Below are 72,089 nucleotides of genomic sequence, written 5' to 3'. Positions count from 1 at the left end.
ACACAATGGTTTTCCCGATTACCAGGTGGCATTAGAACATTTGAGGAACTAGTTCAAAAATTCATCACTCATTATGCACATAACATAGAACGAGATGTTACCATGGCAAATTTATGCAACACCAAACAAAAACCAGGGGAGTTGTTCTCATCTTTCCTACTACAGTGGAGGCAATTATCTAGCAGACGTTCTCTTCATTTACCTGAGCAAGAACTAGTGGAAATATTCATTTCCAACTTAAATGACAAGATGGAATTCCATTTAGACATGAAGGGTACAGAGTCCTTTGAGGAGACTCAAGGACTAAAATATGAAAGAGGCCTTATAAAAAAGGGACTTATCAAAATCTACAATGAACCCAAAGATGGCCCTCGTCCCTGTTATAGTAGTGATAAACCAACTTTTTGGAACAAGAACAAGAATGTTGTCAATGACAGGATAGTGGATGCATGAACAATAAAAATCGCACAACCTGTGGTAAGGTTTGCAAGACAAAATCCCCCTCCTAAAAACAACACCATCACTCACCCACAAAATCAAGGTTGCAACATGCCACAAGAGGAACCAAAACAAAGGCAACAAAACTACAAGCCAAAATGCACATACACACCCTTAGGGGAACCCGTCGAAACAATATTGTGTCAATTAGTCTCTTCCAATATTGTGACCTTGCCAAAACATCTAAATATGAACCTCAGGTCAAACCTCCATGGTGGCGCGATAATGAACATTGTGAATTTCACCAGGGAAGAGGGCATAAAACGAGCAATTGCCATCGACTGAAAGATCTTGTTCAAGATCTTATTCATAGAGGATAAATTAAAATAGAAGGACATGACCCTAAAACATCCAATGATGATCATCTAATGTTCAAAAATCCACTTCCATCACATGATCAAAGGGGTCCTTCCACCTCCGGGCGAAACACATATACTACAACTAATTATACACAAGCTGCATATAATTATAATGTGAATCACCTCTATGAAGCTGATGAACAAGTTTCCACTCTCACCGTCAAAGATCCAAATCCTGCATGCAATGTTGTTATGTGTTGTAGAAAGATTACCATTTGAGCAACACCACAAGGAACGACACCCCTGCCCAAGCAATATAATCTTGTGGAACAATTGGATAAAACACTCACACTCATCTCTATATTAGAGCTTTTACGCTTATCCCCTTCACACAAAACAATCGTCGATCAAGCTCTCCAAGAAGCGTCAGTCCCCGCCAACCTCAACATAGATCAATTTCAAGACATGGTTGGTAGTCTCAAGTCATCACCATGTCTCACTTTTTTTGAAAGTGACAACACTTCCTTCCAACAACCACATAATGCATCCCTTCACATTGAAGGATTTGTAAACCAACACAAAATCAAGCGAGTCTTTATTGACAATGGAGTCGGCTTGAATATATGCACCTTGCAGTTGTTCATAGCATTGGGGTATGCGGTAGAATCAATGGATCCCAGCAAAAAGATACCATTAAAGCCTATGATGATGCAGAGCGTTCTTCCAGAGGAGCTGTTGTATTACCTATCAGAGTGTGGCCAATGGTGAAACATATAGTCTGCCAAGTTCTAGACCTTCCTTTTCCATATAATCTCTTGTTAGAAAGACCTTGGATATATTCCATGCAAGTCGTTCCATCTACCTATCATCAATGTATCAAGTTTCCCCATAGCAGTGCAGAAATCACAATCCTTTGTGATGCAAATCCATTTGCATATTGTAATAACATCAACCATCAACCAAAGATAATCATACCTAACAACAAAGAAGCTATCCCTTCCACATCATATGTTAGTCCAATCTCTCTTTCCAGCTCAATCACCACTATACCGAAGCAAGAGAAGTTGAAAATGAAAATGGCTGAGGAAGGTCCTGGGGAATATAATCTTAGCCAACTCTTTTGTGTTGGTCAATTACCCACATCCCCTAGAACTCATGGCAAACCTCAAAAGTTGCTTCAAACACCACTGGCCAAGCAAGCATGTACTCTGGTGCAATTCATCCCTGGTAAAAGTCAGGAAGAGGAAACCATGGATGAGGACCTGATAGGATGGATCTACAAAGACCCTATCAACAAAGAAATCCCAAAGACTAAGCTTCCCATAGATAAATATGGCAAAGGCCTCACTATCATGCAAATAATGGGCTATGATGGCTAGAGTCTTTGGGACATCGCAAACAAGGATGACAAGAGCCCTTACAACCTGAGTTGAAACCCAAAGATAAAACTGGATTAGGTTTTCAAAAGGAATCTCTTCCTAAGCTTAGATTCAAAGGAAAATCCAGCAAGACCGTGTATCAACCAGTTAATCAAAGGAGGTCATCCTTGATTATATCTGCGGCACCAACTACACCAACTGCACCAACAAAACTGATAATCCGATTGGTAGCATCAAAACTGTCAGCAGCACCAACCACATCGATAATCCCATCAATAGCATCAGTAGCACCAACTGCACCAACAACGCCAATAATCCCATCAGTAGTGTCAGTAGAACCAACAGCATTAATAACACTGATACTCCCATCTACAGCATCAACAACACCAATAACCCTGACAACAGCATCAACAACACCAATAACCCCATCAACAACACTAGCAATCCCACCTATCAAAGTGCATAAACCTATGACCAATACACTCTTCAATTCAAAAGACATCCCAGCTTGGTACAGTAATCAAATGTTAGAGAGTGATTCAAAGAATGACTCACATGAGTGGGAATGGGATTCAGTAAATCTAAATACTTCAGACGAGGAAGAAACATCACCCCCACCACCTCGTAAAGATATCCCAGTTTATGGAGAGGCATGGATTACAACCTTTTGGGTTCCTGAGCAAGAAACAACTTCCATAGGCCCTACGCCAAATCCAACACCAGAATCTGACAAGGATAGTACCATCGATGAACTTCTGTTGCAGCCAAGGTAGGGAGGTCCAATGAAGGACAACCCAACCTTGCAGCTTAATACATAAACCATGCAAAGAATACCGGTAACCGGTAAACAAGATGCTAGAAACAACAGATAGAACAACCGGTAACAAGACATAACACATAACCGGTAAACAATATGAATGGATCTTATTACAATCTGAAGAATGATACATGCCACATGCTAGATCCCAGTCTAGAATACAAACAATGCTTACAATGCAATTACAAGAACCGCAGATCATCCTCATATCAAATTAGTTTCCGGCAATAGTTTGTCGGTTCGATCCTAATCCAGACCTCAGTCTTCAAGCCATAGTCCTACCGGATCAGAATCTTGTTGGTTCTACATCTTCGCTCAATCTCAAAGCTCTACCTTTGATTTTCTAACTTCTCTATTATTTTCATATGATTCACAAGCTTCCATTTATACCATCTGCAAATAATTACAACTCAATCAAGTCAGCCCAAAGACCAACCAGTTCATGAAACGTGCAATGGTAACATGTCGGCTCAATCACTTAAGAACAATCTCTAAAACATAAAACGATGCACCAACTTCTGGGAATACCGACCAAGGCCCAAAGCAACACCTCAAACGATCTGCAAGTCACAAGATCAACCACAACTCGATCCAACTTCGCTCAACACACTGCCAGACTAACCGGTAAGGACATATCAACCGGGCCAATATCGGAATCCACATCTCACCATAAGCAAATCCAAATGCTATGAAACTTGAACACGATAAAGACCACGAACACAAGAGGATAAACCCAAAACCACAATGCTAAACACTCACACATGGAGAAATGCCATGATCTCAAGCAATGCCACTGAAAATTGCTCAATCGGTAAGAGATAGACCAGTGCTCCTGCATCAGACTCTCAGGGTTAATTGAAAAGTGAGTCCCATCACTTGATCTAGTTCGGCGATCGGTCAGTAGGTACTTGCAATTACCTCAGGGGATTTGGCGATCTAACCATAACTTTCGGTTGCCTCTCCACGATGATCTACCAGTACAAATTGTAGTTGCCTCAATCGACAATCTATTCAAGTCTCCACCTGCTAACTGCCTCAAGCTAAAACTCTAGGATCAGCGGTCTACCTGCAAACCTTTCTCTGCCTCACATTCGGTGATCTGAACAAGTCCACAAGTTGCCTCAATCTTCTCTTCAACCAACTGGTGCACAAACAACACTTTGTCCAACAATAGGTTCATGAACTAGCTCTGATACCACTTGATGCAGCCAAGGCAGGGAGGTCCAATGAAGGATAGCCCAACCTTGTAGCTTAACACATAAACCATGCAAAGCATACCGGTAACCGGTAAACAAGATGCTAGAAACAACAGATAGAACAACCAGTAACAAGACATAACACATAATTGGTAAACAATATGAATGGATCTTATTACAATCTGAAGAATGATACATGTCACATTATGGATCGTAGTCTAGGATACAAACAATGCTTACAATGAAATTACAAGAACCATAGATCATCCTCATATCAAATCGGCTTCTGACAACAATCTGTCGGTTCGATCCTAATCTGGACCTTGGCCTTCCGGCCTCAGTCCTACCGGATCAAAATCTTGTCGGTTCTACATCTTCGCACAATCTCAAAGCTTTGCCTTCGATTTTCTAACTTATGTGTTGTTTTCAAATGATTCAAAAGCTTCTATTTATACCATCTACAAATAATTACAACTCAATCAAGTCAGCCCAAAGACCAACCAGTTCATGAAATGTGCAATGGTAACATGTCGGCCTAATCACTTAAGAACAATCTCTAAAACATAAAACAATGCACCGACTTCCGAGAATACCGGCCAAGGCCCAAAGAAACACCTCAAATGATCCACAAGTCACAAAGATCAACCACAACTCAATCCAACTTCTCTCAACACACCGCCAAACTATCCGGTAAGGACATATCAATCGAGCCAATATCGGAATCCACATCTCACTGGAGACAAATCCAAATGCTATGAAACTTGAACACAGTAAAGACCATGAGCACAAGGGGATAAACCCAAAACCACAATGATAAACACTCACACATGGAGAAATTCCACGATCTCAAGCAATGCCACTGAAAACTACTCAACCGGTAAGAGTTAGACCAGTGCTCCTGCATCAACTTCACTCATCTATATTAACCCTCACTGACACCTCCTCTAAACTTAACTTAATCAATGAGGTCATGCCTATCATCCACCCCGAACTCATCGACTGGAACCAACCTAATCCCCCATGTCTTGATCACTTCCAAAATGATGAGGCGCTCATAGACTTTTTAGCGTAAAGCTGGCCAAGTGGAGATCGTAAAGCTGGGTTTGCCATCGAACTTAATAGCATAGCGTACTTTGGGGAAAATGCCAAACCTTTTAGTTGCAAAAATATCACAATAAAACATGGATCTTCTAGTGAAAACCACACAGTGGCACTTGTTGATCCCAAAAAAGGAAAAATAAAGAGCATATCCAAAGGTCAAAACCTCTCTGAGGCACCTGTAGATGAAAGGTTTGGCATCCTCCCCTCTAGTACAAATCAGGAGAGATCGATGATCCTAATCGAAGAAACAAAAGAATTCAATGGGGACCTCTGAGACTCCTCACCAAATATATTTGGCATCACTATTAACTCCAAAGAAACAACCAAAATTTGTGGAATTCTTCCAGAAGCGTCCAATCAACTTCGCATGGTCTTATGCAGACATGCCTGGCCTAGATCCTGATTTGGTCATGCATCACCTAACCGTGGCAGAAGGAGCTAAACTAGTAAAACAAAAGATCAGAAAGATGCACCCACATATTGTTGTTCTTGTCAAAGTAGAACTCAAAAAGCTCTTGGATGTTGGTTTCATTAGACCAATCGATTATGCAGATTAGATCTCCAACATCGTACCTGTTGGCAAACCTAATGGGGGCATCTGTATCTGTACCGACTTCAAAGATTTGAACGAGGCACCTAAGGATGACTTCCCCTTACCAAACATCGATATGATTGTCGATCTAACAACAGGTCATGCAATGCTTTCTCTTATGGATGGCTTTTCAGGGTACAACCAAATCAAGATTGCTCCAGATGATCAACATAAAATTGCTTTCACATGCCCATGGGGAACCTACTGTAGGAATGTGATGCCATTTGGTCTGAAGAATGCAAGGGCAACCTATCAAAGAGCTATGACTACCATATTTCATGACATGATGCACACTATAATGGAAGATTATATCGATGATTTACTAGCTAAATCATTGACCAGAGAGGGTCATCTAGCAATATTGGGTCAAATCTTTGACCAATTAGAGCAATATCATGTCTGTCTTAATCCAAAGAAATGTGTCTTTGGAGTAACCTCTGGGAAGCTCTTAGGATACATTGTCTCAAGCAAATGCATTGAAGTAGATCTGGAAAAATTCAAAGCAATCATGAACATGCTACCTCCCAAGAACATCAGTCAATTAAGGACACTACAAGGGTAACTACAATTAATTCGGAGATTCATTACACAATTGGTTGATAAGTGTCATCCCTTCATGCATCTGTTACACAAGAATATCTGCTTTCAATTGGATACAAAATGCCAACAAGAATTCCAAATGCTTAAAGACTACCTGATGAATACACCATTGTTGATCCCACTAGATCCAAGTAGACCTCTATTGCTATATATATCAGCTACAAATATGACATTAGGAGTACTGTAGGCACAACACAATGCAGAAGGAAAAGAATGTGTTGTATACTATATCTCTCGCACATTGGTAGGCTATGAACTCAATTACACACCTATTGAGTGATCTTGCCTAGCAATTATCTTGGCAGCCACCAAATTAAGGCACTACATGTTAACGCACAAGGTACAACTCATTGCCAAAATAGATCCACTCAAGTACCTACTCAGCAAGGCTGCATTGACAGGTCGCTTGGCCAAATGGGTTATGATCTTGAGTGAATTTGATATAGACTATGTGGACCGCAAGGCTATCAAGGGGAAAGTTATTGTAGATCAGTTGGTCGATGCAGCACTCGCGGGTGACCATCCTCTTGTTTCCAATTTTCCAGATGAAGAGATCTACATGATCAAAGCTACACAACCTTGGAGGCTATATTTTGATGGCTCATATACTAGATATGGCTCGAGGGCAGGTATTCTTTTTATCACACCTCAAGGTGACAACATCCTGAAGTCATATAGGCTCACTTTTCCATGCACCAATAATATAGCATAATATGAGGCCTTAATCACAGGACTCGGACTGGCTATACAATGGCATCTAAAAGAATTGCAGGTATATGGAGATTCTCAGATAGTTATCTGACAAGTCACCGATGAGTACCAAACTAATGATGATAAGCTCATGTTGTATAAAAGGATGGTGGATAGTTACAAAGAATCAATTACAACTATCACCTTTGACCAAGTACCCAGAGATCAAAATTGAGCTGCTGACGCAATGACTACAATTGCATCTCTCCTGGACCTTCTGCAAAATTCAACACATTACAAGTTCTTGGTAGAACAACTTTGGATCCCCACGTATGATATCCCTGAAACTGAAATGATATGTCACCTTGTCAGTTCTAAATCCCCATGGTATGGTGAGTTCTTCACTTACCTCCATGATCACACACTCCCTCCCAACCAATCAAATAACCAACAAAAAACCTTCATCCACCAAACTTCTCGATACACCATCATTGTCGAAACCCTATACAGGCAAAGTCTTGATGGTACTCTCCTTCGATGTTTGGAACAAGATGAGATAAAAAAATCCTTGGAAGAGGTACATGAAGAAATTTGTGGGGCTCACTCAAGCGATCCTTCCCTGACAAATAAAATCATGAGCGCTGGATACTATTGGTCGTCCATGGAAAAAGACTCCTACTATTTTGTCATAAAATGCAAGAAGTGCCAAGTTCACGGAGACCTGATACATGCACCAACCCAGGAATTGCAACCAATCACAACACCATGGCCCTATTATCAATGGCGACTTGACCTTGTGGGTAAAATCTATCCATCTTCATCCAACGGCCATAAATTTATCATTACTGCCACCAAATACTTCACAAAGTGGATCGAAGCCATTCCACTTACCCAAGTCATCGACAAGGAGATCGTCTCATTCATCCTTAATTACATCATTTGTCGGTATGGTGTACCCATGTCCATCATCATAGATAACGACCTTCCTTTTAAAAATCAGGATGTTCGTGAGCTTTGTGAGAAGTTTCACATCCAACACCATTTTTCCACCTCGTATTACCCACAAGGAAATGGTCAAGCTGAAGCATCAAACAAGAATATATTGAGGATCCTTAAAAAGACAGTCAATGATGCTGACCGTGATTGGCACCTTTACTTGAATCCATCACTATGGGTGTATTGAATTAGCATTTGAACCCCTACAAGCACAACTCCCTACTCACTAGTTTATGGAGCAGAAGCCATCCTGCCTATTGAGGTTGAAATACCATCTCTACAGGTCTTTTTTCACAATCTGATCGATGATGAAGCATACCAAGTCTCCCGTCTTCAAGACTTGGAACTTCTTGATGAAAGGCGACAAGTTGCATACAACCACCTAAAAGCCTATCAGCAGCACATGAGCAACACATGAGCAGAAGCTACAATCATCGAGTCAAACCTCATACATTTGAGGTAGGTGATCTTGTTCTCAAGGAGAATCCTCGTAACCAACCAAATAGAGAACATCAAGGCAAGTTTGAATCCAATTGGCTAGGTCCATATGTTATCACTGATGTATTTGGGTCTGGGGCATATTAGTTGGCAACTTCAGAAGGAGAACCACTAGTAGATCCGATCAATAGCATGCACCTCATACGGTTTCATACATAAGCTGTGTAGAGCATCGGGCTCCTCCAATATATCAGAAAATACCAAAAACATTCAGAAAAATGTCTTGAAGAAAATACAAAAAAATCAAGAAAATAATAGAGAAAAAAAACCATTAATCCCAACAGTGAAAACCACTATGGTGGCACCTTGGGTAAGTACGATGGTGAAAACCTAGAAAATAGGCGCCATTTGTAAAGGCTTTGGCTCCATTGTCTTTCAGACTTGTTGCGATCATAACCATTGCATCCATTCATCCGTTATTCAAACCATGGCTTGTCATTGATCTGCAATCAGGGTTAGTGCTTCATGTGTCCTACATCCCACTTTCATAGCAACATCTAACTGGGGGAAATGCTCTTAACCTACTAATGGGAGTGGATTCTACATTACTTGTGATTAATTAAGTTCCTCATTCAAAATTGGCTGGAAATAATACCAAAAATATTTATAAAAAACTCAGAAAATACCAAAAACATTCAAAAACACTCACAAAATAAAAAAAACGTGATAAAACATCAAAATCAATCAAAAACATTGCAAATCATATTATTCCTTGTACATACACATCACAATAGACATCAAACAAACATTTTGAGCTACTTAAACAAAGACCACTTATCAAATCAACCAGCCAATCTAACACATCTACACATAACCGTCTTCGCAAGGATGCATCCTTCCTCACATACAAGACATGGTAACATTTTCTTTGACAAGAAATTTTTTTTAAGCTACAAAGTACTTGGTCATCTTGTTATTTATTTATTCATATTAGGTTCCTACGCTACTCCAGGATATCCACAAGTGATTAGAGTAGACAGGATGACTCTTGATATCTTTCTTCTTTGTTCATTGTCTGCATATTGATCCAATGAAGTTCTGGGGCATGTATTAATGGTGTCTATGTGGGAAGTTCACTAAGCTCCATTTTCCTATGCAAAGTATAGTCATAGATCACTATAGCTTACTGACTACATCGTATACCTCGACCATTTGCGCATGAACCAGAATGGAGGGTAACTTTCCTTGTCTGTGATGTTTGCTTACAGGTGAAATGCTCAAACTTGGTTCCTGCTACCTCGGCCAAGAACGATACTACCATGCTCAATGATGCAAATAAAGCACTGTGAATAATCTATGAATAGTCATTTCATCTCGCACTATGTTGCATTCCATCCATCCATACATCCATATTGCTGCATATCATTCATACATAGTAATGAAAATGGATACTCTCTTTTTTCAATCTTCTTCGACAGGAATGAGTCCTAGGTCTTCCATACCTTCTATCTAACATTGAATCCCCCCCTCACCTTCCCTATCTAGGTCATCATCATAAATCACATACCCTACATTGTGTTCCATCAACCCAATCAAGCCACGTTCATCACCATCCATCTCTAACATGAGGGGTTGCATTGCCCATCCTAGGTCATCTTATAAGCCAAGCAAGTTACTATGTCTACATAGGTAAATCAACTCACACACACCTTGACTATCAACATATACTTTTTGATCAAGTATCTTCGGGTCTCAACAGGTAATCGGTTATGGCAAACCTAGACTACAACAGGCATTTATCACAATGACCTAGTCTCAATGGGGCTGCTATGATTCACCACAAACAACCTACAATGCAAACACTATCAATTGATCAACCAATCATACACAATCAACACAGACAATTGCATCAATTGTCTAAGTCTCAACGAGTATTTTGCTTCAAATACCTTGACTTCATCGGGCAATTACATCAATTGTTTAAGTCACAACAGGTCACTTTGATTCACTTACTCAGACTTTATCTTGTCCAAGCAAACAACTGACATCAACTATCACACTTTGACCCAACTGGGGCAATTCAATCGATTGCACCAGATTGTCAAGCCAATTTTGATCAATTGTACAGTATCAATCACAAGCACAAACACTACATTTGCACTGTATCTCTTGCATGACCTAAGGGTACTCATTGGCTTGCCATTTCTCTGTATTCACTTCGTTTTATCCCCTTATTTCGCCATTCTTTCTAATTTCTTCTATTCTACCTCCCCCCAACTTCTTTCTCTTTTTCGAGAGATCACCCAATTTTTTGAAATTTTTTGGCCCATCTCTCGAGGGGGCATAACATCCACTAAATTAACATTTATCGGGCATATTTCTTCATACCTATTTTTCTTTCTTTGAAATGACGCGATAAACCGCACCACCTCAAAGAGGGGCAACTGTAGTCACATAAATGTGTCCACTTAATTAAATAAATATTTAATATTTATTTGATTATTTTAACCATCAATAATCAATTAATTAAATTAATATTTGATTAATTCATTCTCAACCTCTTCTTCTATTAACTAAATAAATTATTTAATTTATTTAAATTAATTCATTAAACCATACTCCAACAATCAATTAAATGAATAAAACATATTTATTTAAATTAACCCCCTTTCTTCTTTTAAATAAATAATAAAATATTTATTTAAATCCCTAAACTACCCCCCCCCCCCTCAACTTGCATTCTCCTACAAATGCAAGTTGCACCTATTTAGTTGAAATAAAGTTATTTTATTTTAATTAAAATCTTATTTTCTCTCATCCACCAAACCCACTAGACTCTTCTAACCCATTCTAGACTCTTCTAACTCATTCTAGATTCTTCTAAACCGTTCCTAATTAGCCTAAACTCATCCCCTAATTATTTTCACATTCCTAAGCAACTTGGAGTCACTTCTCAAAGCCTCCAAAGTCTTTGAAAAGCATTAAATGCTTTGTGTCTCCAACAACCTAACCCCTAAAGTCTTCCAAACCATTAATGGTTCTTACATGACTATTTATGGCTCTTACATAACCATTAATGGTTAAACTCAACTCACCCACATGGTTAGAGACTTTCCCTCTAGCTCAACCTTCATTTAATTCACGGGTCTCTTCAAGCATTCATTTCTTTGACCATGGTTATCCCCACTAACTCTTGCACAAGAGTTTGTCCACTGGATAAAGGCATTATTCATTGGATAAAGGCTTTACTCATTCAACTCAAGCCTAACCTTACCTCCTAAGGTAACCTTCAAGTCATCTCAAGCATTTAATGCTTCTTCCCTCTCCTCTCAAGCCATCTCATGATGACATTTGTCATCCTGGGATTGGGTTGAAAATCATCACATGGATCATGAACCCATCAATCCTGACCCTTGTTGAGATTACTCAATCTCAACCATCCATTTCTCTATTTTTCCTATAAATAGAGCCCATTCCTTCTTAATCCAGATCTAGAAATCGTGTATGCATCAAACTTATACCAAATTTGAGAGAGCATTTTAGGAGCACTTTTCTTTGTTTCTTTTGGTTAAAATTAACATAGATTAATTAGGTGTTTTCTCATATTTAGCTTGCATTTGCATAATCAGTCATTATTCATAAATCTTGAATCTCCATAAGACATCCATAGTAGTGCAAAAAGTTGAGGGCTACACTCATGTGGAACTTGGAGAAGAGAGGAACAAGGGAGGAGCAGCTATGAGCATTCTGGAGAGCACTTGGGAGGGTTTAGTGTCTTTCCTCCATTTTTGTATGTTTTCTATAATATGTTTGATATCTCTCTTGATATGCATGCTTAGGATTGTAGTTTCATTTCTATTTCATTTTTGATTGAGACTAACAAACACTAAACATTTGATTCTTGTGTTCCTAACAATCCTCTTTGCAATGCATCAATTCCTAATGATATCCAATTCCATTTTCATACATTACACCCTATTGTTCTCTATTTTTATGGTTTTATTGAAGAGCTAGATTCTTGTGATACTTATAGCAGGCATCCATTCCCAACCAAAGCTATTGTTGGGTCTCATTTTTTCCTTACCCTTTTGGGTTGAGTCATTTCCTTTATGTTTCCGTATGAATTATGATCCCTTTGTTAGTAACCACTGTAAGAAAACCCATAAGGGTCATCATGTCAAGTGTGCTCTTGGTTGTGTTCCCCTCTCATGTCCTCAATTAATCAAACTCAAAAGATCCAAGACAAGAATCGATAGGTTTTCGTTGCTTCTCAAAGCTTTGACAGAAGGTGGTGCATGAGGTGACATTGATAACAAAGAAAATAATTCACAAGGGAAGAAGATATGCATGATATTTTTTGAAGGCTCAATGGCATGTTTACTCATCCACCCTTTCCACCTATCCAATAGACTGGTACCCACTTAGCCTAGCAACCAAAGTTAAATGTCTCTTAGTTTATAACATCCATTTTTAGCATGATTTACCTTCAACCATGTATTTTGAATGTGTGAGTAGTGCAATGATTAGGGTTGATGGTTGATTGTTGTTATAGGGATAATTTTGATAATTTTTAATAAAGTTTGGTTGTTGTGTAGTTTCCAAATTTATAGGCAGTTGCAAGACAATGCTTGAAGTCAATTCTAGTTTGTTTTCGTGATGTATTGTTATATGAAATTAAAAATATCAGTATTTCTCATAGATTTCACTACAAAATGTCTCCATGGTATTGAATGTGTGTTCTAGAAAATTCTCGTTTGTAGATAGGGATTTTCCTTTGCCACATTTTTTGGCATGAATGCAATGATGTGTTAGAAAAGTGCAACAATACCTAGGAAACATTGCAAACCTTGTCATGATCTTTCTCTCTTTATATATGAATACAGGTTCTATTATGGATAAGTAAGTAATGTTTTGTTGTGATCTTCATTATCATTATTGTATGCAAATGCATAGCTACAGGTTCTTTGATTCCTATTTTCTCATCAATTTATGAGTTGTGACTTTGTTGCCCATTAATATGCACTAGTCTAGAAGCCAAATAAATCTCACACGTCCTTAGAAATAAAAATAGAAACCAATGGTGTAAATTTAGGCTCTTTTATGCATCCATAACCTTCAATATAACTAGGGGATCATTCTCAATGAACATTCATTAGACATACTTCATGTGGGTTATGTGTGCATGGTTATATGAACTATATAAGGGTTTTGAGGTAGCTAGTTGTTCTTGGTTCAATTATTATCTTTAGGTCCAAGACATCAAGTTGGGTTTTGTTGTCATCATTTTGTTATTGTTCAATTCATGTGATATCAACACCTCTTAAGGTATACACTTGGGAATACCCTTCTGAGTATAAGTTTATCTCAAAGTGTAGGAGATATATAATCCTCTCTCATAGAGTTGGTCTTCAACCTTCCATTGTCTATTAATGAGTTTATTTTATTTGCATGACAACAACCCTGGCCTTGTGAATGGGATTTGATTGTAGGAAGCGAAGCAACTTTTGGGACCCAACAATAGCAATAATAGTTTTAGAGAACAACAATATTTAAGACCTACTAGGGATTAAAAATTGATAAGTAAAAAATCCTTTGACACAATTAAAGATAAGGCTAGGATCATACTATCGGGGAACAAGTACTAGTATTTAAAAGTTTATTGTATAAGATACTAGCATTTGTGACATGCTTTAACAAATCTTTCTATATTAGTATAATAAATATGAAACTTAATCACAAAAGATATATAAAAGGAAACTAGAATAAAAATAAGGAAAAATTTTAAGACAGTATAAATGATAATTTTTTGAAAAAAAATTAAATTTTAAATAATATTTTGATGAATTTATGGTAATTTTTTAATACTAAATTTTAATTTTCTTAGTGAAATATGCTTTATTTTTTCACACATTTAATGAATATTTATTGTGGAAAATGAATGGTTTACATAATTAAGCTATATCATGGTGGAAAATGAATGTTTTACATGATTAAGCTATGTAAATGCTCTATTTTTATACAAGCCTCACTAACATTGATTCATAATACTTACAAGTCTACGAGGGTCAAGAGAAAGTCTAGACTTTCTTTTTATCAATAGAATCTAGCTTGCATTTTCTACAAGAGTTTTAAAGGCACTCCTTATCATTTGCACATAATGAGAGCAAATAGCTTAAGATTATAGTTGTCTTAGGTAGGATTCAGTGCAAGCATTATATATAGTGAACACATATCAAGTATTACAAATAAGTTCTCAATTTCTTATCCTTGTAAACTTAAAAAAATATATTAGTACATGAACTCTATACTAATTTCATGTTCAATCATCTTGTTTTTGCCATAGGACTATGAGGTTTGTCTACAACTTAGCCTATGCAAAGGGGCCACAACACAACAATCAAAAACCTAATTGTATATAGTTTATAAGTGGCAAGTCTTGCTAAATGTTAATTATAAAATAAAAATAATCTAAAAAATAAGTAAAATTTTATAGTAATGAAAATATGACTTCTAATATAAATAAGAATGTAATAATAATGATGAATATGATTTAGATTGTAATATGTATTATAAACCTTAGACGATTAGACAATTTATATAATAATGAATGATAAATTCAAAAAAATATAACAGTTTAAATCCTCTCCCATTTGCCACATTTATAAAAATTAAATACCTTATTTAAACTATTCACCAGTTTAAAAAAAATATTGTTAATCATTTCTCGCTACTAGAAAATCCTAAATAAAAGTTGTTTAAAAATTATCCACCCATACAATTCGTTTCTCACAACTAGATATTCTTAGATAGAGGGTGTTTAAAAATTGTCTACCCTTGCTCTTCTCTTCCAAAAACAATATAGACTATACTAGAGTTGTTTAGATTGAAAGCAAGTAAAATTAAATAATTTAATACAAAGTATAAAATTAAAACCATGTGAAAATAATATTTTAGAGTAAAAGAAAACAATTTACAATGAATAAGAGCTACCAATAGATAGTTGAAAGTAAAAGTTAACATGTCTTGAATTCTATAAAGGTAGAACATATGGTGGGAAAGAATGATTAACATATGCAGTCTTTGTTTCTTCGTTCTGTCCTCTCTTGCTTCTCTAATGCTTTTCTTTTTGATTTGTAAGTGGGTTTCGGGTCCCTTAACACCTACTTTTCCTTAATCAAAAACATATGTAGAACACGTTGACATAAATATTATGAGAGAAGTAAAACATTAGATACATAAGAGGCATGCTAGATCATTTGAATCAAACTAATTTTACATGGGAAAGAGGAAGATGCATAAAATTATGTTGGAAGAATCTCTCATGAATGTTATAGATGTAGAACAAATATGGAAGGAAAGCATGACTAACATATATGTAGAACATGTTGACACATAATATTGTGAGAGAAGTAACATGTTAGATATACAAGGGGCATGCTAGAGAATTTGTAATTTAGTTTTATTTTTCATTATATATATTTTATTTTATAAATAAAATAAATTAGTTAAAAATACATTACAAAAATATTTTTTGTCATAATAAAAATTTAAATATAATATATTCTATAAAAGTAAAATATAAATATTCAAATATATTTACATTTAAAATTAGCATAGATCTAATTTAGTTAAGAATTATTTTTTCTAGATAAAATTAGGTTCCATATTCATATATTAACCTATCAAAAATATGTATGATAAGGTTACTTCAAGAATTGAGGGTCGAAAACCAGAATGCCTAAGAAATGTTTTTTAAAATTTTAAAGGATGAATACATTTTATATTTAACTATCCATAGTTGTATGACATTAATTTTTCTCATATATTAACATGTCAATTATTAAGGAAATTGTAGAGTATGATAAATGAACCACTACGAAGGATAATGAAATGCCTCGAGGATTTGAGTCCCAACTCTCTACTCTAAACAAATCTTCAAGCAACTACAACCTTTGAATTTGTTCACTATTTGAGAGAATGCATGTTTAAACGACATACAAATTAACCAAATTATTTAGACTTCAGAAGACAAAAATATAGGTCACAAAGATCTCTTAGGGAGACTTGGTGAGCTCTCTGTCCAGGATGAATGTGCAAGTCTAGGATGACAACACAACATGCTAGTGTCTTGTACGGACATAAAACCAAAGTCACCACGAAAAGATATATAATGATCTATATGATATTTTGGAGACCAGATACTACAAAAATATTAAACACAACGAATACTGAATAGATTTAAAGTGATTAAATGACAAGAAAAAGATAAAGAGATATCATCGAAAGACACCAATGAAGCTCCAACATGATAACAATCCTTTCCACCTAAATGTGCACACAAAAGACCAAAGTGAAAAGCTTGGGTAGATTTGTTAATAGGTTTGCCTCAGTCAAACCCTTGTTTTGGTGCTCCCACCTCCACAAACAACCTTAGACATGATCATATAAAATAATGTCATAAGCCACATAGAATAATATGTTGATAATGCTAAGACAATGAATGGAAGACAAGTCTCAAGGAGTTATTTTCTATTAGAAGAAAGGTAACTTGTTGGAGTGAGCAACGAACCCTCAAGACAATGGAGCTTTGCAAGATATCACAGTAATTGTGAGAATAGTGAGGTGGTGGAAATTTTTGTGAGTGAAAAGATGCAAATATGGAGTGTTGGTATGTTAAGAATATGTTCAAGAAATAAGAATCAAGCCCAATGTTGTTTCCAAGATTCAAGAGAGGGAAAATGAAGCAAGAAAGGCAAGTTTTATGAACAACCAATGAATCTTGATGTTGGTGTAGTCTTATAAAGGCATTAGACTATCAAACTTAGCAAGTGTAACATATCAAGGACCAACTCATTCGTGGATATTCACGGGATGCTAGTGTGACATGCAAATGTCTTTGTGGCGTTCACACATCCTAGCACCATCCCCACCTAACGATTAAGGAATCAGTCATGAAAGGTTGTAAGAAATGTTTTTTGGATTGGAGTTAAGATTTAGGATGCGTAAAGTGTCTTAATTATAGCTAAAGGGAAGGCTCATGTAATGTGTAATTGCATAGGATGCAATTTATGACATTACATAAATAAGGCAACTCCTATGCAACCATGTTTGTAGTAGCATGGTATTTTACCTTATATGTCATTAGCCCGACCATCATTGTTAATTGAGGAATCCTCTTCTATCATGAATACCTAGTCAAGTCCATCTAGAGGCATGACTCCCATGGTGAATTTTAGGAAGGTAATGCCCCAATTTTCCTAGTGTTTACATGAGTCATTATTGAAGCAATGAGCAAAAATAACAAATGGTACCCAAAGAGACATAGTAGCCATTATGTTGAAAATGGGCCACAACCCATTACCAATAACGAAACCCAACCCAAGGACAACCTTATCAAGAACAATCTTAAGGCATAGACAATAGTAGGTCTTAATCAATGCCATTGATACCAACCTCACAATGTTAATGGCTTTCCTTGCCTCTAGAAAAAGTCCAACAAACATTGATGCTATATCTATTTTGACATGGTATCTATGAGTGGTAGAAAGGAATGAATCATCTAAAACCATACATATTTTGTGGATCATTATCATTGCTTTAACTTTGACTGTTATCTTAATATGCAAATCAAACATCTCTCCCAAGAAGAAAATCTATTGCTTCTTGGCATACAACCTCACTACACGGTGTCCATTTTGCACAAGTTTAGACATATTATGCAATACATCTAAATTAGTGCTCAATGGAAACCACAATGAGATTATATGTAGTACCCCTGCCCTAATCAATTTCTAATCTCGGTTTAATCTTGGTTAGTTTATCTTAATATGTTTGATTTAACGCATAGCTGTTGATGTGGTTTTCACACTAGTTGTATGCAAGTTGTTTAGTGTTCCTATTTCGTGGTATTAATATCGGGCTAACGCTTTCATTAAGTTTATATATGTATGCATGTATGACTCTTGGTTGCAGGAGATTTCAGGTACAACACCGCATGAGTGCGAGGTTCGTCTTCACCTGGATTTGCAGGTTTGAGTGTACCTCTTTAATCCTTAGAGTCGGATTAGGTGGTCGTAAGACCCTAGTTGACCATAGTCGTGCTCAAGTGAGCATCATCAGTCGTCGTCAGTATTCCCTTTTTGTTGGGTTTGCGAGTCGTCTGTCTGGTTGACTTTATTGGTTTGCGTGCTTGGTGTGTATGGTTAAATTGATTAATTAGTCCTTAGTATTCAATTTGATTAAATATGTGTTTGTGCATTAAAGATTAATGGACTAAATTAATCAGGATTTCTTTATGTGAATTATCGTTGATATTGGATTGCTCGTTTTAAATTGGGAGTAAGTTCAATTAAATGGTTGATTTTGAATATTAAATGCATTTTGTATATGTTGTTGAAAAAGAAAGATTTAAATTTAATTGCAATAGAATTAATTTTATCTTCTTGGCATTTTTTGAAATGGAAAGGTTAAATTTCAGTTGAGTGAGAAAATCAATTTTAAATGGGAAAAGCAATTCAATTTATTGATATAGTTGGAAAAGAATTATTTTTAAATAAAAATTTTAATTCCAAAAAATCAAATTTTGGTCAACTCTTCCTTATAACCTAGACTTTTGGAAAATTTTGGGGATGGAGTTTTTTTTGGAAAAAAATATAATTTTGGAAAAATATTTTTGGATGTAATTTGGGGGTTTTGGATGGGGAAGGATTCCTGGAGCTTCAGATTGGGGCTTTTCAGCAGATCTTGCCAGGAATGCGAGATAAGGTAGGATTCATATCCATCTCTTTGATTTCTGGTTGTATTGTTCTTGTTTTTTTTTTCAAAACCAAATATTGGATATCAATTGGAAATGGTTGTTCATGAGGAACTCTTGTTTAAATCTCCATTGGGTGTTCTCAAATTCAAATTCTATTTTAGAATTTAGATGTTGTTGGGAAGAATGGTTGAGTTATTGAGTTTAAATGCCCATTTTGCCCAAGTATGGGTTTTTTGTTGAAGAAATTATTATGGTTTGATATTCTTCAAATTTTTTTTGAGGGTTTGAAACTTTATTCTTGCTGGGAAAATTCTCATTTTAAGGTTATTTGAAGCTGTGTGTTTTAAAGAAAAAAAAATTGTTTGTTTTAAGTCTCTGGGAGACTGACTGTGTTTTTTATTCACAGTAAATAAATTTAAAAAAAAATAATAATTTTGTTAGTCTCTGGGAGACTGTTTTTTTTCCAGACTGTGTTTTACACAATAAACAGTTTTTTTAATAAAAAATGAAAATAAATTTTAAAAAAAATATATATATATATAAAAAGATTGTGTAAACCCCAACCACGTGGGAGAGTACCCCACCACGTGGAGGGGTGCTGCTTGTCCATTGGGTAGCAGCGCTCCCATGGGGGCTGCGTGCTCCCATTGGGCAGCAGCATGAGCTCCCAAGGGGGGGGCCCACGTGGGGGTCCACGTGGGTACCCTCCCCCATATTATGTTGTTTTTTTTTAGTTTTAAAAAAAAATGTTTTTTTTAATGTATTTTTTTTTTAATTCAAAATATATATATATATATAATATTTTAATATTATTTAATGGTAATTTTTAATTAAGTTTTTAATTATGATTAATGTGGCATAAATTATAATTCATGATTAATTTGAAATTAATTAATTGTATAATGGAATATATACGTTAATTAATATTCAAATTTCATTTTATGATTAACGCACTTTTTCTAATTAAATTCCAGAGTTGCTAATTTCACAATTAAATATTAATTGGTTATATTTTGATTAATCTTGGATTAATAAATATATACCTTACTTAATAGCTAATTTGAGTATTTGGCTAATTGAGGAAGTATTGTTTTTAAAAAAAAAATAGAATATTATTTTATTGGAAGATTGTTGAAATTGATATATTTACTAATTGATTATGTTAAATAATATTCAAGAACATATCATTTGAGTAATTGAGAAGTAAGTGAAATATTTTATCATTGGATATTTTGATCATTCAAACGATATTCTATTGGAAATTAATAATGTATTGTTTGGAATGTTGATGAGTTAATGGTATTTTCAATTTGTAAAACAAATGGTTAATTTATATTTTCCTCTATTTGAGAAATAGACAATGGTACTATTGCAAATTGTGATATTGTATTCACCTTGCATTGATGATTTCCTGTTAGTGTATTTTTGGAAACTTAGATCATGTAGAAAACTTGATCGACTTTTAACGTTTAGATCAATTCGGAAAAGATTGTATCTGCTGAATATTACCTATGCGAGTTTAATTTCTGTATTCGCTTTTGCTTATGTAATGGCAAGTCGTGCTTTGTTGATAGGACCCTGTCGTATGGATTGATTTGGGGTACCTGTTCCAGTCCTCGGTTCCGAGTTGACTGTTGGTTTGTGGTAGTGTCGTATTTGGTCATATCCTCTATGTGGGTGTCGAATGATGATTCGTGTTTGACCATGGTTGGTCAGGTCTCTGGTTAGAGTACCGTCTGTCAGTGCACCTCGTATGAAGTCATGTTTGACCAAATGGTGGATTTCTCCATTTTGAACTTCATTCGTCTGACCATGTCTATTCCTTGGTTTTGAGTTTGTCTGAGTTTAGTCTAGTGTCGTATGGGAAAGTGGCTTTCGATTAGGGGTTGCGCCCAAAGTGGTTGTTGGGTAACCCTTCGAAAGTGAGTCTAATAAGTGATAATCTAATAGTAGATTAGGATGTAATCTCTAAGTAAGATAAATGTGCCTCACACATGGGTCGAGTGCTAACATAGACCCGACATGCTGTGAGAAGGCCTGAAATGGCAAACCATCATCCTTGTCTTCACGAGAGGATGTGTGGGTCCACATAAGGCTTGGATGGGCCGGAGGCTCGGATTAGGTTGCCAGGGTAACCCAGTGTATGGGGTCGGGACCTAAGAAGACCTGCCATGGTAACCATACCAGGTTGTGTGATGACACTTGTCCCTACGTTCGCTAGTGTGTTGTCGTTTTGTCCTGTTAGGAGCACGTTTGTGGGTCGTCCTTTTGTCTATGCCCTTGTGAGTATCGGGTTTCAGGTTAGACCTTGGGTGGTGATGACTCAGTTTTGTGGATGCTCTCGTGGACCTTTGTATTAGCTTTGATTATGTTCAGCTGGATCCTTTTCTTTTCAGGGATCGTCTATGTATTTAATTGACCAATGTGGTCGTTTGTATATTGTTTATATTTCGCCTTGATGGCAAGATTGTTAATGGTGTAACCTCTTGTATTCCTAACTTTATTAATTATCAGAGGGGTCTTGCAGTTGAGCAGACCCGGAGATGTAGCCCTTTAGGGGTGAACTCCGAGATCATTATGGTGTTATGTGATGTTATTCTCTTATGTTTCCCTTATTCAACTTTATCATGTATGAATAGCTTATGTTAGAATGTATAAGTGGATAAGATGGACTTAACTTTAAATGCTTATATGCAGTCCTTCTTGAATGCCATTTTGATCGAATGCGTAAGTGGTTTAGATGAGATTTATCGTAGATGCATGTATGCAATCGTCCTTTAAAATGCAATAAATTGGAATATGAAAGAATGTAACTTGGAGTAATGGAATATATTCAGTTGTTGTTAAGGAAATTAAATATGCTTGAAAAGATCTCATATGTTTTTTGATGAAATTCTAGTGTGTTGGAATATTAGATGTATGGCTTGTATTTTAATGAAAAGCTTGAATGAAGATTATGAATAGATCTTAATGGATGAATCTTTGCTTGTGATTTATATTTCCATCTTCTGAAAGAAATTATCCTAATTAAGAATTATCTCGTTATTAAGATAATCAGCTTATTGGATTAATTGTGTGAGTTAAGTGAATAGTGAAATTTAAGTAATCTCGTTGGGAAACTCTTTAGGTGTTAGTTGGTGTCTTCCGCTATGTAATCTGAATCTTTGATATCTTGTTGTATCTTAATGTGGTGTAACTTTTTTAAAAAAAATTATTGCACTCTATTCTTGTGTTTTGGCTTATCCCTTCGGGGTTTCCTGGCGGGGCATTACATTATATGCCAAGAAGCATTGATAGATTTCCTTATCGGGAGAGACATTGATTTGCTTCATTATTGAGAGAGATATTTGAAAGGATTGAGATAATAAATTTGCTTGGCATATAATCATTTTGTCACCATTGGAAAGATTTATTACCTTTCTCATTGGTAAAAGATCACCATGAAATAAAGAGTGAGGTCGTCACATCCAAAGTCTTAAGTTGTCTCTATATAAAAACCTTATGCCATGATCAATGCTAAAGTTGCCAACGTGTATGATAATTCCCTCCTTTATAAACATGTTTCATTGTAAAAGCCTTTAGTTTGTAGAGTAGGGGCTAAATGTGATTTTCAATTCTTGTTGATTCTCTAAATTTCAACACCTTTTTTCTTACTAGTGCATTTATAATACTCTTAAGAGTCACCTTCTATTGCACCTTCTTTAAGTTTAGGTGTGAACAAGTTTGTAGGTTTAAAAGGAATGCCATGACTTCTATTTTGTTATTTGTTCTCAATCCTAAACCCTTCAAAAACTACACCAATTGCATGCTCTTCATGATCCCTCATAATAAAACAGGACCCGAAAATACTTAGATTACTTATTTATTACTAAATTTTTATTTATTTATTACATATATAATACACATAAATTTTAATTTCCAAAATTTTTAATCTACGTTATTTATTTTTTCAATATTTTTAAAACTTTAATATAATTTTTTAGTTTTTCCTTTAAAAAGTTACCATTAATTAATTACATAATCTTTTTATTTTATTTTTTACTTCAGTTAATTAATTAATTTACAATCTACTAAAAATATTTTATTTAATAACATCAGTAATAATATATTTAAACCTTAGAGGTGTTCCCCATTACTTTTGAAAAAGGACTAGAATTATCATCATGTCACGTATCTTGGGAAAAAGTCAACCATGGTCGGGGCCTACCAATTACGCGGTGCTTCTATTTTTGAAAACGAGCTCTAAGCTTTTGTGGTTTTAAATAGATATAATTTCTGACAAAAGTGTATTCAGGAAGCTTCCTTAAAAGTTCTTGAGTTCTAAATTAAAAATATTTTTTTTATACAACTTTTTTGGTGAATTAAATTAAAAGGGTATAACAATTTAATTATTGTCCATTAATAATTGTGACATATTAAGAATATAAAGAGAATAGTATAGTTTATATAAAAAAAATTATAATTGATTGTTTTGAGAGTATTGATATAAATTAATATTAAGGGTTAAAAATTGATTTTTTTTTTTTGTTAAATTTGTTTAAAATCAAATTTTGATTTTTTTTTTATTATTGAGTTTCAAGAAGATTTGAACAAAATTGAGAGATATAAATTAAGTTTGAAATTTTTGAATGAGTCTATTGGAGATCAAGTTTTTTTAAGGAAAAAACTTAATAGAGATTAATAATGTTTAACTCTTAATTAATTAGATATCAACTTAGATTATCAACTTAAACTCATACTTTAACATAAAATATATTCTTAAAAATCTAAAAAAAATAATATTATTCTTATATAAATTTTAAAAATAAAATATTAAGATACAGTAAACATGGACATGCATCTCACCATACACTACCACACTTACAACTTATATAAAATAATATATAGATAATAAAAATAAAAAATATTAAGAGATAATAAACATGGACATGCATCTCACCATACACTACCACACTTACAACTTATATAAAATAATATATAGATAATAAAAATAAAAATATTAAGAGATAATAAACATGGGCATGCATCTCACCATACACTACCACACTTACAACTGGAATCTCATCATTTAACACACCAACTAAAAATACCTTGAACCAAATAAAAAACATAAATATACACTCATGACGAACTAGTCATGCATTTTAATTAATAATTTGAAAAAAAAACAAGAGTCCAAGTTCTGTTTTAAAAACTATTATCCTATTCTCTATATTTATCTGTTTCATTACAGAATAATAAAACCAGGTGGCAACGAAAAAGTTACTGAGCGGTCACTATTAGCCTTGACCCACAGTAAACTTTGTTTACTATATTTAGTACGGTGGATTAAATTGTGGTCTCAAGTACTTAAAGCACCAATGCCACATAGGACCAATGCACTTCGAACACTCATTTGCAACTTTGTCCACATAAGCAGAAAATAACCGATGTGTCAGAAGTGTACATCCAAAGCACGGATAGCACCGCGAAATAAGAAATAAGATCAGATGCGGGCCCAGCAGAGAGCATGCAGGGAAAGAACCGAAAAGTGACGTGGCATAAAAAGGATATAAAGAGCGTTGAGAGTGGCAATGGACATGGACATGGACATGCTCGCCATGTTTGTCTCGGCTAGCCCTAAATTCGAGTGAGCTGCTCTCCCGTCGACACGTGTCGCCGAAACTCGGGCTTATGTTGGCGAGGGAATATAAAAGCAGCGGAGGAGGAAAAAAGGACAGAATGACAAACAAGGAAAGCTAGAAACGGATGGTGATTGTTGTTGTCAATCACCGAGCCTGCTGCTGCTGTATTCTGCGATGGATCAGGCTGTAATGGACATGGACGAGCTGGGGGATTTGAACCCTGAGGAACTGGTGGCGTTGCAGGGGCTTCTGGAATTGAGCAGGGTTAATAATGGCGGACATTTTGCGTCTTGGGGACGCAGGCAACGACGCTCCAGAGTCGCGTATTCGACCTGCAACTATGAAGATGAACATGCGCCGCCGCCGCCGGCCGCAGTGGCGGTGGCGGCTGGTGAAAAGCCGGCGCAGGGGAGCCCTACTACGCCGCTCAGGTGGAGCGGAAATGAGAGGCTCTCGGTTTCGGCCTCGGCCCCTGCGTCTACCAGTAGTGACAGTGCAGCTGGTCCACGTCCATGCGACCGCCCGCTGGGGCCCAAGCTCAAATTCAAGGTTGGTGTTCTTTTGTACATGGATGGATGGCTGTTTTTAGCTTTTACTGTTTTGGGTTTATTTTGCCTTTTCCCTTTTGTTTTCTTGCTCTCCTACAAATGTTTCTGTTTTGCTTCTGTTTTGCGGTTGACTGTCCTTTTGGGGTATTGGAACTTTGTTGTGATTGTGTTAATGGGGTTTGTTGTCCAAGCTTTAGCACAGATCCTGAGATCTGGTTTTATTTACTTTGTCTTTCCCGGGAGTCGAACTCCTAACTACCTATTTCATTGTACTGTCTTCGGCTTCTTCTGTGGCGTTGAGTCGCAGAACGGTATTGCAGAGAGTCAGCCGGTTTATCGCGTTAGGCTCCATTGTCTGTGCGGCCGACATAACGCACTTGGATCGACGGGTCCGCCTGGATCCACAGTCGCAGGAATAAACGTACGCCGTTGATGATGGATGTGTTCGCTGGCCACGCGCCAGCAACCCTGTGGGTCCCATGCTTTATTACCTGTTTGTTGTGGGCCTGCCCGCCCCTTTGTGTGTGTGCATGCACGAATCTCTTTGACCAACCATTGCTGATAAATTGCTTTCCCCTCAAGTTTTAGATAGTCACCGCATCACCGCAAAGTGTTACATGCATGGAAACTTTAATTACTATTTTAATTTCAGGTTGGGGCCCAGCAAATGCCTGCGGTACCTAAGGCTAATCTTATTGGGTGCTTGCCACGTCGTCTGCTGACGTGGCATCTGCCTGGTAGAGCAATACTGACACGTAGAAACATGCCAGAATCAGCTTTAAGCAAACTCTGTTTGCGGTTACGGAGAGAGCCCAGCGGTTCTTCCTTGGTATTTTTAACTGTAAATGGGAAATTTGAGGTACTAGCCCAAAACCTGGGGCGCTTGTTTTTGCTTCCCGCTGAAATATGTTGAGATGTATTTTCACCAGATGACAACTAACTCTTAATTAATGTAATAGTTTTTTAATTTTTACTTTTAAGTCTAGAGAATCGAGATTTGAAATGAAAGAAGATTCTTTAACATCTCATTCTTCTGACTGCTCGATCTTCTCCGACTTCGTAAATTTTTTTAATATTTTATCTCCATGGTACAATAGAGGACGGATAGATGGTTTCGGAGTCAATATGCCTGGTGCTCTCAGCACCTACTGGTTTTCAGGATTCAGTCCCATGGAAGGGGCTTGGACCCCGCCTTTTACTCTGAAAACAGTCCCATGGAGTAGGGAAAAACGCAGCTACAGAACAATTGAATCTTGCCCTATGAAGTACCAATGTAGGGGTTTTTATTTCTGTGGTAGTTTGCTTGACATCTTTGTTGAGATTCTAAATTCGAAAAAGTATTACCATCTATTCCAATATTTTTTTCCTAACTTTTGGTTTAATTTTGTCACTTGCAAAATTTGATGGCTATTTGGCCATATCTAGGCTTTTGCTCTGAAATGCAGTCAAAATTTTAGGAAGATTGTATCACATGAAAGGGGAGATATGTAATTTGTTTGAAATAAAAAATGTCTTACTATTTGAATGGACAACCGTCACAAAAAAGTTTGCTTGACAGGCAGGGCCAACCATCAAATTTGGCCCCTGCTGTGCTCCACCAAAAGTTTCTTAGTAAAAGTCCATAGGACCACTTGCTGGAAAAGCTCCTAAATCATCTTAGCAGCATCCACTTAAAAAAAAATGGGACCGTTTCTTTTCAGAGTAGCTTAGTATAGGAGGAGATGATGCTGCACTCATGTCTGTGCTACTGCTTACACTACTGGGCACGTTTACTTTATTCCTCAAGATTTAAATATGTGGTCTTCTCCACTCAAGTAAGAATTCCGTGGCCTAGAAATACCAGTCTAAAAGCTTTTAATCTATCAGAGCTCACTCGGATCATGGCAGTTATGCTCCTTGAATGTTACCACTTAATTAGGTGGAAAGCAAATCCAAAAGATTTTGAATGAAACAAGGAAAAACCCAAAGTATATTTTATAGGATGGCATTGTTCCGGAGCTTCTTCATGGCGGGATTGAACCTGCATGTTATGTGTGTGTGTGATGCGTTAGAATGTCAAAGCTGTGAATTCTAAAAAACATTAGCAGCACTTGTTGATTAAATCAGAGAATTGGACCCTCCATGTAACTAGCAAGCTAGCCTAGTATAGGCTGCCCTTAGTGTTCAGGCAACAAGAGATAGAGGAATGGATAAGAGATCCATGGAAAATATGACTACTTGAAAACTAGAATGGTTTGTATATACTATTTAGTCACAGTCTAGCACCCTCACATTTATAGAACTGCTACAAGCCAGCCCCGTGACCTACACTTTTCCTGACGATAGCCATACCAACTCTGCTGCAAGTGGGCATATACATATTGTTAAACAGCCAACAGTTTTGTTAGGTTAAAAACAGTTCATGTTTGTTTTTAAAGCTTTTCTCAGGACGGCCATTGGACCAGACAGTTTTCATCTGTAAGTTCACGGTATGATCTTCAACAATCATTTTTTATGCTTTTAATGGCACAGCCGAGACAGGAAATTTGGTTTTACTCGTTCTGAAAAGTGGGATATATAGACTGCTTTAAGACTTGGGGATTTCCTCGTGGTGCTGCATTTTCTAGATGTTGAATTAGATGAGGATTGAAAATCAGGAAATATATTTGGCAATCTGGCCGCCACCTTATCTTAAGATCCACAGTTGCCATCTAGAGTTCCATGAAATGATTTATGATGTCTTTCTTGATGAAATCTTGGCTGTAGATCTCACTGGTTTATCTGTTGAGATAAGGTGAATTTAGTTCTGCTCTTTTTGAAAAATGGAACATTTAGATGCCTTCTAGGAGCACTTTTTGTCGTTGTACTACATTTTCTAGATGTATGTGCTATCATATTAATTAGCAATTAGCACCTGTGGGTGCCAGGGCGTTGCAGATAAGAATTATAAAGGAGGTAACCATGCCAAGGTACAGACATTGTCCAATTTTATGTCACCATTAGCTTACACACCTTCAGTTCACTTCGGAATTATGTTTTTCACTTCACTTTGTTCTTTAAAAATGTCCCTCCTAAATGTTCCTGCTAATTACTCTATCTGTAATATATAATAAATTATAAGACAGGCCAAAAATAGACTTCAGTGTCGGTTTCACTATAAATTTCCATCTGTACAAATTACTGTCAACGAATTCAAATGCAAGAAAGAAAGTACTTAATGTTCACAGAATAGTATTGCATTCTTTTTGCATCTCACAGAGATTTAGAAGCTTATCTGAGTATTTTTCATGGAATCGTAAAACAAAATTTGAAGGGTTGAGTCTAAAAATTCAATTTCTAATGCTTCTATCTGGTTCAATAAAATAATCACATTTATATTTTGGTACAGGTGGAGAGAAAATTAGGAGTCCACAAATCCTCAAATGGAAAAGGCCCTAAGAAAAAGGTATTTATGAGTTCATCTCTGTATGTTTTTGGTTTTTGAATTCAACCATTAAGTGGCTGATTAAAGAGAGCTGTCATGTTTACAGACACTTGGAGAGCTGAAGGAATTGTTTATTGGACTTTCATCAGAAAAGGAAGAGATGGAAAAGGTTTGGATCCTGTTAATTCTTAATGCAAAAACCATTATGACAGAAATAATTGTTATTAAGATGTTTTGTCGTTGACAGTTATACCGTATTTCCGAAGTCATTAATTTTCATAATGACGAAAGTCTTATTCAGATGATTCTTCTCTTTTCAATCAGGAAAAGGAGAAGCTATTCAACAGATTTCAGTCATTGAGGGATCAGAATATGCTATTGAAGCAGGAGGTAAATAATTTTGTTTTGTTTTTTTCTTCTAATTATACTTCATAGAAAATAAATAAAATGATTCAGCATTCTGTTAGAACGAAGAATTATTAAACCTGATTTCCGATGTTTAGTAAACGAAATTTTAATTTTTTTATAATGAATATGTATCATTAGTTTCTTATTATTTTACCGTTTTCTCTGTTCATACAAAAAATGCTTCATAATAAATGAATTTTAAGAAATATTCATTTATTTTGCAGTTAGCATTGAAGTTGGGCACAAAAGGACAACACCAACTTCCTACACAGTCTCCAACAGTTTCTTCAGACTTGCAATCATTAAAAGTGTCAACAGAAGCTGATGCATTAGAGTCTTCAAAGAATCTTGTGAAGAATTCATCTTCAGCTGAAGCAATGGGTTGGTATTCAAGTGCTGAAGGGATTTTGCATTCTAATGGCATAAGTTGGACTGGTAAATCTCTTCGACAAGATTCATTAGCCCCCACGATGTCTTCATCACATGCTTTTGTTCTTCCAGATTTAAACATGCCTGCAGAAGATGTTGAAGATTTGTCTGACAATCAAGTAGTTCAGACAAATAGCAAAGCCATAGTTGCAGCTGAGGCAAGGAAATATAGAATGGAATGCCTTAGATTGAAACATTCCCAGTCTGTGAAAGCTCACATAAGATGATACTGACAATGACAATGATTTGACATGTACTTAATGAAACTGACAAGTATAACTGGTGTTGGGCAAGAACCAGCAATTGTAAATATGTTCTTTCTCTTCGCCATTGAAGAGTATTTTGTTAGAGCCCAATTATCACTTCCTAAATTAGGCAAATTTAATTATTTTTTCTAGAGGATTTCACTATCCAGCAGAATAAGCGTTGAGGAATGTAGATGAGTAAATCAAGAATATTGAAAATGTAATTCTTTGTAGTCACGAATCTTTTCTCAGGGTTTTCTAAATTGAGCTAGCTGTAAAATTATGGCTATTTGAACATTACCAAGTTGCTATTAAAGTGTGATTGTTTAATCAGATTGTTTTATTAGCGCGTTGCAGTGCAAACAAAGGAATTTAATGTGCAGCTGTCTAGAAATATAGGCGGATTATCTGCTGTTTCTTTAATTTTGATATTTATAATTCTCTTGGAAAATGGACTGAATGTCTCGTCTTTGAGCATGTTTTTTTTTATTGATCAAAGTAGGAATAAATACAATAGAAATAAATTGCAGTCTAATGGGACTGCACATGAAAGAAAGAAACACAATTACAGCTTAATCCCATCAACAAGAGAGTTGCTATAAAGAGTCCAAACCTTTTGAGCTCATTCTGTATGACCTACGATTTTGATGGGTTAGGAAGGCCTTAGAAAACTCCAAGAGCAACCCTAAACTGGGTCACAAAATTAAAGTGCATTTGTGTTCACTACAAAAACAAATATTTATGTCAAGTTATGGAGGAGGTTAATTGGTCAATATGGATATCATTTATTTGAACTTTTAAATTGATGATTTTTAAATTTGATCGTGTATGTTTTACATTATGTCCATGATCCATCATTAGGATTAAATTACCAAAAATTATTGTCTAAATGTTGCTTTAGCCTTTCATGACTAATTCAATGCTTGCCAAAATATCATCTCTTTAAATGACTATTGATCCATCGATGGTAATGTCTCCATGTCCATTCAGATTAGCCTTAGTTATCTTAAGGCTTTAATTCTCATATTAGATCAAATACCAACAAAAAGTTGCACATATTAATTGTATAAGATAATATACTTTGATTGTTGTTGTGTGACATAGGTCCATTATTAAGGAAATTGTAGAGTATGAAAAATGAACCACTATAAGAAAGAAAGTAGGAAATTATTATTAAGGCTTTAATTCTCATATTAGATCAAATACCAACAAAAAGTTGCACATATTAATTATATAAGATAATATACTTTGGCATCTACTTTGTGTTCACTTAAGTAATATGATTTAATTTTCAAAAAACAATAAAATTAGTAAATCTAGATTTACACAAATTAAAATGAATAATTTGAAGGATAAGCGAGGTAAAGGTATAGAAGTGGGGTTATGGGAGGTTGGAAAGTTGTTTGGAGGAGTTTTTAGACAAGTATTCGATTCTTGAGAAAATCTAGAGATGTTTGTGTCTAAGAAAATCATTATTGATTGTCTTTGGGTGTCGTTTAACATGTGGGATGGTGTCTAACAAGGTGCTAATGGTCTTTAGGTTGGTATTGTCTAGTAGTAGTGTTAGTGACATTTTGTAGCCAATCTTGTCCTCTATGTATGTACCTTAAACTTTTGAGGATAACCTAACAAAGTTCCCTCTTTTGTATGGTACTCACAATATTTAGAGATACGTTAGAAGACAACTTGTCAAAAATTAAGGGAAGAAAAATCGAGTGCTAGGGTTGAGAATTTGCCTCAATTAGACCCCTAGTTGGCATGTTTCAACTTCAAATATTGATGGCAAATCTAGTGTGTTCAACCCTAAGGTGCAAATGTGGTAATGGTAATGCTAGAGGCTTGCTAAGGTGATAGTGTTGTGGTGTTATGAAAGGAGGATGAATGTGAATGAATCTCAAGTGTGCCAAGGAGAAGGTATTCAAGGGGCTACAATAGAAGGATATTAGCAATGGAGGATTGTCATGAACTCAAGAATAAAGGAATGTGTGTAGTGTAAAGTGTATATGAGGATCAAGAACGCTAAGGGAACCTAAAAGTGTGTCAAGAGAGCCAAGAACCAAAATATTTAAATGGGGTGAAAGGGAACTTTATTATTAGGAGAGGGAGTTGTTAGGGAAACTTAATACAAGAATTAGGGTTTAGGTGGGAGAAATGATCCAAATTTTGTTCCTAAAGGGAAAAACACTACAAACAGGGGAGAACATGGTTTTGACAACATAGTGGGTTCTTGGTTGACTACTTTGGTACACTTATAAGGGGTTTCACGCTCATAAACATAATGATTCCTAATTGTATTTATGAGTGACACTAAAATTAATGAGCACAAAACACATAAAAAACTATAAAGTGTTTGTTTGTGTACATTTTGCCTTAACTTTGGTTGGCACTCCTAGGATGCAATCACTCCTCGTGTGAAGGCCAACAACCCAAATTGGTACTTACATAATGGTAGGCTTTAAGTAGAGTGGAGGGGGGGGTTGGAGGTGAGCAAGAGTTGCTCCCATAGCCACGCATGGTCACCATCACGAGCCTACTCAACAAATTTAATACGATAGAGGGAGGATAGACGTAGAGGCAATTCATTAAGGCCTCCACCCCTAAGTATATTGGATAGTTGTATGCACCTAGCACATTTTGTATTAGTATATATGGTTAGGAGATATTATATGACATACACAAATAGGCTATTGGACAAAGAACCATTAGGCCTATTTTGATTTTATCATATCTTATGGGTTACAAATCAAAATGGGTCCAATAGTCCCTTGTCCAATAGATTGCATGTATATCTCATATCTATAAAATAAAATATGTTAGGAACATACATATATCATATATACTTGAGGGTGGAGCTCATGTTGTCATGGTTTTGTATTTCATTATATGATTAGTTTTTGCCTCATCCTATGATGTGTATGTTGATTCAAATATAAAATATGTATGACATGGTGCCCCTATTGAGTGATCTAACGATAGAATAGATAAATAGTGCAATGTGAATGTAGAAAATATGATGGAAAGAACACTTAGATGAGGTTTTACTTCCTTCAACACTCGTCGTCACTTAGAAGATACTCATCAAGATTCTCCAAACTCTCTAGCCACTAGGCCTCTTTGGGTTCATCAAACAAAATACATAATAGATGATTGGGTTAGGAATGCTTTAAGTACTAAACACACTCACATTTTCAGTAGGCCCCACATCTCTTCATTACCTCAACTTATGATCCACAATCCTTTCAAGAAGTTTCTGGTATCCTCAATGGGAGGCTACTATGTAGGTTGAGTTGAATTCCTTGGAGAGGAATCGTACATGGGATTTAGCCCCCCTTCCCAAGGAAAGGAAACTTGTTTGTTTGATTTAGATGGGTTGGTTGACAAGCATAAGGTTCACTTGGTCACCAAAGGATTATCCTAGGTTCTTTGGATTGAATAATTTGAGTCTTCTACACCATTGCCAAAATGAATTTCATCTAAATTATCATTACTATAGTTATAACCCACCATTAGGAAGCTCATCAGATGGATGCAAAGAGTATTTTATTCAAGATGACCTTTAGGTAGAAATTCACTCAAGGGGTAGCCACAAGGGTTCATTTATGATTCTTCACTTGTTTTCCAACTTTAGAATTTTCCTGATGGCCTCAAAGGGCCCCCTTACTCTTAGTATGCCAATATGGGCTCCCATTTATCATTTGGGTTCACTCAATGCCACTTTAAGTTGAATGTATACAATTTGCCATAGGTTGACACTCACATTTTTTATCTTTATGTTAATGACTTGTTGATTATAGGGAGTTATTCATCCATCATTTGAGTGGTAAAAATATCTCTTCATGATCAATTCTTGATGTTAAACTTGGGCCATTTGCATTACATCCCAAGGATTGAGATCGCTTAGTCATATTCATGTATTTTTATTGTGTAACCTAAGTGCACTCTTTATATTCTCTACATAGCTACTACACCAACCCCATTTTTATCAAAGGTTAAACTTGAGGATGATTTTTCTATATCATTAGTGGATAACACCTTATATCACCAATTAGGCACCTCTAAAATTAAACTCTTGCTAAATGTGATTTTGTAAAATCTTAAAATTTTATTTAATAAATTCATTTTATGCATACTTTTGATTCATTACATTCTATGAAATTGTATCTCTTAAATATTTTGTTAAAAAACTCCCACGCTCTATTTTTTTCATATTTTATACACATCTATCAGGACACTTGTAGCTACACAAGCAACCAAATCCTTTTGAAATATATATTTTCTTTTGTGGCTATCCATACCCTCTCACAAAGATCCCGTATTGGAGATTGAAAATGATATGATAGTAAAGGGCATGGAGATCATATTTGCTAAATTCATTATGTGCACTTCTTGCAATCTTATCATTCCATAAGAAAACATTTGCTCGAAGGTGTTTGTTAACAAGTCATGCCTCTTACCTTGTTTTTAGATTATAAAAACAAGTGTACTAGGATAATTACAACAACCAAATCAACAACATCCATTACCATATATGTTTTAATAGATGTCCATACCCTAATTTTGATCTCCTATTTCAACACAAACAAGGAGGATGTTAGCAAAGGCTATGAAATTAGCTTTATGCCTCCTTGTCTTTCCGTGAAAGATTTTAAAGCATTTATAACAAGATGGTATAGGTGTTTAGAATTGTATTGATTTAACTCAAAGAGTGATTAATTAAATTAGATGGTAAATTTTAAAATTTAGAAATTGAGAGAAAATTATGTGGAAATAATAAGATTTTAGTTTTTCTTGATTTGAAATCAATAATAACACACCAAAGTTTTATATTTCACAAATAATTTTATGTAAATATTATTAATATTAAGTGGATAGAAATTTAAAAAATTATGAATTTGTGTTTATTGTCAATTGAGTGATTTAATTAATCACATGATTAAAACTAGATAAATGTATTGACATTACATGGTAAAATTTACTTGTAGTCATGTGTAAAATTTATAAATAGTTATAAATTCACCAGCATTCAAACCCATCCTTCTTGTATTTTGATTTAATATATTCTAGAATTAACATGTCAATACTTGAGGAGAACCATTTAGAATCTATTATCAATCTTCCAATTATTGTGTGACTTTATGATATTGTAGACTACTTGCAACTACAACCACAAATTGACTACTCAACTTCAATCAAGAATTAATGAATGAAATTGATATCTTTAAATAATTGTGAACACTTAAGATCAAGAATCAAAAAATGTAGGTAATAAAGAATTCCAAATACGACTACGAATACCGACATCATTTTCAAGAGATCAACTTGACACACAAGTCCTTTAATAAGCTTGAAAATTTTAAATTTTATAAGGTAAAAAACATGATAGCATGGGGTAGACCACATAGCACACCCTTGCAAGTAGTAAAGAAAAAGTAAAACTAACCAAACAAGATGTGATACAATTACACTTCACCATAACTAGCACATATAATGGATGCATAACACAACACAATAAGATGAACACTAACATAAAAATGCCTTACTAGTTAAGAGAAGTAAGTTTTGAGGTGTTAGTCATGAAGTAGCAACTCCATAAGATCACCTTCCAAACTTCTAACAAAGAATGTGCCTTTACTACACTTAGTTGCAATTTTTTTTTTTATTAAAACCAAGCAAAAATTACATAGAGAAGGCAACCAACAGTTGCCAAAAAGGAAGTAACATATTACTTACACCTCAATGACAAATCTAAATACATGAGAACAATAGTGTTGCTATAATAGCAACTAAAATCTACAAACTGCTTACAAAAGAGCAGCTAATTACATGAAGAAAATATACCAATAGGCCTACGCATGCACTGTATAGAAAATTTACAAACAATATAATTATGCTCATGTAGAACTTGCAAAACTTGTTGCTTGATGTACTCAAGCTGCTCCAAAATCTTAGGATTCTTCTTGCAAAGCTTATGGGACTGCGAAAAAAGAAAAGCCACCTGAAGGAGTATGTTAGAGTAAAGCCTTAGACTGTCAATTTCCTGGTGATAATTGCTAGAAAACACAACATTACATCTATTGTTCCAAATATGCTTAAGAACTATTTGTCTAAAAGAACCAATAATCAAGTTATTATGCATTACAAAACCCAATATGGCTTCTTTCCAATTCATTAGTTGCAATTTGATATAGAACAATCTATAAAACATCAAACCTACCAAATTTACCCTTTCTTCTAATTAGTTATTCCAAATAAGGACCAAGTCTTTAGGTTGGAAGCATCTCTATTTAACATTCTTGTCAAACAATAATTTAAATTCTTACTGTGACACCAACACTCTATCATGTGCAATTCTTCTTCTCTAATCCAATTCTACCAACTCATGTACTCCATGTAAAATTACATCATCTTATTCTTTCACCAATTTCCTACAACTTGTATACTAGCAATTCTAGAGTAATTGACATCCTAGCTTCCGATCCATAGATAAACCCATGATGATGGTTTTGATCAATTGATAGTGCATTCTCAACTCCTAGAAATTTTAAAAAATCCACTAAAAAATAATTAAATTTATCTATTTAATCAAAATTTTATTTAAACTATGTAGTGTCCTAAAATTGCGACACTTGCAATTTCGACCGCATTTGGGTCTTCACGATGGCGACGCAACACGCAACCTGAATGGAGACCTCGAAACCTGATTATGACACTGAAAACTGCATTTTCTTGCACCCTGGCCTGAACCTCCTTTGCACCCTGCTGTCCCGGGAGGTGGGACCAGAGCGCCCAGCGCCCTAGTCCCTGGGTCCTATTTTGGGCCCGGTCTCTTTTGGACTTCGGGTCTTTATGTTTGCAAATTGGAAAATTATCTTTCTTGGTCGGCCTAAGGTCGGGAAAATCAGTCTATCAGCGCTAATTGACAAGTATATAAACTACATTTTCCTCTTTCATTCGATGATGAGGGAAAAAGCGTGGAAACTATACTCAAGCATTCAAGCATTCAAGCATTCTTTCAAGCAATTGATCATTCTAAGTCTCCATTCAAGGTTAAGTGTTGCATTCAAGACAAGGATTCAACCATTGAAGAGGAGATCACATACTACATGCTACATACAACATACAACATACAACAAACAACAACATCTATACCTTCGCACATAAGGATACAAACATCCTTACAACAAGGTATTAGTACTTGTTTTACATTACATACATTTACATTTACAGCATTTCTCATTTCTTGGTTAATTTCAAAACCGGGGTTTGACCTAAGGGCAAACCCCTAATCCCTAACCCCCCAATCGTCTTCGCTTTTCTGTGTGTAGGTTGCAGGTACGTGGCTGAAATTGAAGATCTGGAATCCTTGTGCAGAGACGAACAGATCCCCCTTCGTTTCGCGGATTTTTCGGAGGACCGTGTGCACGCCGGGCGCCATCGTCCCGTCAACTTTTGCTCAAATTTGCAGGACAGCGCCGTATCGACATTTTACTGCTAATTCTAGGTCCGCAGCTTCATCCTATATTCCTATCTCAGTTTATAAGCGAATCTTTGTCACTTTCTATGCATTCCTAGCTTAATTCTTCTATCAACATTCTTTACAAAAGAGGGTAGCCTTGCTTTCTTAACCCTTGAAACTCATTTAGCATCCAATCTTGCATTGTGTGGGATTGGATCTTGTGGGTTTCAACCCCTCTTTTGAATGTAAAGTCTCTCCCTTAAGTGAAAACCATCAACCCTAGAGACTCTCCCTTCTCTCTCCTCGGAGTTGGAAGAGGGGAGAGCAACTAGGGTTCGATCGCGATTTTCCGCTTTACATTTTGGTGAACCCGACGTGAACATCCTTTCTGATTATTCATAGTTAGATCTGAAAATTGGATTCCTTGATTACATTTCCATGTTTGATCTTGTGCAAAATTTTAGAGGTTAATTGCATAAAAACCCTAAATTTTCTTTTTAAGTAATTAAACTTGTGAAATGTTTAATTGTTAATGCTTGTTTCAGATCTGCCCTTCTATTACAAATTATCAATTCATATTTGTGCTTTAATTTTGAAAATTAAGTGGTTAAGTGTCAAAACCCTAATTTTTGAAACCCTCTTGATTCAACCTTTGTCCGACAATTTCACTGATCAAAACATCCCCAAATCAGCTGTAACTTTGGATTCCACAATAAAATCACAATATCTTTCATCCCTGAAAATTTGGAAAAAAGTTGCGAGGACCGTGTGCACTCCGAGCGCCATCGTCCCCGACATTTTTTCTGGAATTTCAGGAGCGAGATCTTACTGTATTTTTCTGCTAAAATCCAGAATTTTGGCTGATTTTATCAATTTTAACACCTTCAAAATTACAGTCAAAGTTGGTCTAGCGATTGCTTTGATTGAGGCTTCTAATCATTCAAAAATTGTTGAAATTGAAATTTGTGTCAGAATTGTGTTTCTTACAGTCCTAAATCTGAAAAGTGTGTTAACATTCATTCGAAATTTCAGTGCTTTATTCAAATTCTTGCAATTTGTGACTTTTGAAATTAAGTGCTTAATTACAACAACTTTGATTTCCGCTTTCAAAATCGAATTTTGCGTGAAATTAAGTCAATTTTTAAAATCCAAAACTTGCATTGCTTTTGGTATTCCCTCTAAAATCATAAAATTCAAAATTTCAGTTTCCCTCTCTTTTTCAAAATTCAAATTTTGCATTTTTCGACAATCTTGGTAGGGTTCAATTTTGGGATTGCAACTTTAATTTGGCCTATCTAAAGATCGTAAAATCACTCAATTTTTTCAGGTTAGCTGTAAAATCATCATAACTTTCATCCCTGCAAATTTCGAAAAAAGTTGCGAGGACCGTGTGCACTCCGAGCGCCACGGTCCCGAACATTTTTTCCGAAATTTCGGGAGATTGTCCTGATTGTATTTAACAGCTTAAATCTAGAAGATTGGCTGATTTTACTGAAATTTGCTACCTCTAAAATTCAAAATCTTCTCTCTCTCTTTAGTGCATGAGTTTTACAACAATAAGCCCTACTTACACTATTCCCGTTAGACGAAGCCTTAGAATTAAGTCTTTCCAAGGTTTAATTACTGAGGAGATGGAACCTAATTTGAATAGTCTTTTTAACGAGGACATGGGTAATTCCTCTAATCCTCTTAATGATGAAGAAGCTCTCCATGAGGTTTCTGTAGAACAACTTTCAAAATTGGATAACCAATTTGACGATTTTCGCCAATGGATGTCTCAAGAATACCCTGATAGTCAAGCTCTTCCTTTAATTGAGGGTCTAAAACGTATGCTTCAAAGTGATAAGAATGGAATTGATATTTTGCGTGGTATTGCACACATTGTGGATTCAAATGTGATGCCTATGAAAAGTTGTGCCGAAACCTTAGGTTATACACAACCTCCTACTCAAGACAATCATTCTATTCCTTTGACGACTCCTATTGCTAGTATACCTACTTTTACATCAAATATAATGACTACTTCAACACAAGACATTCCTCCTATGATCACCAGTCATGGGGGCAATCCCTCTTCTTCAATTAACCCTCTTCCTTCATTCAATCCAACTTCTTCATTCATTCCTTCAGTAAGTGTTCCTATTATATCTCCACAAATGAACATGACGCAAGGGGGCAACTCGTTTAATCATTCCATTCCTCCTTGTAGTGTTCCTCCTTTCCAATCATCTCCTATGACTAACTATCATAGTGTCCCACCACCTTACTCTCTACCTTCTTTCAATAACATAACACCTCCATCACAATCTAACACGTCCAATATGAACTCTTCGACTGAAGCGACCATTAACAATCTTGCACAAACTGTCTCTTCTTTACAGCAACAAATTGCCTCTATGAATAAATCTAAGTTTAGTGTGCCCACATTTGATGTTGCGAGCCCACTTTCTCTTGATATTGTTCGAGCTATTCCCCATAAACATGTTGAAATTCCGCATTTGGAGCTTTATAATGGTAAGGGTGATCCTCTAACACATGTTAAGACCTTTCAAACAATATGTACTGATTTTGCTTATGACCAAAGGTTGCTTGCAAAATTGTTTACTAGAACATTAAGAGACAAATCCCTACAATGGTATTGCTCGTTGCCTTCTTATTCTATTACTTCTTTTGAACAACTTGCAAATGCTTTCATTCAACAATTTCAAAACAATATAAGTCCTAAAGTTACTTTGATTGATTTAATGCATTGTAAACAAGGTGTTAAAGAAAAAGTGACTGATTTCATTGGTAGATATAAGCATTTGTATGCTCAAATTTCCTTTCCAGTGCCTGACAATGATATTCAAAGAATCTTTATTTCTAATTTACAAAAAGACATTAGAGAAAAACTCCTGTTTTCTGAGTTTACTTCTTTCCAACAGTTGTGCGCAACTCTTCACAATTATCAACTGACTGTGAGTCAAATGGAACAATCACATCCTATGGCTTCGAGTGATAAGGGTGATAGTAGTCAACAACCATTTGGGAAGTTTAAACCGAACAAAGAGTCCATTAAATTCAATGAAAACATCATCAACAACAATGTGAATGCAGCATCAGGTGTGTCTCCTATTTCTAAGTTTTTCAAGAGAGAAAGAAAGTTTACTCCTTTGAATGAATCATTGCATAGTATTATGAATAAGTTATTGGAACAAAATGTGCTTACTCTTCCTCCTATAAGGCAAATTGATCCTGCAAAGATTAATTCACCTTATTTTGATAACAAATCTTTTTGTCAATTTCATCGTCAACTTGGGCATGATACTGAAAAATGTTTTGCTTTAAAGGGGAAAATTCAAGATTTGATTGATAATAATACTATCTCTGTTTCTGGTGTGAATGATAAAGGTAACAAATCTGTAGCTCCTCCTAACCAAAATCTTCAGATTTTTACTGATCCATTACCTTCTCATACCTCTAATGCGATTGATACTACTGATTCCTCTGTCTCACCTGATGATCTTGTGTCTATGACTCCTAATGTGATTAACTTTGTAGAGCAGCAGAAAATCCCTAAAGAACCTTCCATCACATTTGATTCCAGTGAAACTATCAGGGCATCTGATGGTCCTTTATATATAGTTGCAAAAATCAAGAATACACCTTGCCGTGGAGTGCTTATTGATCCTTCGTGCATGGTTAATGTTATTACTGAAGAATTCCTTTTTACTTTGCAATTGAATCAAGTGATTTATGACAAAACAAATGTGGTTGTGAAACTATTTGATGCATTTTCTTCTCCTGCAATTGGTTCTATTACATTACCTATTGAGGTCCGTAACAAATCCCTTGATGTGGACTTTGCTATTATTCCATCTTCCGAACAATTTCGTGTGAAGCTTGGCTATCCTTGGCTATCTTCCATGAAAGCTATTGCTTCTCCTATCCACAAGTGTTTGAAATTTCCCCATAATGGTGAAGTTGTTACTGTCAATCATAGTCTCTTTAAACCAACTGAAAGAACCTCTAGTGTTCCTATTGATTATTTTTGGCCTAAACAATTCCAATCTCTTCCTCCGCGAAGTGATCATCTTTTTAAATCTTATCAAAAGTGGAAAACAGATATGATCCTATCTCTAAGTGAACCTAGAACACCCAAACTTGACATTCCTATCATTCTTGAGAAGGAAGTTCTTCCTTTGAAAGATAAAACCAATGTCTTTCCTCAAGAAGATTCCCAACCCATTCCTATGGATGTGACTATGTCTATGCCGAATAAACCTCCTAAGAGTAGACCTATACCTCCTCGTCATGATGGACTTGGTCTCCTTCCTAAACCAAATATTCCTCCTTTATATGGAGCAGTTCCTCCTCCTTCCTCTTATGGAGAGAAGAGACCTTCCTATTGTTCAACCTAAGAGACCACAACCTAAACACCCAAGTGATAAGGATGAGAACATTTCTCCTCCTCACTCTTCGCAACTTCCTACTAAGACTAGACGAAATCGTTCTGCACGTGAACGCCGACGAAAGCGTCGTCTTAGAGCTCAGGCAGCTGCTTTTCAAACTTTGCAATCTCCAAAAACACCTTCAACAAGCATTATTCCATTTTCTCCTCAGCCGACGATTGAGCCGAAATCTCCTAAACATAAGATGCATGATGGTCTTGATCCTGTGCGAGTCAAAGATCCTATTTTTATAAATCTTGATGATGATATAGATGAAACTGTTATTCATGATGCAAATGTTACTCCTATTCATTCTGATAGTGAATATGAACTTGTTGATATTGATAACCATTTATCTAATGAATTTTCTAAAGCACTTATCCTAGCTCCTAGACAAGAACAACGTGGCTTGGAACATGAACATAGCCCTTGTTTGGATCTTGTGATAGCTCCATCTGCTGTGTTGGATGTTCCTCCTCTAGCGTGTTTCCTACCTTCCCGAAACATTGACCAGCAAGATCGGGGGGTAGATGACGTGCTAGACTAGTTTCATTAGCATAGCAGATTCTCTCCCCCTCTCTTTTGTTACTTCCTCTATATGTTACTCTCATTCTTCTATTTTGTTGTCCTTAGTGTTGTCTACTTGAGGACGATGCAAAGCATTGAGATCTCTCGATCTCTCTCATGTTGACTCAAAAGACACATGTGTTCCCTTCTTCTAGGTGACCTTCCTTGATTGGGGAATGAAGAACAATTATGCATACATACATATGATATACATGAATAATCATACAGCATACTGACCCCGAGGAAAGCGAAGTCACCTTGTGCTTTGTGTTTTGTGTCTATTATCCTTGGGCTTATCTCACACTTGGGGGCTAAATCCTTGTGATAACGTGCTCCTTTCTCATTTCTTATATGTATCACTACCTTAAAGCAATCACCCCCGGTGAGGCGTGTGCGATCGCTTTAACGTAGGGGGGCATACATCCCGTTCATATCTTTTCAAGATACTTGAAAATTTCTTGGCAAATTTAACCTTGCCTTGAAAATTTTTGATATCTTTCTTGCATGACTCATAGTGAGGGAACCTTACTACTGACAGTCATGGTTCTCCCTCGTGATCTTCCCTTTTACTTTGTCAATCAAAGTCGTAAGATCCTTAGTCCACTGGGGGCTTGGTGTATCTTGCCTCCTTGACGTGGTGAAAGTTTTTCAATGTTGTTTCCTTGTACTTTACCGGAAGTATGAGCGTACGCTTATACTCCCGCTAAAGTGGGGGCTAAATGTAGCGTCCTAAAATTGCGACACTTGCAATTTCGACTGCATTTGGGTCTTCACGATGGCGACGCAACACGCAACCTGAATGGAGACCCCGAAACCTGATTATGACACTGAAAATTGCATTTTCTTGCACCCTGGCCTGAACCTCCTTTGCACCCTGCTATCCCGGGAGGTGGGACCAGAGCGCCCAGCGCCCTGGTCCTTCCCCAGGACCATGGCGCCCAGCGCCCTGGTCCCTGGGTCCTATTTTGGGCCCGGTCTCTTTTGGACTTCGGGTCTTTATGTTTGCAAATTGGAAAATTATCTTTCCTGGTCGGCCTAAGGTCGGGAAAATCAGTCTATCAGCCCTAATTGACAAGTATATAAACTACATTTTCCTCTTTCATTCGATGATGAGGGAAAAAGCGTGGAAACTATACTCAAGCATTCAAGCATTCAAGCATTCTTTCAAGCAATTGATCATTCTAAGTCTCCATTCAAGGCTAAGTGTTGCATTCAAGACAAGGATTCAACCATTGAAGAGGAGATCACATACTACATGCTACATACAACATACAACATACAACAAACAACAACATCTATACCTTCGCACATAAGGATACAAACATCCTTACAACAAGGTATTAGTACTTGTTTTACATTACATACATTTACATTTACAACATTTCTCATTTCTTGGTTAATTCCAAAACCGGGGTTTGACCTAAGGGCAAACCCCTAATCCCTAACCCCCCAATCGTCTTCGCTTTTCTGTGTATAGGTTGCAGGTACGCGGCTGAAATTGAAGATCTGGAATCCTTGTGCAGAGACGAACATATCCCCCTTCGTTTCGTGGATTTTTCGGAGGACCGTGTGCACGCCGGGAGCCATCGTCCCATCAACTTTTGCTCAAATTTGCAGGACAGTGCCGTATCGACATTTTACTGCTAATTCCAGGTCCGCAGCTTCATCCTATATTCCTATCTCAGTTTATAAGCGAATCTTTGTCACTTTCTATGCATTCCTAGCTTAATTCTTCTATCAACATTCTTTACAAAAGAGGGTAGCCTTGCTTTCTTAACCCTTGAAACTCATTTAGCATCCAATCTTGCATTGTGTGGGATTGGATCTTGTGGGTTTCAACCCCTCTTTTGAATGTAAAGTCTCTCCCTTAAGTGAAAACCATCAACCCTAGAGACTCTCCCTTCTCTCTCCTCGGAGTTGGAAGAGGGGAGAGCAACTAGGGTTCGATCACGATTTTCCGCTTTACAAACTAAAAAATAAAAAAATACTTTTTCTCTTTGACCTTGGAAACGATCTAGCAAATAAACGACAAAGAAAGAGCTATCACAAGGCACTACGTTTTGTCAATGAAAAAGGAGAGGGCCGTTTTGAAAAGCACATCCTTCATGTTGATGGATTTTCTTCTTTTAAGGAAAAGTTTTTAGTTATCTGTGAAGGAATGTCTTCTCAAGAATATATATTTGACAATGTCCTTCCTTCATCAATTTAGTGTGAAAAATAATGGAAGACGTTGATCTTCACAATAGGTATTATCTAAAGTACTTCTCTACTTAACACATACTTTCATAGATATCTGTTTTATTAGACGTTGTATGGACATGATTGCCTTCAATCTTGTGATTTTCTGTAGTAGTAGCTGGATTATGTTTTTGATAGTTAAGATAGGGATTGGCTGAGACTCTGTCGTTTGGCTAATGTTGGTGTGCTATTAATGCTCTCTTTGAGGCTTGCTGTGTAATCCAAGTCAACCCCCTTGTTTTGGCTGCTTTATTATCAAAAACACATACTTCCATCCTTTGAATAATCTAGACATAAGTGATACTTTTAAAGGTGCTATGATTGTACGTATATTTGACAAGCATCAATCATATAAGTGAGACAATATGCGCCTTTTATTAGGTATCAATAGAATATATTAGTAATCTAATATGGGTTGGAAAATCTATGCAGTCTCTTAGTGTAAGGAATTCTTCTGACATACTTCAAGCAAGCTACAATAAAAAAAAATTGAACATGTCTTTTGGAACATTTTTTTTTTTAAAGAATTAATATGATATTTAGTGTGATTTGAGCTTTTGGATTTGACTCTTTATTTCTTTTTTACATCAATGTTTTGAATCATATTCTATGAATTTACTTCTCTAGCTCTTTATGCTAATGATGAATCATAAAGTATGATTCAAAATGTTGATGTAAAAAAGGAATTCACACTCTACATAGACTATGGAAACCTAATGTCTATAATATAATATTTGTTTTCATTTGTTACATGCAAAATTATCTCCATTATTTGATTAATAATTTTAGGAATTTTATTTTAGATCAATATGTAACAAAGTGTTGTTTATAAATCTCTTCAAATATTATGTGTGAGATATCTAATTTATTAATAGATAATCAAGAATGATGTGTGTGAATGAGTGGGAATACATTTAAGAGTGTGAGTTATGCAAGACATAGTTTGCTAAATAATATTTGTTTTAAGATTATAGTTTACATATACTATTTTTCAAATTAATTTGTTTCTTGTTTGTGTTGCCTAAAAATAGGTATTGCTCTACATGTTTTTTATCACATACTCTGGAATTTTAAATGAATAATACTTTAGAACATTAATGTATCTTGTTTATACATTCACATTTCATATAATGGTATAGGGGAATATGTTTGTTTATCTTTGTTTCTTTTTACTTTGCTTATACATCTTTGGTTGCACCTTTGCTATATATTTCAAGATGTCTTTCATATACTACTTGAACTAGCCCATTATGAATTAATGATAGAGAAATTGGGCATAACTTTGTGTACCTACTAGATTGGTTCATTGACGTGTTTTTAGAAGAATTAGAATTAATTAAAGTTCTTTAAATTCTAGAGAATATTTAATTCTTTCATAATCTTTGCTAATGGTTGTCTACATAATGACTTTAAGATTAATGATTGTACCTACTCATAAGATCTTGTAGGAATCCCTATTGGGTCATGCAAAGCTCAAAGTTTAGGAGAAAAAGCCTTCTCTCATTATTAGACCCACTCAATTAGTAATTTTAATTATATTTCTAAATTCATCATACCTTGAAAATCTCTAAATCTTTAGAGAGAATAGGTCTAAAATTATTTAATGAGCTTCTTAGGAGTTACTAAGAATACCAAACAACAAAAATTCCCAACACGTTAGGGTGCATGCTTGCTATCTTCAATCTTTTATACATATTTTTTTGGGTTATCCTAGGTGAGCATATCCCCTCATAGCTTAATGTCAATAGATGAAACATATTTTTAAATATTATCAATCTTAAATAAGAGATGAAGGAAAGAAAGCAAAGACTAATCACTCAAATTGTAGAGCAAAGGTACACACTAAGAAAGATCAAAATATACAAACATAGAAAAGACCATAACTTAGAGACTTAACCCTATTATATGATTTTCAATCATAAACTAAATACATTTCTCCTTCACATTCACATTAACTCACAAATTTATTAATTAATTTAAATTAAATTATGACAAAGTATTTATATTTATATAGATTAAATACACATCACCATTATAAATCTTAAATGCAACCATTTAAAAACCGGGTTCAAAGCTCAAAAGAATGCTGAGTTTGGGTAAACAAACAAGGACATGCATCTCATCAATTAACTCAGAAATACCTCCTATAGATTTTTAATAAATAAAAAATGAAGATACTAATGTAAATATTGATACATTATTAATTAATAATAATAATAAAGTTTGCATGTCCACAGTCCCGCAGTTTCAGACAAGAAAGTTATGTATCTGGACAACTGAAAAAATACAAAATTTTACAAATGTAAATCTATTTTATTAATTTTAATTCGGCAGCTTAAATTGTGCCTTCGATATTTATGATTCAGTAAATAACGCAAGAATAAAGTCAAAAGTCAAAAAAATGATGAATGGTGCCACATAAGAGCAATGCCCATGCCCTTAGGGCACTTATCTGAAATTGAAGTGCACGTAGGAATTAGAAGGAATCAACGTGTCTCTACCGCACCTCAAACAAAGATGTTGGGCCCGCTAAAATAACGTGGAATAAAATACGATATAAGAAGCGTGAGAAGAAACAAAAGGACAGAAAAATAACAAGGAAAGCTAAACCGAATGATGATTGTTGCGTCTTACCAGAATTGCCTACACTCCCTCAAATGAAATAATTCTTGTACAGGGCACTCCACGCTTTCGGGAAGGCACTCCGAAGCTCTCGAAATAATAAAATATTCTCCACCTTACAGTCTTCTCTTATTTGATCTTCTCATGGAAGACCGCGGGTTTGCAGAGCAGGATTTGAGACCTGAGGAGCTTGTGGCGCTGCAAGTGCTGCTGAAATTGAGCCGCCTTTGCGGCGGCCATGGTGATTCATGGGGGCGCAAGCGGCGGCGCTCCGCAGCGGCGTATTTTTCCTGCAATTTCGAAGGAAAGCGCGCGGCCTCGCCGCCGGCAGCCATGGCGGCGGAAGCGGCGGTTGGAGTAAAGCCTGGGCGGAGCAGCCCTACAACGCCGCTGCGACGGAGCGGCGACGAGAGGTTTTCCGCCACTGCGTCTCCCAGTAGCGACTGTGCAGCTGGTCCGCGTCCATGTGACCTCAATTTGGAGCCCAATGTCAAATCGAAGGTTGGTGACGCTGCTGTTTCTTTTCTGAATGGCGCTTTTTTTTGTTTTCTGGGTTTATGTGCTGTGTTTCTTTTTTCACTTTTATGTTTCTGTTTCGCCCCTGGTTTTAGTCACAGTGAAAGTGTTGTGACACGTATGGAAACTTTTATTATTGTTTTTAATATGAAGGTGGGCCCCAGAAGGGGAGTGCGTTCTAATCTTGTTGATACTTGCCGCGTCAGCCGCTTGCGTGGCATCTTTTTGATAAATATAGCAAGGCTTTTTTAGGAAATTTTGATACGTGGCAATATGACTGAAGCAGCATTAAGCGACTCTGTTTGCAGTTATGGAGAGAGCCGAGAGGTCTCGTTCGTCGTTTTAATTGTGTAAACTGTAAATAGGAAATTTGAGGTCCTGGCACAAAAACTGGAGCGGTCATTTTTGTTTCCTGCTTAAATATGTCGGGCTTTATTTCCGTCAAATGACAACTGTTTTTTGATGTGATACCTTTAATTACTTTAAGAGAATTGAGATTCAAATGTGAAATCACTGAAGACCTGTAATATTTCATTCGTCTTCTGTTGCTCAGAGCCCTGGATTGAGGAGCGCCATCTATATTTAAATTTTCTTAGAAATTGCTTTACGAGCAGCGAATGGTATTGGTTAAACAAACAGCTTTAGAAGTATTTGAAATATTTGTCTAGAGAAAATTTAGGTGCCCTTCTATGAGATCAATGTACCTAGGACGACGGAGAAAAGTAAAGGTTGTTTCAAAGTCCATTAGGCCTGGCGCCCTGAGCATCTAATGGTTCTTAGGATGCGGTCCCATGGAAGAGGCTTAGGTTGCTATGTTTAATTTGGAAAACAAAATGAATCTTTCTGCATAAAATACTTTAAGCTGGTACTGGCAGGGGCCTGGAAGATTACCCTACAAATTTGGGGGCCTTTATGTCTATGTGACAATTTGCAGGACATCTTGGTTATATTTTTTTTTTAAATGTACCATCTATTTCTTTATATCTTCACTAATTTATCATCAAAATTTTCTCACTTGCGCCGAATTTTTTTTATTAAGAGGTAAAATATCCATAAAGCCACTTGGCTGGAAAAACCTCCCAATTTATCTTAGCGGCACCTGCTGAAAATTTTTAGTTAGCTCCCCTTAAATGAGAACATTTCTTTAGACAAAGGGTTGCTTCCACTACAGGGGATCATGCTGCAATCACGACTCTGTTTAAACTAGAGGAAATATGTACTTTATTCCTCTAGATTTAAATGTTTGCCTCCTCCACTAAAGCACCAGATCCGTTGCCTAGAATTACTCACTGTCTCGTGGCTTTTATTCTGTCAAAGCTCACTCGAACCATCCTAATTATGCTATCTTATATGTTTCGATGGCATTGTTCAGGATCCTCTTCATGGCGGGATTGAAATATTAAAATGTTTACAACGAGTTCTAAATATTTTTTAGCAGCACTAGTTGATCAAATCAGGAAATCATTCCTCCATGTGAGCAGCAAGCTAACCCAGTATAGGCTATTCTTTGTATTGCTATAGCGTCCTTAGTGTTAGGCAACAATAGATATAGGAATGGATGAGAGATTCATGTGAAATGTATGACCACTTGAAAATCAGAATAGTATGTAATAGTCACAGTCTAACACCCTCACATTTTAAGACAACTCTTGATACTCAGCCCCATGATCTACATTTTGCCTGCCAGACTATCTCTCCTGCAAGTGTGCATATATATATATTGCTATACAGCTGACAGTTTTGTTTAGGTTAAAAGTTAAAAACAGAGCGTGCTGATTGTTTAAGCTTTTTCAGGCTGACCATTGGACCAGACAGTTTCATCTTTAAGACCATGTTATGATTTCAACAATCATTGTAGGCGCCTTTTTATGACAGCCCAAACAGTTGACCTCTCTGGATTATCTCTAGATACTGGAAATTTGAGATTGCTCTTTCTGAAAAATGTGACATATAGGCTCTTTTAAGAATTAAAGAGTTTCCTTATGGTGCTACATTTTCTAGATGTTGAATTAGAATTACAATAGGATCCGAATATCAGGAAGAACATTTGGCAATCTGGCCATAATCTTATATTAAGATCCACAGTTAACGTCCTACATTTGGCAATCTGGCCGCTATCTTATTTTAAGATCCACAGTTAACATCCTGAGGTCCATGAAATGATTTATAATATCTTTTCTTGCTGGAGTCTTGGCAGTAGACCTCACCGGTTAATCTCGAGATAACGTGAATTTGGTTTTGCTCATTTTAAAGAATGGATCATTTAGATACTTTCCAAGAACTGAGACATTTCGTTGTGGTGCTACAGTTTCTAGATGTTGGTGCCATCATATTGATTAGCATATAGCACCTGCTGGTGCCAGGGTGTTGTATTTAGGTATAATAAAGGAGATAACACATCAAGGTACAGACCTTGTCAATTTTATGTCACCATTAGCTTACACACTTATTGTACCACTGTGGCAAGATGTCTTCCACTGCACATTGTTCTCCAAAAATATTCCTCCTAAACATTTGCTGCTAAAGCGCTCTGGATTTTGAATGTATTCCATGGAAACGAGAGGTTCTGAAGACTTCACTGTCGATTTCACTAAAAATTTCAGTCTGCTCAAACAATTATTTTCCAGGGAATGAAAATGCAAGAAATTACTTAAATGTTTACAGCTAACAAATCACAGCGTAGTACTGCATTATTTTTATATCTAATTGAAACTAGTAATTTTCTCTAATTTTACATCTTAAAGTTAAAACCTACGATCTTAAGTGATGATTTTTCATGCAATACTTTTTGTATGGAATATTCATCACATAAATGATATTCTATGTAAAGTTAATTCTATTCTCTTATTTTTTTATATGGTTCAATAAAATAATCACATTCACATGTTGGTACAGGTACAGGTACAGAGAAAATTAGGAGTGCACAACCCCTCCAATGGAAAAGGATCGAAGAAAAAGGTAATCATGAGTTTGCTTTTGTATGTTTTTTCCTTGAATTTTACCATTAGGGGCTTGATTAGTAAGATCTGTCATGTTTTTAGACTTCTGCACAGCTGAAGGAGTTGCTTATTGGACTTTCATCAGAAAGGGAAGAGATGGAAAAGGTTTGTTTCTTATTAATGTCTATTACAAAAGTTGATAAATGTCATAATAAAAGAATTGTTGTTACGATGATTTCACTTCTCAATGAGGAAAAAGTTTTTTTTTTTTTAACAAAAATTAATTCTTAGTCATTAAATGTCATGATGAAAAAGTGTTACTAAGATTTTTTCTATTTTCAATCAGGAAAAGAAGAAGTTATTTAATAGCTTTCAATCGTTGACGGATGAGAATGAACTTTTGAAGCAGAAGGTAATTGATTTTGTTGTTTTATGAGATATATCAAAGCATTATTAAAATTGATCTCAGTAACAATGCATTTTATAATGTAGTAGTAATTAAAAATTTCACTTTCGTTATAGTGAATGCTTATTTCGTTTTACTTCTTTTTTTAACTATTTCCTCATTTGTTTTGCAGTTAGCATTGAAATTGAGCATAAAGAGGCAACGACAACTGGATGTGTCAATTGGACATGATGCATTAGAATCTTCTTTGTGTGGTTTTGGTGTACCAGATTTAAACATCCCTGCAGAAGATGTGGAAGATTTGTATAATGATATGCCCATTTATTTTGACAGTCAAGTAGCTAATGTCACTAGTAAAGCCGTAGTTGCAGCCAAGGCAAGGAAATATAGAATGGAATGTCTTAGATTGAAACATTCCCAATCTGTGAAAGCTCACCTGAGATGGCACTGACAATGACAATGCTTTGACATGTATTGAAGAAAACTAACAAGCATTATCGGTGTTGGGCAAAAATCAGTAATTGTAAATATGCTCTCTTCACCATTGAAGGTAGTTTGTTAGAGCTCAATTTTTGCTTCTTAGAATATGCAAATTTAGTTCATTTCCTCTTAAGGAATCCACTGTAAGAAGAACGAGCGTTGAGAATGTAGATGAATAATCAAATCATTTATGCTGGCCTGCTAAGCAATGGTGAATATTGAATGTGTATTTCTTTCTACTCACGAATATTTTCTCACAGTGCAGATCAGGTTTTCTAAAGTGGGTTAGATGTAAAATAATCGCTATCCGGACTTTGCCAAATTGCTACAAAAAGTGTGATTCTTTAATGTTATTGTTAATTCTTGTAGGTAGGTTACCATAGTATCCATTTCATGCAATTTAACTTTTCCGAATCACATATTTGAACTTTGTCAAGTTGCCATAAAAGTTGTGATTCCTTAATCTTATTGTTAATTCTTGTAGGTAGGTTACTAAAGCATCCATTCAGCAATTTAACTTCTTTAATTGACCAATCACATACTTTGAATTTTTCAAATTGTTAATTTAAAATCTAAAATTTTAAGTTTTCATTGGCTTATCTCTATTAAAATCTCTATTTTAAGTCTTATTATATCAAAACTTTTAAATAACCATGAAGATTCTTGAAGCTTCTTACCAATAACCTCCAAACTTTACATCCTTATCCCTGCCTTCCTCTAGGACTTCAATATAGAATTTCGCCCAGAGACTGTATTGGCAGCCTAACTTCGGAAGCAAGAATCCACGCAACGCCCTACTCGACAGTTGCAATGTTCTGATGTTGTAATCCGGGTCATACTACATGCACAGTTAGCAACAATATTGGCCAAAGATCTGTAAGCTGAATAAATTATGAGCATATTTAAGGCATTATATTCTACATCTCTTAAATGTGTAGCAGGACCTGACTTGAGATTTGGCGAATTTATTTTGCGATAAGATTCACAACACAAGCCTAAAAACAAGCAAGGCAGTCCTGTAAGTATAATCAAAATCATTCTAGTTTATTCTGCTGGGTGCTCGCTCAAACATCCATATTCTCATTTTCAACTTATATATGTATGATCAAACACTAAATGTTAGTTTAATTGGATTGCAGGGGTGTTATTCCTCCTCTTCTTAATTCTAAATCAGAGGGGCCCCTCCATTGTTTGATGAAACCACAAGGTAAAGCCTGCATAGCAATCAATTTCTGGTTCATATTAAGGGGTTTTATTAATAAGCTATCAATATATGCATAGTTAGAGACATTATGTTTCCAATCCATTGCTAATGAGTTGAACTACTGCTATAAGAAACAATGCGAGCTTTTCTAAATCACAAAGTGTGATCCAAAATGTTTTTGATTAGATAAATACATTTGAATGGAGTTATGAACTGGAATAGGGTTTTGAAAGGACCCTGAAATCTTGCACAACAAGAAATGCAACAACAACATGAAATGAGAATCAACAATGAAATAGGCCTTAAAACCAGAAAGGTTTCCAATAAAAAAACAACAAAATTACAATAGAAGGACAACCATAACAACAATCAAAGAGATTTGAATCCAAACCTCACCAAAGAGCTTTGAAGTGGAGTTTAAGTCTAACCCTCTTGGGTCATCCTGCCTGCCTCAACCACCAAAGGACACATAATCACAGAATTTGGTTTTCTTTTTTCCATAAGGGGGGTTTCTTCACTTCCTCAATGGGACGCACAACTGCAATGTCCAACTCCTTTCCTTTATTAAAAGAAGAACCAGGCACAATCAAAGGACACACAACATATGGTTTTCTCTTGGCCTTAGAGGAAGATCCCAAAGTTTTTCTTGTGAAGCTCACAGTTGTAAAGCACAAATCCTTTCCTTAGTTCCTCATAATGGAGTGCACTTTAACAACATTCTAGAACTCTTTCTCATGATCAAGAGAAGGAAAGATCCATTTTCACTAACCATGGAGTTTCTCTTTGATATCTTGGCACAAATGGGAGAAGTGCCCTGCTTTGTGGCAATGAAAGCAAACCTGCGAGGACTCATATGGATTTTCTCCTCCCGAACACCCAACTTGAAGCACAATTTATTAGTGATTGGGAACACCTATCAATATTAACATAATTTTTTTTTTTGAAAATAAAAAAAACAAGCATTTCATAGATTTCGTGACATTATCAATAGCTAAAAATAGACCAAGAGCATTAGCAATAGCTCATATGATCTCATTGTCCCAGTACTCTAAAGGAAGCCCTTGGAGCCTCACCCAAATAGAGAGCCTGCAAAAATTTTCCTTAGTAGAATCAAAACCAGCCGACTGTGTTTTCAATGAAAGATCAAATTTGCCAAGGAACCAAGGACCTCCTTGCAAGATTCTCATGCTTTTTTCAATGTTTGGAAAGAGAATAAGAAAAGTCCATTGTTATGGAAGCCACCCAAAACTGACCAAATATACACCATCTTTTAAGAACCTAGCTACAAACAGCATCCATATTCGGGACAGAGGCCAAGAACCTCCCAATGAGGGCATTCCCCATGCCAGCAAAAGCTCTATCAACTATAGGCATTAGGAATCCTTAGCAAAGCGCATGAACCATCTAAGGTGAAGGACGCTTCTCCCCCACAAAGAACAAGCACATGCATGGTAGAACCACCAATCACTGGTTCAACAAAAGGAACCTTTACCTACTCTTCAATCATAGGCCTAACATCACACTCCTCCATGATCAAAGCATGGCTAGAAACAAAATGCGTGTTCGGATCAAAAGTCTGGAAGGGAAGGACTAAAGAGGGACCCAAAGTCCCTTGAAAATCGGTACCAAAAGAATGAGGTGCCTAATAGAGACAAAACCCTCACTAACACCTCTCTATAGGATTACCATGCATGTTGGGAAAACAAACACTTTGGACCTCGACACAGCCCTAGTGGGGCTCCCATCATCATTAAACATGTCCCTTACATTCAAATCCTTGACCAAAAGAACAAGAAGGGGAACCCTTGGGGAAAAGAAAACCAATACATAGGCCCAAATTGAAGCCAAATCGAGGACCAGTGCGGAGTCATACCTAATAGTCCCAGGGAATTGGCCATTCAACTAGGCCTCAAGTAGTAAATCAATAGTAGTTCATTCTCCTTCACATCCTATTTGCTAGCCCAACCACTCTCATCTTCATCGTTTGATTCATCCTCAACCTCTCTACGTTCAAGTGTCTTCCCATCCTTGGAGGATATGAAATCTCCACTCCACTCGTCTGATCGAAAATGTTGATTCGAAAAGCTCGCACAATTTCTTCTAGAAGCAATCCAACTCAATATATGCATATTTAATTTTGAATTTCCTCAAAACATGATTGTGAAACTAGGTTTTGCATAACGTATATCAGTTTGGGTGTCCCTTTGCCTAGCTTGAGTTGCCAGAAATTAAAAAGTGGTTTGGTTTTCGTTTGGCTTGTCTATTTATCTATTTCTTCTACAGTTTAGAGATTATCAATTGAAACCTTTGAATTAAACAAACTGCAGGATTTTTATGATATTCGGCTGGTTGCGATATATGTGCAGGGCAAGCCCACATGGTATAAGGAAAGAGTTTATATTACTGACTCGGTAGGTTTCTTATACGCTTTCTAATATTAATATCTGTTTTTGTTGTCATCTACTTTGATAGAAATGACTTTTAAAACTATAATCTGTTTCCTTGGCTGGGACTTGATACTATGTAAGGAAAATCCAGTCCAATTTTTACACAGATTAGTGTCAATGTTATCAAAAAGTTCTGAAGGTATGCTAGTGTCATGCCAGTAGCAGGAAGAATTTACATTTCATATGTTTGGTTGCACCAGAATCAGCTTGTAGCCGACATTTAGCTTTAGATAACTTACATTTTTTTTGACAAGCTATTCCTTGGTTTTAGAGAAGACAATACAGTTATATTTTACAATTATATTTTACTATTTCATTCACATAAGTATATTCTTCAAGTCATGTATCAGAAAGAAACATTAAAATAATATATTCCATCTATTTTTCAGGTTTCTTCTCTTGAGCACAATGGCAAAGTCAGAGGAGAGAGTTAGCAATTCCTTGAATATATTAAAAACAATTTTGAAGGATCTAAACTCATCCCCACAGTATATGCATACAATCTCTCTATCTATTTGATCTGTTTTCACCGTTATTCCATGTCATAACCCAAATGGTTATGTGCTTTATGTTTGTCAATAATCTAAATCTACTTTGATTTACAGAACTGCTTGATGGCAGTTTAGGGATTATACTTCAAAATTACCTAATCATGCGATAATTTATTCCAGGTTAATCGCCATATCTAAATGGTTAAGAAAGTCTTACAAGGTTTATTAATTGTACTGTAAATAGTGATAAAGAAGAAAGCATCTAACTCTCAATTTTTAGGGAGGCAGGGGAGACGTAGAACCATTGCTTTACTAATTTTACAACCAAAGCCTTTTGTTACTTTTAGAAGCTGTCACCTAAGTCCATTGACATTGGCATATTATTGAAATTATGCAGGAGTTGAGTAAAAACAGGCTGCAAATGAGCTACTTAAATATTCATTTTTCTTTTTCCAATATTGTGTTCATAGCATTCATCAAGCTAGAAACCAAGGTAGTAAAGAGGCTGGTAAGAAAACGTTTTTTTTTTCAATTATAGTTGTATGCGGGAAAAGTGGGCTGATAAAACTTAATATGTGAAAATATGACTAAATGACTTTTCCACACACACATAGGACTTCTTGATGCAAGCTATGGAGTAATAACGTATTACTCAGCTTCCCAAGGTGGGTCCCATGGTTCTCTATCTCACAATGTCCCTCAAACCAATGTTTTTGCTCTCAGATCACTGAGCAAAATGGTTTAGGGATGGCAAATGCAAGAACGAGGGATGCTTTGATAGTTTTTAATATGAAAGGTATGTTAAGCTATGCCTGATCTTAGAAATGCAATAAACTAAATGATAAGATGACAAGATTAATGTGAATATTATCTTAACATGATATATTAGTCTATGATTGAACTAAAATGATAACGAAATTATTCTAAACATGCATATTTAGTCTAATTCCTGATTTAAAGAGAGGCTAAATGATGAGCATATGAAATGAAAGCTTGAATGTATTTGAGCATAAGTGTGATGCTACAAATTTGGATGATTAAAATGGAGGAATGAGAGCTCTATTTATAGCACAAACAGGGCAATGGATGGTCAGGATTGAAAGATTCAATCAAGGGTTGAGTTTGAAAGTTGGGGATCCATGTGCACAATTTGCACCAATGAAATGGTGACAAGTGTCAACATAGGGTTGGGTTGAGAGAAGGGGTTGGAGGCATTAAAGGCCTGATAAGACCTCATGGTTATCTAGAGGCTAAGGGTCAAGTCTAAGTTAGACTTATCTACTGGATTAAGAGTTAATCCAAGGATAAACCTTTGTGCAAATGATTAAGAGATAATCATGGTCAAAGCATTAAAGGCTTGATGAGACCCTTGGGTTGGATGAAGGTTGAGTCAAAACAAATGTTTTAACCATGCAGGAGGGTTTGAGTTAACCATTAATGGTTATTGGAGACTTTGGGGATTAAGTGGTTGAAGGTTGAAAGCCTTCAATGGTTATCAAAGACTTTGAGGATTTTAGTGGTTGAAGACTTGAAGCCTTTAATGGTTATCAAAGACTTTGAGGAATTTGAGAAGTGACTTCCCTTTATTTAGGGATGTGACAAAGTTTAGAGGAGGGGTTAGGTTAATTAGAAGTGATTAGAAGATTCTAGAAGGGATTAGGAAGGGGTTTGGGATTTTGCAAGTGGATGGAGGGATAATAGGATTTAATTGAAATAAAGTAATTTAATTCAATTTGGTTGCAATTTGGGGAAATTAAATAAATTAGATTTATTCAATTTAAAATAACTATTTAATTAAATTTGAATTTAATTAAAAGTGGGTAGGGGGAATTTAATTGAATAAAATGATTTATTCATTAAATGGGTATAGTGAATTTAATTTAAATAAATTGAGCAATTTACTTAATTAAATAGAGGAATGTGAATAATTTAATTAAATTGGATTTAATCAAATAGAGAAATGAACATAAAATATTCATTTAGGAATATGGTCATTTTTATATGTCTACAATAGCAACTTTTAAAAGAGAGAATAGCAATGGAAATTTTATAGGATGTTCGAGGTTGTGCGTATGAGGAATCTTCATTGTAATTTGACCCTTTGCTTTCTCAACCATGGCAGCCTCGCTCTTGATTATTTAGAAAGTACTTTGGAATTTTTTTCTGATGGGTCATTCTTTTTTGTTGAAATTGGTGTGATAAGCAATATGTAATAAAATGTTACAAGAAATAGTAACTTCGAACTATTGAGTATTTCTGCATAAAACTTGTTTGGCCTTTGCCGTGAAATTTGGAAGATTAAAACTATTGTAAAACCAACAAAGATCCAACCACATAAACCCTAGTTCTACAATTAAGAATCCACCGTACACTAATGAAGAGCCCAAAACATGCAAATCACAACAAAATAGAAATATTATACCATTCACATGCTCGGTAGGGTTTGATCTTCAATGTTTTCTATCTTCATTGATCTTGCTTCAATATGGTTGCTCTCAAATTTTGTATTGTGCATAAGAGCTCAACAAAAAATGGATAGTGGTTATGTAGATGCTTGATTGCTTGATCGCTATGAAAGGTCGTATGAAGATTAATTCACTTGTTAGGGTTGTGAAAGGATGAAAGAATCCCCTTATATAGAGAACACCTTACGAAATGGAGGGATAAGATTACGCGGTGAAAGGATAATTGGTCGGCTAGGATTTAAAGGTAGGTAGGGAAAATGATAAATTGATGGCAAATTAAAAGATAAATGATAAGTGTTATGAAGGGAAAAAACTAATGAATTAATTAAATAAATGAAGATCTATTTAATTAATAGAAGTGGGATTAATTAAATATTAGGGAAAGGATAATTTAAATAAATAAAAAATATTTATTTAAATAAAGAAAGGCTAGAAAAGGCTTAGTGAATTAATTAAATAAATAAAAATCTGTTTAATTAATAGAAAACTTACGATAAAATAATTAAATAAATAAAAAATATTTATTTAATTAGGACAGGGCAATTTTAGGTGTCTACACTACTATTTTTTAAAGATTTTAAATTGTGTACCTTGCTTAGTCGAGCAAAACTTTTGAGATGGATTTAAGAAAAAACAAATATTGTTGTATCTCAGCTTTTAGTTATTTAAAGGAGTAAAATGTTTTGTTCTATAATCAGTTTCCTTTGTGTGGCATAGTATATTGTTTTGACCACAAGAACTAAACAAGATTGATTTGTATTTAAAAACCAAAAGCTAAGGAAACATACAAGATAATACAGGTTAACTCCTCTACAATACTAACAAGTTCGAATAAACTTTGGTTGGGCTTTAGTTTACTAGGAAAAACAAAAGCAGTGTCTCAAACTTCAATATTGGAGTTTCAAACTAATTAGTCGCCTCTTTTGGTTAAAATTTATTAATGGTTACAAAAGTAGACCATTATTAGATTGGAACTTCCCTGTTACAAGTTATTACTAGATTCAATGTAGATACAAAAAACTTGAGCATTTAATCTATAAAGTTGCTCTTATCTATCAAAAGTGTTGAATTATAAATTTGTATGTGTTGTGCACTTCACTTCCTTGATGGATTGGGGAAAAAATTGGGGCCCTTTTTTTAAGGTGGATTTTTTGCTAATGATTTGATGGTCATCATTTTCTAGTACCACTTAGTTTCTATAGTCTACAATGATGTATATAAAATAAATGCACATGGATTAGAGGATTATTTTAGGCGAGAAATATAAAAAAATTCTATTCGTGATACATATTATCATGCAAAGTCAACTAATCAATACTTTTCAAAACTCACACACTAAAGGACCTTTAACAATAACACAAGAGCATATATCATATGGCAATGACAATGACAAACAACTCTCAAACCCTACCAAGCGAGGTCCTCCTCCTCCTATGATGGTGATGAGGATCTAACAATGACAATGGGAATGATGTAAATGCAATGGTGGCCTTATTGATGGCATTGGATCACCTTTCAATGGTGTTTGCACGCACTCCCTTAGACAATCTTGTTGAGGGCTCCTTTGCTCTGGTCATTTGGTTGCACGAGGCTAGGGGTTTTGAGGCGATGGTGTCAACTTCTCCTTGCAACAACAATCTAATGGCAAATGTGTTGTTGTTAGTGGTGTTGTTGTTGATGTTAGTGGTGATGGCAATTTTGATGGGGCTAAGGATGAAGCTTGGAGTCATGAATGGGTCAAGGAGGAGGACAAGCTTCTCCTTGACATTTTGTTGGAAGCTCATTTGGCTAAATAGAGGTGAGGGGCCAATGTGTTATGTGCATCTGTTGTTGAGTGGTGCACGAAGAGGACAATGAAGGGGAATCCTTTTTTTTACTTTGGCAGGAGGCAACACAAAGGGTTCTATTAAAATGTTTTGATCTTGGTCCAAAACTAGTTTTATTTGAGTCTAGGGTGGGTGACCTTGATCTCACTCTATGAAAGGACTTTATTCTTTTGGCACCCAAAGACCTTGTGGTAGAAAGTGAGGCAGTCTCCCCTTTTGTCCCTACAAGGATTCCTAGGTTTTTTAGGAAACATGATTCTTTCTTGTAGGATGGCAATGCTTTACTAGGTGTGAGTAGTCTTAGCTTGCCAAATGATTTCTCTTGTGATGTGCCTTTAAGAAATGTTGGTGCAGAGGATTTCCTTGGGGTCTCCTAGTGTTGGTTGTGTGACTAGTGCTCCTATTGAGTTGTCTACTTTGTGCTGGGAGATTGTTGCTCCTAAGTAGGATGAAGTGGAAGGGATGAAACCTGCTATCTTTGAGTATGTTTTTCCTGAGTAGGCTGATGCAGAGGGGATGGAAATTTCTATCGTAGATGACTTCTTGGTTTAGTAATTTTCTTGTTGGGAAATACTACGAGAATCATCCCAACATTGATGATGTCAGAAGATGGATGAGTTGGAAGTGGAATCTAAGAGGTAAGGTGGAGGTTGTTGCAATGCTTAACATTTTTTCTTATTCTCTTTTTCAAATTTGAATGATTTCTCTAGGGCCCTTTTAGATGGTCCTTGGTTTTTGGGGCAGAATGGGCTTTGCCTTAAAAATTGGGCTCCTGGTTTTAATCCTATAAGTATTGATACTAGTAAGTTCCTTGTGTGGGTTCAACTTCTAAAGCTTCTTTAAAACTTTGGGATGAGGAAGTTTTTAAACTAATTGCAAGCACTTTTGGACAATATTTTAATGTTGATTCAATAACAAAATTTAAGAAATGTTTAATCTTTGCTCAATTTTTGTGTGCTTGTGAAGAAAAACAAGGAGCTCCCTTCTAAGTTACCCTTTCCTCTAAGGATGGAATTTGTGTGTAGTAGATTTTTTTTTGAAGACTCTTCAATTGTTTGTCATTGTTGTTGTGTAATGGGTCACTCTAGTGCTAGTTGCCCCTAAAACAAGAAAAATCAGCATGTTTGGAGAAAAAAGGATCAAGTTGTTGAAGATTGTAGTAATGATGAGGATGCACAAAAGGTTGAAAGTAGAGGGAAAACCCCTATTGACTATAACGAGATGAACATTCCTTCCATGGATTCAAGGTTGAATGGTATTGCTAGTTTACTTTCTTCATGTGTCAAGAAAATAAGCTTCGAGCTATAAAACTCGTGTCCTACGAAGGAAAAATCTTTGGACCAATCTGGCTTTATACTACTTTGATCTTGGGATGGTTATTTGTCAAGACCACTGGCTTTTGTTGAACTTTTGTTGTTTCCCTTGGTTGTCTTTTTTTGTTTTGTAATACTTGTTGCTTAATCTTTCTTTATGTACAAGGATTTAGGCCCTTGTTTACCTAATAAAAAATAAATGTAATATTTTTATTTTGCAAAGGAGTAGTTTTAGATTATGGCTAGTCTTTTCAATGATATTGCTAATCTAACAAATCATGAAATACAATAGTCTCTAAGGCATTACACAATTCAATCATTTTGGAATGCAATTAATTTTTAAGATGAAAAAGTGCTTACTTGTATGCATGCATCCTTGAATGATGATGTAGAAATTAGTTATGATATTTCAAATAGAAAAAATGTATTACTAGGAATGGAACACCATATGACCAAAGTAGATTGTGAAAGATGGAAATTTTGTTTAAAATGGTTGTCTTATATTTTATAAATGAAAATGCAAGGATTTTTTTAACAGAAAGGCAAAAAATTACTACAAAGTAGGTTTTCTAGTCTTTAAAATTCTCATGGCACATCAAATTTAAAAAATCAAGAAAATTCAAATGGGTTGAAAATAGACAATTAACAAGATAGTAAGAACGACCCGTGCATGGGATTCATTGGGTGAATCTAAATTCTGCTAGATTTGTCAAGAACAATTAGTGTTGCCTTAAGGAAGGATGGATGAAAATTAATTTTGACAAAACGTCCAAGGGCGATCCTGGGCCATATGGGATAGGATTTGTGACATGAAATTGGAGAAGGAATATCATTGTCTTTAGGGCTCAGAGAGTTGGACATGACACTAATACGTGGCAGAAGCCTTGGTGGCTTTGAATGCAATCAAATTTGGAAAGAAATTGGGAGTCACTAAATTGCACTTGGAGGTGGACTCTTTAATAATAATTAATGCTATTATCTTGGGGGAGATTCAAGCGTGACATCTGAAGAAGTTTATTATGGCAAGTCGAAGTGAGTTGGCTTTTGTACGGAGTTTCCAAGTTGGTCATGTGAGACGTTTGGTGAATGAGATAGCTAACACTCTTTCAAAGTGGGCAATGAATTTTGAGGAGATTGGGGTGGTACGAATTGAAGATTTTTGCAACATTCCAATTGATGATTAAATGCTTTGGCATTTTTAATAATAATAACTATATTAATGAAGGGGCAGGGGTTTCGATTGATTGATGGGACATGCAGAGTTGCAGTGGCAATATATTGGTTGGTTTTGGTTTCGTTCATGCCTTACTCATTCTCTCTGTTGTGTTCTTGGGTGGTGGAGCTAATATGGAGGTGAATTTCCCCTTTATTACTTCCAAGCCCCAAGATGCTTTTTTTGGGCTGGTTTCGGCGAGGAGAATGAAGAGTCTCTTCAAACTAGGTGATGAGGAATTTATCCACTTGATGGAATTGCTTCTAGGTGAAGTATTTTTGGATGCAAAACATCGATATCAAATGAATATGGATATTATGACTATGGTGGTATTGTGGGGACTGGAGCTAGGTAATACCACAGATAATGTGTTGTAGGTGGTGTTGTTGATTGTGGATGATGAATGACTGGTGGAATAAATTCGATATTGGAGTGGGTTGTTCTCGGTGCGAGATTCAACATGAGTGAGGGTTTTGAAGACCTTGCAATTGCTGAATTGCATGGATTGGTCCCCTTCATGAGGTGGTCAACCAACTTTAACCGGGATGCACAATGGGCTAAGGCCCACATGGCTTGGGATTTGTTAAAGAACCTTCTCAAACAAAGGGAGGAAGTTGGGGGTGGTGGCAGATGGAGAGGGTGGCGACAACGACATGTGAAGGAAAAGGCAGAGGCGAGGCAGGGCACAGGGAAGGAAGCGAGTGGTGGGAGGCATGAGTAGAGGCATGGTTCAATGATACAATTTTCTTTTATCTTTGAATGCTTTGGCCTCATTTTTTGGCAAGGAAATTTTGTTTGAATCTCTATTTTGTCTTTTGTTTGGTTGTCATGTATCAGGATTGATGTTTTTTGGGTTACCCCTTTGATGAATTTTGGTTTTGTGCTCCCAACTTTGGGTGTTTGATGTAGGCTTCATGCCATAGATTTAATGGTCGGGTAGATGATAGGGAATGTTTATTGTAAATGATATTGGGTCTAACGGGGGAGGTAGGTGATTTTGGCTCTAATTTTTATCTGCACAGAGCTTGAAAGGTGATGATACTATTATTTCTACTAGATAGATGTACATTTTCAAATTATTAATAAAATATACTCTGTATTACCAACCAAAAAAAATAAGATAGGAAGAACATTTTGAACTTGTAGATAAGGCCTAAGTACTTGGTTCCTTGAAGATTATTCATACTGAGAAGAAGACAACCAAATGGAGTATGATCACCTAAAAGCTACAAGAAGCCTCCAAAATGGATTCTGAAGCTACAACAAAGTTGCCTTACACAATCTCACAATGAAAAAGTAACATACAAGGAGCCAAGAGAGTTATTTCTTTCAAAACCTTAAAGCATTAAGAAAGTTGTACATACAAGACTAGAGCATATGCATGAATGTGAATGATGGAAAGAGATTGTGAGAATGACAAGCTTCTATATTCAAAATTGCAAATCACGATTTTTTTACCAAATGCGACTATTATCCCAAGGTGTTACATTTGGAGGATTCTCATAAATTTAATGCTCCAACTACCACTTGAATCATGATTTTTTGTGTGATGCTAGTGCATTGTGCAAACGTCCATGTGTGGCAAAACCATTTGAGAAAAATGGACTAAAAAACTTAGCATCATGATGTATTTTCTAGTAGAAATAAATTTTGTGATCAACAATTTACATTTAAATATTTTTATATCATGACCTCAAAAGGAGGTGTAGTGTAGTATGAAATTGAAAGGGTTTGTAATTTTTGACACTACAATATATATTATTTGTTTAATTAATTCATCCTTTACCCTTATTTCCTCACTTGTAATTAAATAATAATATATTTATTTAATCAAACCCAACTTTTACTTTCCCAACCTATAATAATTAAATAAATTTAAGCTATTTAATTAATCGTTCAATCTCACTTCTCCACGAAAATAATAACAAAATCCTAGCTATCAATTTTTTATGAAGAATGTTATTAACCCTTCATCTTAAACATGTGATCTCTCATAGGCATTCACAATGCATTGTTAAACCTTGTAGTTTAGTTAATTATTATGTTGTCAATCTAGGTGGTGTCAGATGGTTGTATACAATAGGCAATTGAACATATCTCATTCTAGAGATTGTTTATATTATACAAAATAAAAGGAATGCTTACGTAGGAATAAAGTCTAAACTATGGAAACATTTGAAATCATAAACTAGGAAAATGTTCAAAATTTGTTACAAAAAAACAAAATTTTAAATTAATTGTCTCTTTTGAGTAAGCGATTCTAGACTACTAAATTATTCAAAGCATTCTCTATGAATTAAGTTCTTGGTAAAAATGTCCACTAAGTTGCTTTTTATAAAATATAAGGCTTCAACATTCATACTAAATAATGCATAGAATAATGGAAATAATACTAGACAACACAAAGTGAACTATCTTGTAGGTAAATGTTTCATAATTTATTTCATTCATTAAAAATAGTTACTTCAATAGAACATAGTAATTCACAATAATAAGTGAAGTTAAAAATACTTATCTATATAATATTGTTCTTTTGCCTCAATTCAGTGGCCATTTCCCCAAAATATAGAACTTCTAAAAATTCACAATACCATTAGATAGATTGTCAAATGTAGTGAAAATAAAATAGAGCTATATATCTTATTCATACAAAAAAGTTGTCTATAGAAATGAACATCACAAAGCTATATGTAGTTTCTCCTACATGTGAATCCTACGATTCAACATTACGCGGTTCATGAATGATTTTTTGTTTTTAAATTCATAAATTCTAACTCAAATGTAATTAATTAAACAATTGGTTTCTTCATAAATAATAAAGAAATCAAGAAATTGTTGAAATGCACTTTCAATGAGATTTCTTTTCCTACACTATTTTGCTTATCATTGAGAACACATAAAATCTTCAATTGCTTTGCCATGACAAGTGTGACAAACAAGGTGTACTATCATTTCTCTAAAACTACCGTTGTGTGAATTATGTAGCTACAAACATTTTGGGGCTTCTTGAGATGTGAACATCCATTCCCTCTTCCTCTAGAGTCTAGTCTTTTGGAGTTAGATAAGCTTTTATTACCTTGTTTCATAAAAAAAATAATATTTTTTTGCAATGATATGTTAGCATTGAAATTATTTTAAATGCATAATATAAAAATATAAATACATACATCATTCTTAATAAGGATAGCCAATAATTTATCATATAATCAAATTAACAATAACATGATAGGGTTTTTAGGTGATAAGGGAGGGTACTTGTCTTTAAAATATGAAGCCAATATTCACCTTATCACATGTGAGTGGAAACTTGTCACTTCTCTATTCCCCATTTGATATTTCACATGTGAGAGGAGTCAAATGTCTATGTCCCTTGTCTCCATGTGATCTCTCACATGTGTGAGAGAAATAATACGTCTCCATTTGACTTTCCCATGCCTTATCACACATGTGAGATGACACTTTCATAATTTGTCTTCACTATGTATCGTCTCTCACATCTATGAGATGACTTAATCCCCTCCCTAGTATCTAGTCAAACCAAACTTAGCCCTTCATTTTTTCTTGATTCTTCTCTTCCTTAGGTGTAAATCATATGGTGTCACTTGGAATTGTCTCATTTGCCCTAATCTCTCAATCATTCCTAGAATTTGATTTTAAATAAAATTTTAACCCTAGATCCTCTACCCTCAACATCTATCTCATAAACCATTTTCAACAAGTCTCTCCGTTGCAAAGCTATTATGTCAAATTCAAGAAAAACCACATTACAACATCAGAACAAGAGCACGTCAAGAAGACTCTTTGGAGAGCATTAGATACTTCTCAGGGTTTTCGATGCTTCATCATCTTCATAAAGGTCAAAACTATATGTAGAGGCAAGGTATAAAGTTTTATTGTTTGTTTTTTTAATTTGTTTTCCCTTTTGTTTCCTTCATATATATAACATGTTCTCTATATTCTATGGCTACTTCATTAAGGTTCATGTTCAAATGTTATGGTGAATTTGAGAGAGTTATGGTGAATTTTTGTGGTTTTTTTGTTAACTATTAGTATGTCCTAAGATAAACTAACTCATTATAGAACATTCTCTTCTCTAGCTCTAACTCATCTTGATGATGGTTCATGGAGTATGATTTGAAACATTGAGGTAAAAAATAATACACTTTTAAATCTACTAATTTCATTACATCATTAGAAAAGAGTCACTTTCAAGACTACTAGAAAATATGATTTTTTATCTTGTTATCAAAACAAATTCAAGACTAAATACCCATAGGAAATTTCTCAAAATAAAGTGTATTTTCTACCTTGAACCCAAAACAAATTTCCAAGAAAATGACATAAACTTTTAGGTGCATATGATAAGGATTTGGATAAATGCAAGCTAACGGGTCCAATTTTATGGAAATGTTAGGTTTGAAAAAAATCTTAACACAAAAAGGTACCTATTTCATAAAAATGGGTACTCATTTAGGAACGGCGGAAGCTATTCTGGCTCCAAAATAGATCTTTCGTACATCATGATAGCGACATGTTCGTCAATTGCAATTGTTTATTGCAAAATGGATGGTGTAAAACATGCGACTAACACGCGTGTTAGTCAATCTGTACTGCCATTTTGGAGCCAGAATAGACGCGTCCTTTAGGAACAAGGACCCAAGCCTAAACAAGTACTTTCTATGAATGATTACCTATTATGCTTCAAGGTCCTGTGCTTAAACAAGTACTTGTTATAATGCGTACCCATTTTGTAATAGGTAGTTGTTTCTTAAATCTCTTTTTTGAATCTTTGGAAGCTCTTTTATTTTTGTATGCATCACAATAGTGAGTTTTGGAGGATTTGTTAGAATGGGTACCTGAGTTTGTGAGCCCCATCACCGCCTATTTTTACCTCCTCCCTCTACAATGTCATTTTCATAATCTCAAAGCAGTTTTCATAAAATAAATGCATGTTTCTTATAGGGTTTAGGATTTGGGTTTAATATGTATTGATTTTTTATATAACTCAAATTTAGGGTTTTAATTTTCATAAATTTTTGGTTTTTTATAAATTATTATAATTTTGTAAGTCATACATACGAATTAGTCATTTAAAGTTTCCTTCAAATACATAGACAAATTTCATGATATTTGTGTTAACAAGGTCCAATTACCATTACACCACAAGTTCAAATTATTGGTGAGAGCACAACTAAAGAGGTTAGGGTATCAAGGAGGGTTGACGGTCCCACTTTATTCCTCCACTTTTGAACATGATGGCTTGTAATTGTCAATTTAATGTCTAGGTTTTATGGATGTTGAAATATTATGTTTTCAAGTCCTCGACAGTTCATGTGCTGAAGTTGGTTGTTGTAGTCTATTGGCAATGAGGTTGTCTATCAAGATTGATCCAAAGAATTCTTTGCATTTCTCTACAATGTTGGTTCAACACGTTCATATTGTTTGTGTAGTGTTCTCATTCAAAATTAAAATGTTAGTTTTCTCTACAAAAGAAGTTATTTTATTCTGTTGTTTTACGTTATCACTTGTGCTCGCTTATGGCCAACTTTGTTGGCTCATCTTATTTGGATCATACTCTTTTGTTATGGATATGCATTAGAGGTTGTGTTAAGGTGCTGTTATGGGTCTTATTGTAGCATGTGAAGATCAACATTAAGTCATTTGCATTGGATAATGTTTTTCAGCCAACTAGTTAACATGCTTTACCATTTATCTACACGTTACATTTGATGTCAACTTTGGAGGATGTGTTGTGTGTGGTTCATTGAAATTGACTTAAGGAGACATTTTGTGATGTATTTGGGTACCCTTTATCTCCTAGAGTGGACCACATTTAGCGCAGTTACTCATGGTGGCTGACTTGATATAATTTATATTTATTCTATTTGTAGCAAACCTAATTGAGAGTTTTAGTGAATAAGCTAATGTAAATAAATGTTTGGATGTGTAAATTGGAATGTGGATTGATTGAAAGTGATGTAAAAGTATATGTGTGAAGTAGAAGCGTGAATATCAGTTTGTGATGAGCCTTGTTGATCATGTATTTTAGTATGATAGAGTTTTGAGGCAAAGAATGTGTTTTTTTGTTTGGCATGATATTGGTCACTTAAATCAAAGGTTCAAAGATAATTTCATGATTAGGAGATTTTATTCTTTTCAATTCATCATTCCTCTGTGCCTGTTGGAAGATAATGAGTTATTTTGGAAGCTTGTGCAAATTTATATCTTGTCCTGTGATCATGCATCTCAGCATGGAAGTTCATTATATCTTTCTCTAAGGTTGTGTGCCTTACCCTAAAAGTCCAAATTAGGGGTAGTAAGATTCCTTTTCCTTCTACCTAAAACATTGTATTTAGCTATTCATATGGTGAGTGTGATTCTCACTATGGTTTTCCCATATTGGGTTTTCCACATTAATATTTAGTGTTCATGTGTTTGGTGTTTATTGATTCATATTTCATTTTTTTGGATGGATAAAGATAATTGATAAGTTTTTATGATTGAATTTTTTAAGGATTTTTTCAAGACCGATTAACCCCCCCTCCCCATTCTTAATCTTGCGGTGTGTTCAACAATTGGTATCAAAACAAGGTTCCTCTAGGAAAAGCTTAACTGCTTGAGGAATATTTTAGATGATGAAGGACAATGGTCACACAGTACCAAAGTTTTATGGCTCAAATTACTCTTTTTGGTAGGTGTAGATGGAATCCTATTTGGACTCTATGTACTCCTCTAGCTAGTGGTCCTACTCCAGATGAAATCAAGTTGCATGAAAATAATGACAAGACAAGAAATACACTTATGAGTGGTATGAGTGATTCAATTCTCTTGAAGATGTCTAAAGATGAGAACATAGATTGCTACCTGCACCGAGTGAATGAGGTAGTAAGTACAATCAGAGGTATTGATAGAACTATGGAAGAAAATGAGGTTGTGAGAAAAGAAATGGAAATACTCTCTAGATCCTATACACCTAAATTGTATGCTATTAATGAAAGTCATAATATGGATACACATACTTTGGATTAGCTCTATGGTATAAATCTTTTTTTGAGATATCAAATTTTGAATATTATCACAATGTTAAGAAAGAAATTGCATTCAAAGATAGAAAGAAGATTGAAGATGTACCTAAAACAAATAATGATCCAGAAGATGAGGAAGCAAACTTTGTGAGAAGACTAAAGAGAGGATCCAAAAAATAGAAAGGTAAGTTGCCCTTTAATTTTTTTAATTATGGGAGAGTTTGCCATTATAAGAATTTTCCTATAGCAACCCAAGATCTAGAGGCCAATGGATAGCACAAAATCAAGACATAACAAGATAGACAAGAAAAAATTGCATTCTCATCATGATGCAAAAAATGATCAACTATACAATGTACATGATAATGCTTATAAAGGCAAATCCATAGGGAAATGAGAGCAAACAATCATGACATGTGGCCCAATGAGATAAGAGGGTAGGTAGGAGAAATAATAGATAATTCCACTAAAGGTGGATCACCCACCGAAGTGGAATTATCATTCCACTATAAGTGGATATGAAAATGTGATAACAAGACAACACCACCAAAGATGGAATTTCTCCTACAACCATATTCCCTAGACATGCAATTCCCTAAGTGTCTCATATGCAAATTACTATGAAATGCATTATCCCAAGTCAAGTTAAGTAAAGTGTAATTACATGTGACATAAATTACATCAACACCCTCCCCCCCCTCCTCCCTTAAGTGCAACATAGGGGAATGTATACTCAAGATAACAATGCAAGATAGGTCTCGACTACTAAGCCTAACCATGTACAAATGCAATGCAATCTCTCACAAACAGAGAAAGGGAGAAAATCCAGTGGGAAAAAACTTCCCCCCAAAAGAGAGATGAACACACAAAATAACTCTCAAAGAAGAAGGACAAAACCTCGAGAGAGGAAAAATTCCCCCATAAGAGAGAATAGAGAAGTCAACTGGCCCCCCCTGATGAAATATCTCGCACCCTTGAGAGAGCTCACAACTAATGAAAATTTCTCTTAGTGAAGGGTTTGGTGAATACCTCTGCAACTTTCTCTATTGTAGGACAATACTGCAAATCAATGACTTGCTCCTGTATCAGCTCCCTGATGTAGTACACATGGATCTCTATATGTTTGGTCCTCTAATGGTGAACCAGATTCTTCAAGATCTGAATGGAACTCTGATTGTCACAATGAAGGACTATAGGTCGTGGTTTGGTGAAGCCAAACTCTGATAAAATATTTTAAATCCAAATAGCTTCAGGAGCTACATTAATAGCCGCTCAATACTCAACCTCAATCGAAGAAAGAGAAATCAAATGTTGTTTCTTTCTCTACCAACAAATGGGGCCCAAACCAAGATGAAAGTTGTAGCCTAAAGTGGACTTATGATCATCAAGATCTCCAACCCAGTCGAAGTTTGTGTAACCAACCAAGGTAAGTCCTGTTGCATAGTGAATCCCAAAGTAATGTGTACCCTGTATGTAGTACAAGACACATTTGGCAACTTTCCAATGAAGCTCATGTGGTCTTGCATAAAGTGTGAATCCATGCCAACCACAAAGGAAATATTAGGGTGCTTGTGAGTCAGGTAGATGAGACTCCCAACAAGTTGACGATACAATGTGACATTAACAAGTGGAGTGGAACACTTAACCTAAAGCTTGACTCATGAAAGAAAGGGAGTCTGCACAAGCATACAATCAACCATGTGGAACCATGATAGAAGATCAAAAACATACTTGGGCTGAGCAAGAATAATCCTGAAAGAAGACTTTGAAATCTCAAAACTAAGAAAGTAGTGCAAAAGGCCCAAGTCAGTTATAGAAAATATTTCATGTAAAGAAGATTTGACACTACCAATGATGGATGAGGTACTCCTTGTAATGATTGAAAGTCATCAACATAGAGCACAAGTAGCAAATGAGAGTCATCTTGTCACAAAATATAGACATTTGGATTTGAATGACACTTGGTGAATCCTGTAGAGAGAAGAAAGGAATCCATCTTAGCATACTAAGCCCTAGGGGCCTTCTTGAGGCCATAAATAGACTTCCTCAATCTAGAAACCAAAGAAGAATCCAAAATGAATCCATGTGGTTGCTCCATGTAAATATATTTTTTGATATCCCCATGAAGAAATGCACTCTTCACATCCATCTGATGTATAGCCCAACCATGAGTTGGTGCAATAGCAAGTGCCAAGGGAATGGAGTTCATCTTAGCTATGAGTGAAAAGGTCTCAATATAATCAATACAGGAACCTATGAGAAACCTTTTGCAGCAAGCCAAGCTTTGTACTTATCCACACTACCATTCACTGCAAACTTAGTCAGATAGATCCACTTACATTGAACCATCTTCCTCTCCTTAAGGAGAGGGACTAACTCCCATGTGTTATTCCTCATCAAGGAACTATACTCTTCATCTATTGTTGAATCAC

The 72,089-nt window shown here is 35.5% G+C and overlaps 2 protein-coding genes and 1 long non-coding RNA gene across 4 annotated transcripts; all 3 read left to right on the top strand.

The window, feature by feature from the left end:
- The first annotated feature begins 24,956 nt into the window (after positions 1-24,956).
- LOC131045290 (uncharacterized) lies at positions 24,957-30,319 on the top strand. Its single transcript, XM_057978852.2, has 5 exons — positions 24,957-25,535; positions 28,902-28,958; positions 29,044-29,106; positions 29,262-29,327; positions 29,570-30,319. Exons 1-5 carry the CDS (start codon positions 25,161-25,163, stop codon positions 29,999-30,001), a joined length of 993 nt encoding a protein of 330 aa, XP_057834835.2. The 5' UTR covers positions 24,957-25,160; the 3' UTR covers positions 30,002-30,319.
- Positions 30,320-47,240: 16,921 nt separating this feature from the next.
- Positions 47,241-51,916, top strand: LOC131045266 (uncharacterized). Of its 2 annotated transcripts, none has more exons than XM_057978818.2 (5): positions 47,241-47,833; positions 50,744-50,806; positions 50,902-50,952; positions 51,134-51,199; positions 51,366-51,916. In XM_057978818.2, the coding sequence occupies exons 1-5, from the start codon at positions 47,477-47,479 to the stop codon at positions 51,642-51,644; spliced, it is 816 nt and encodes a 271-aa protein (XP_057834801.2). In that variant the 5' UTR covers positions 47,241-47,476; the 3' UTR covers positions 51,645-51,916. The 2 variants fall into 2 exon arrangements, with proteins under 2 accessions (XP_057834801.2, XP_057834800.2); XM_057978817.2 differs by having other exon boundaries at positions 47,244-47,833; positions 50,890-50,952.
- Positions 51,917-52,338: 422 nt separating this feature from the next.
- On the top strand, positions 52,339-56,000 carry LOC131045289 (uncharacterized). Its single transcript, XR_009105790.2, has 4 exons — positions 52,339-52,691; positions 52,813-52,880; positions 55,205-55,288; positions 55,714-56,000. It is a non-coding gene; the product is annotated as an uncharacterized LOC131045289 (long non-coding RNA).
- The last annotated feature ends 16,089 nt before the right edge of the window (positions 56,001-72,089 follow it).

This window comes from Cryptomeria japonica, chromosome 9 (assembly GCF_030272615.1).
Source record: "Cryptomeria japonica chromosome 9, Sugi_1.0, whole genome shotgun sequence".
NCBI classification, from domain to species: Eukaryota; Viridiplantae; Streptophyta; class Pinopsida; order Cupressales; family Cupressaceae; genus Cryptomeria; species Cryptomeria japonica.
The sequence above is the reverse complement of the archived record's forward strand: the minus strand, read 5'-3'. Positions and strand labels throughout refer to the sequence as shown.

Bases quoted from the DNA above. Each gene is read 5' to 3' on its own strand.
- LOC131045290 (XM_057978852.2), top strand. From the start codon at position 25,161: ATGGATCAGGCTGTAATGGACATGGACGAGCTGGGGGATTTGAACCCT. The intron at 28,959-29,043 runs GTATTTATGAGT...TCATGTTTACAG, and splicing joins GAAAAGGCCCTAAGAAAAAG to ACACTTGGAGAGCTGAAGGA. The intron at 29,107-29,261 runs GTTTGGATCCTG...CTTTTCAATCAG, and splicing joins AAAAGGAAGAGATGGAAAAG to GAAAAGGAGAAGCTATTCAA.
- LOC131045266 (XM_057978817.2), top strand. From the start codon at position 47,477: ATGGAAGACCGCGGGTTTGCAGAGCAGGATTTGAGACCTGAGGAGCTT. The intron at 50,807-50,889 runs GTAATCATGAGT...TCATGTTTTTAG, and splicing joins GAAAAGGATCGAAGAAAAAG to ACTTCTGCACAGCTGAAGGA. The intron at 51,200-51,365 runs GTAATTGATTTT...TTTGTTTTGCAG, and splicing joins ATGAACTTTTGAAGCAGAAG to TTAGCATTGAAATTGAGCAT.